The sequence below is a fragment of the Centroberyx affinis genome, unplaced genomic scaffold, assembly GCF_046629955.1.
Source record: "Centroberyx affinis isolate AG114_WGS23_722 - 3 ecotype Tasmania unplaced genomic scaffold, CSIRO-AGI_Caff_v1 ptg002238l_1, whole genome shotgun sequence".
Lineage (NCBI taxonomy): Eukaryota > Metazoa > Chordata > Actinopteri > Beryciformes > Berycidae > Centroberyx > Centroberyx affinis.
The window spans coordinates 584-71995 of record NW_027280534.1 but is presented as its reverse complement, the minus strand read 5'-3'; the positions used below and the strand labels follow the sequence as shown (position 1 = coordinate 71995).

Sequence of the window (71412 nt, the reverse complement as noted above, 5' to 3'; positions counted from 1 at the left end):
CGGTCTCTAGGCTAATGGTAATGTTCCTGAACGTAACTGTGCACATAGGGATCTTTGTCTTTTGTTTAAATTATACTTAACATAAGTTCTACACTGTAGCTACTCTTGATGAGACAGTAAGTTCGTAGTTTTTGTTTATACCATATATGAACAGACCATTTTTCTTTATACATGAGAAACAACATGCTGCTCCTCCATTTGCTTTTTATTGTCAGTGGAAATCTCCAACAGATGGGATATTGAAAGTTTTATCAAGCCATAAAGGCTTATTACAGATTAAAAATCCAAGTGACTCCATTTGACCTCAGCAACTGACGGGAAAGAGGAAGGGTTGGATTGTAAAGTCATTATCCCATGTCTGTCCATTGATATAGCAATAAATAAAACCATGGCTAAATGATCACATAAGGTGATCAACCTCCTTTTAGGTCATTTGCATTTCATTTTCTGGAAAAGATGCTATTTTCATGCAATGTACATCAGTCTGATACTATTTATTATAATATATACTGCAAAATTATATCAGGAACATTTCTATCAACTTGTAACGTTGGGTAAACTTTATTTCACAAATAAAAAAGTTGGTAAAGAGGAGCTAAGAGTGTGTTATTATGGTGGAAAACTGCGAACATAACAGCATAAGATTACAAGCCTCTTGTGTTTTTCAATCATATTATTCAAGACACTCTAAGCTTGATAAATAGCTCTTAGCTGTGTGAAACATCACTAATTCTACAGAATCAGATATGATCTGATAGATATGATCTGTCCTCCCCATATTGTGATCTCATAGTTGAGAGGCTTGTCCATTACTGTAAAAACACATGTCAGTATTGCCACACCATATCCATCCAAAACTTCTCCTTGACTCATGAAAAAAGGCTCCTGTGTACTTTTCACAGCCGATTTTGTTATTTTGAAAGCTTAGTGACATATATTAATGGGCCTCGAATGTTTGAGTGGACATCTGATAGTGTTATTCAGTGTTTATACTCTATTACTACTCACATCCACCCTGCCAAACCCCAATGAGGCATTTCATGAACCTGTCCTTTCTGTTTCCTTTACTTAAGTAAAAGTAATGGAGACATACTTCATTAAAAGTAAACGTTCTGCATTCAAAAGTTGAAGTAAAATGTTTAAGTAAAGATGTAGATGTATAGATGTATTAGCAGTAAAAATGTACTTGAGTATCAAAAGTAAAAGTACTGATTCTGAAGAACGCTCCCTTTCAGGGTGTTAAATTACTGATGCATTAATCTATAATGTTGTTGCTCTAACTACTCCATATATACTGTGGGAGAGTTTAAACTCTAACAATGCAACATATTTTATGAGCTTATCGTATGTTTTGCATATAAAACCTTATTCTGCAAAGTAACTAGTAACTACAGCCATCAGATAAATGTAGTGGAGTAAAAAGTAAAATATTTCCCTCTGAAATGTAGGGGAGTAAAAGTATGAAGTCTCACAAAATGGAAATACTCAAATAAAGTGCCAGTACCTCATCAGTACTTGAGTACTGCTGCTCATATTAGTTGTTCACTATTCTATTTCTCCAGTACACATGATGGTGCACGGTGAGGTCAGGATCTGAGAATGTCTTGTTTCTTCCCCGTTGCCACCCAGACTTTTGAGCAGAGAATTTAAGAGCAATCTGTTGCCATGCCTTCATATGAAATCAATGGCTTTCATTCATGTGAATCTGGCTTGGTTTGATTTATTCACAAATTGCCTCAGTGTTTTGTGCCCTGGTCGTTCCCTGTTAGCTGCGTGGGTTCGATCACAGTACTGTATGAAAGAGTTATGGACGTCCTTTGGCAAAACAGTCGGTAACAATAACAAAAAAAAAAAAAAGCATGGAGTTGGCTGTGGTTATGCCCATTCCTGGTTGTGATTGCATGTTCGTAGATCCTGATGGATTAATGCCATTGAACTATAACAATGGGAAAAAATATCTGTCAGAAGATGATGGTCCACTGCCAAGGGAAGTTGGACTCAGGCCATGTGATGATACAGTGTGTTGTCTTCAGCATTCCTGTAGACAATGTGATATGTTGTTGTAGCCCATCATCCTCGCTGTCATTTTGCATGCATCTGAAAGAAGAAATCTGCAATAAGCCATTAATCAGTGTGTGAGAAACCTTTAATCTGACAGACAGTTGGCCTCTTAAAGAGCTAATGTCGAGCTTTTAGCAGAGAGCTGTCTGATACTCTGTAGATTAAATACGGATGGACTTGTGATACTGATCAAACATTTATTTCTCGTGCAACCAGCCGTTCGTAAACAGCATGTACCTGAAAAATAAAACAAAAAATGCGGCAATCAAAAAATAATTTATTTTCTGTCTGTCCTGATATGACTTTTTTTTTCCATCAATAGTGAAGCATCAGATGGTTTAATCTGTTATGGGCTTTATAAAATAAAACTTACAGCTTTGTTATATACAGTACAGCATTTTTATGTTGATATCCAGGTAGTAAGTAAGGTCAGTTTCATGCAGTAGTGTGGAGACTGATGCATTTACACTATTGCATGCATTGTCATTAATTTATATTATTTCTTCTGTGCTTCCCTTGTTTCAGTGAATTGTGTTGTGAAGGAACATTTCAACCATAATACATTGTTGTGATTGATACTCCAACAGAGATTTTTGCCACAGTTTTAGGTTTATTAAATATCTTTTGTAATGCTTTGCTTTAATTTGAATTCCTAAAAAATAATTGATTCATTGTACTAAGTAAAGTACTATTTTGAAAATTATGTTTTCCAACGGTATTGTTAAATGAGGCTTTCAGGCCCCACATTTTATTTATTTATTTATTTTATTTTTTTAATTTTCATCCCTCAGCTGTACTTAGCACTACAGATAAACAGTGTTCTTTGGATGACATCACTCAGAGGACAAATTCAAACTTATTAACACTCAATAAATAATGAATCTGAACTAGACTGTTTTCAGTTTGGGGATTTGTATAAGATGAATTGCATAATAAACTACCTTCGTTTTTCAGTTCTCCTTTTAAAGTTCTCCTTTAATGGTTTCATCTTGAGGAGTACGATATCACTGAGTTGAAAAATATGGCAGTTGTGTTACTGTGAGGCTGAGGTAAGACATTAAAGGGGTCCGCACACATCAGGACAGGAAACAAACTTTTTCAGTCCAAAATTCAATCAGCACTCACTATTTAAACAGCCGACATGCTTTTTAGTAAAGGAAAGAGCCTGACTGGAAACCTGCCACACTGGATGCTAGACAACTTTATCAGGCAGAGCCAAAATTGACCAGAATTTGGCTGGTGGCTAGAGCTAATTTCCCTAATCTGTTACCACTAAAAATATGTTGAATCACTGATTGTGAGCTACACTGAGATGGATGAGGAAAGAGATGATACTGGTATGGCTCTAACCTCAAGATGAGCTGTCCTGACTGATTAGGACCCTCTGTGGCAAACAGCATGAACACGTGCTGCGGCTTGTTCGAGTTTTGCCTGAAGGCAAATTTGAAGTATGATTCTTCCCGAAAATCCTCAGTTGACATTGTGCAATGCAAACTCTTATGAAATGTTCTCTGTTCCATGTTCCTTAACTATAATTGGACTAACAAGGTACACATCTGTTACAAAGGCAAACAACTCTAAGGGTTTGTGTGTGTGTGTGTGTGTGTGTGTGTGTTTGTGTGTGTGTGTGTGTGTGTCTGGCATTTTTTGCCCAGCTCTTATTTCTTTAGCTGGCACTCTGTTATACATGAATATTCTAGGGACTCAAGAAATGGGAACATCTCTTTAGATGTACTGTGTGGGAGCAATTGCTTTGACCCTTGCACTTATAAATATTGGCTGCTAGTAGGAATCTAAGCTTATATTCTATAGCTGCACATGAGAGAGAGAGAGAGAGAGAGAGAGAGAGAGAGAGAGAGAGAGAGAGAGAGAGAGAGAGAGAGAGAGATAGAGAGAGAGAGAGAGAGAGAGATGGATTTGTATCCTCAGGCAACCCAAAGGCTTTTTTGTGTGTGTGTTTTTGTTACTTAGATCCCTCCTCAGTTTATCAAAATTGTTTGCCAGTTGCACTACCCCATCTAGTGGTGGAGGTAAATTAACTTACTTAAGGTATGCATACATGCATCCTATAGCCCAGAGGTTCCCATACTTTTCCATGTCAAGCACCCCCAGATAGATATCCATTAGACCACAGACCCCCATTTGATAAGATAGGGTCTCAAGGAACCCCACCTGAGGAGATTTTTTTTTAGGTAGACTTAGAATTGCATTACTGCATATATTATAGTTGGGGAGATATCAGTCAGAAAGGTTAACCTACATCAAAATAGTCTTTCTTGTATTCTGTCATTGTGCTAATGTCTAGTGAGTGGAAAAAGCATTAAATCAAACTACTCATTTTACTAGGGACCGCCTGGAACCCTCTCTTGGACCCCTGAAAGTCCCCAGACCCCAGTTTGGGAACTACTGCTATAGGTTTGCCAATAGGCCTGGTGTTGCAGAATCATAATCTTAGTTCCCCCTCTAACTCCTTTGCAAAAGCTGTATGAAGAAATTGGAGAGCTACAACCAGAAATAATATTCCCATGTGCCACTTATTAATGAGTTGATGGTATTTTTTTATCTCCTATGGTATCACTACATCCTATAATATTTCTATCGAGTCTTGTAGTGTTGCTGTGATATTTATGTAGTTAGTATCCTTCCCAATTTTAAGGTGTTCATGGACTTAGGGCCTGTTAACTCTTAGGCATATGCATGGCCAATTTAAAAAAAAAAAAAAGAAAAAGAAAAGAAAAAGGAAATGGACAAAATGTGACAACTGTTGACAAACCATATGTTTTAACGTTAGAGAGGCACGGTAAATGGCATGGGGTCGTTCACTGCATCTGCATACCGGTGCAGACAGGACTCTTGCCCAAATCTGTGCTCTGCTTCTGAAAACATTTCTGCCTCAACTTCTATTATCTGCGCGGTGGGTTGTGGGTGTGTGAGCGTAGAAGTAAAATGGCGGACTTGGCAAACGAAGGTGAGTAGTGGCGGTGTGAGAAAAACAAAACAAAGACTATGGCGTTATACACGATACCTGTACAGTACCCGTATTTTATAACTACACTGAACCTACTCGTCCGCGGGTTAATAGAGAGTCTAAGTCGATTTTCAGCTCCGTAGCGATTAAAAGACAACAACGTTAGCGAGTCGGCTAGCGTTAGCTTTCGCTTGGGCTGTGGGTAATACCTGGAATTAAATTGTGTGCCGTTAGGAACGCCTTCGAATGCTGCTTGCCACTAGCTGGCTTACCACTTACGCTAGCACCCGGCTATTTATAGTTAATAGGTCTTGCCATTTGAGGTGAGCTAAACTCTCTAATGTAGATTAACTAAAGCCTGCTAGGTTAGTTAAAGATGGAAAAACATAGTTTGCAATATAAACGGAACGCCAATTGCTGATGCTCCAGATTATAGCTAACGTTTACAGTACCAGCCCCTTGCTACTTAATGTAGTTAGCGTTCAGTTGCAGGGTTGCTTGAGGTTCATTTAGGCGGGTAGAAAGAAAAGCGTTAGCCAAGGGACAATGCTTCGGTGTAATTGCTGAAGAAACAACAGACAGTATTTCCTTTATTTTCAGAATTCATTCGGCACTGACTTGCTTGCCAAGTAACGTTGATTTATTAAAGATATTAGAATTCAATGAAGATCTTGGTGTCATTGCATGTCAGGCAAGATGACTCATGCGAGAGCGCATTAGCAAGCTAACTTTAGCCAGTAAGCTATGTTCAGTGGTAGGGAACAGCCGGTGGGGCCGACTATTTACTGGAACGGATCAGATTGTATAAATGCTAGTTAACGTTAAGCCGGGGACGTCTCGGGTTACTTGGATTTCTGTAGTAAACGTCAGCATTGTACGCTTGAATCCATACATTAGATTGGCTGCGGAGTTTAGGAAATGTAGAGAATGACGGCTCGGTGTTACATACAGGTCACGCATAGCATTTGCATGTTTTCTAAGTTATTACACAAAGCTAATCTCAGCCGTGAGGGGTTGCGCCAGTGATGGTGAATATCACTGACCTGGCTGTGCATGCAGTGCGTGTATACTGTCCTCAGTCTGGCTGTTGCTGGATGCAAGTATGCCCTGGCTAGGCTCACAACAATGTTACACTGGCCCAAATGTAACAGGCCCAAGCCCGACAGAGAAAAACCCTTGTCTGCTATAGGATTACGGATTTTACAGAGGCTACTGTGTTAAGGTAGCATGAAGCGTCGCCAGGTGACGTTAGATCCTTACCTAACGTTAGTTTGCTAAACGCAATTGGTCGTCTAGTTTGTTGTGATAATAGTTTACAGCAGCAGCAAAGTCTTTGGGTGGTGAGCTGAATCATGTGCTCATGTTTACAAAGTACAGTTGGTGTTTGACCATGTAGAAGTGCTGAGAAAGGATTGCTTACCCAATATTTTGCTGTCTGGTATTTTTAATGTTACACATGTTGTCCATTACAATTGTTCATCTCAGTTGCTTTGGTACTGGATGAATCTTGTTGAGTGGCCAAAGTGCAGCACCATGCTCCTTGGCACTCTTAATTGGATTGCGTGAATATCTGTGGTAGAGTGATTCAGAGAGTTGTTATTTTTTTTGCATGGGCTGACTTTGACAAAAGATTAATAACAGCAACAATGTTGTGCAGCATTTCTTGGAATTAATTTCCCCCAGTCACCTCTGTCAGTTTCTTTCTCACTCTGTTCTCTTGTACAATTCTCTTTGACATTGTTCAGTTTGACATTCAGGGAGATTACAAGCAGTTGTGTGTGTGTGTGTGTGTGTGTGTGTGTGTGACATTATAGCAACCTGCACCAGAGATACCTCTTAAAAGACACTGCAAGCACTTGAATTTATACTATCTGCTGTAAAACTGTATAATAGCAGATGTCTTAGTGCACCTCTCCATGTATAGTGCGGATGGGTGTGTATGGGATTGTATGATGTTTGGCTGGTGAATTTGGCAATTGCACAATTTTTGTAAAGTGCAAGACAAACATGCTAGTTAGTATTGATGCACATAGCTCTGCAGAGACAATCATGCCTTCACTGCTTTGAAGGGGAAATCTAGGCCAAGGTGTTAGTAGGGTATAGTCTCAGCTATTTATGACCCTGAAACCATGAAGTAGAACTAGACAGACTTGATTGCAGTATACCTTTTAACTTTTGCTTGTATGACTAGCCTACATCTTCTCTTAACAGACAAGCCTGCCATAGCGCCTCCTGTGTTTGTTTTCCAAAAAGATAAAGCACAGAAGGTAAGATTTCCTGTGTTATTCAAGGCTGAAGCCATACCACATAATGTTGAATACTTTCACTTGATTTTTACTGCTATTCAGTCTGGACTGCCTTCTTTGAAAGCCCTGATTGAGGAGGAGCTGTTAAGCTTGCTTATCAAATCTCTCACTGTTTGCAGAACTGTAAACAAGGCTTAATGAAAAGTCCAAATCTGTTGACCTGATGTCCAGCACATCATCTTACCTAAATTAATTCTCAATATGGGTTGGTATTCTCTCCCTTCGCTTGTGTCCACTGCTGCAGTTCCAGACTGAATACTTTGAGGTCAAAGCGAGAAATGGCCAAGGCTTATTCTTGTTTTTTTTCTTGTATCCTTAAATTCTTCATGATTTGAACAATGTTGTATGGGTGACCAGTACTACTCTTTTGAGATAAATAAAAACCTAAACCGGACTCATTGCCTTCTCTTGCAGCGATCAGCAGAGGGCTCGAGTGCAGAGGATGGAGAAGGTAAGTTTGAAGTCCAAATTGGCCACTTGGTTTGTTAACATTATCTTTCACATATATTTATATAAACTTGGATACTGATGAGCTGTTGGTCACTTGGAGCATTAATGTTTCGTTGCCTCTTCCAGATTCAGATAAAGACGAGGGAAGTTATTGCCCCCCAGTGAAAAGGGAGAGGACTTCATCGTTAACACAGCAGTTCCCACCCCCACATTCTGGTAAGGGCACAGGGTGACTAAGCAGAGTTTTTTTTCCCTGCTTCCTGTTTGGGGTCGACATTGATTTGTATGCTGAGTGTAATGCTTGTCCGCTCCTTTGCAGTTCCCAAGAACAATGTATTCATGCCCTCAAGTTTCTGCCAGTCTCCAACTGGGAACTCTGACTCTGAGCCAGGTGAGGCATCTAGACCCACATTAGTTTCTCTTCACAACTTTCCACTACAGCAGCAAGTTATGTGTATTCTTGGGAAGTGCTGAAGGTGTAAGATATTTTAGTAGTAAGCCTCATCATAGAAATAAAATGCCATAATCAAAGCTGGCTTAGGATTTGAGAAGTTGTTTGGATTTACGTTCATTAGGCACAGGAATTGACATATAGAGGCCGAGGGAAATGGAGGATGCAGGAGTTTTTACAAGTGCATATGGTTTTCTACTATAGCACTGACTAGGACCAGGCCATGTCAGGCTAATAAAACCAGTGAGGTGGAGAGAAAGAGGTAGAAATAGATCAGAGGCCCTAGAGGCTGCCGTATTACAGCGCAGGATTCGGACCGCAACACACCTCTAGAGTTCAACTGGGTTGCCATGGTAACGGGCCCCGTGGTTACAAAGGTGCAAAGGCAGATGGAACGTAACCTTTTTTTTTTTTTTTTTTTTTAAGTTGTCTGTGAAGCTCTTGTCTTGGATCTTTTTTTAATGTCTCCTTCCTCTTGTGCTCCGTCTCACCAGAGGAGAAGCCTGTGGGATTCCGTTTAAAGCCACCGACTCTCATACATGGGCAAGCACCAAGTTCAGGTTGGTGATTGATGTATTTCACTTCCTCCTTTTTGGTATTTTCTCATATTGACTTGATTGAAATTAAACTTAAAAATTACCCTCACCATTGCATTACACCCCTTCACATGGTCTCAGACAGTTAGAAGTGAAAAATGTAGATCTAGAACATCTCATGACGCCTTCAGTCAGATCCAGTCAGTAAGTTGGCTGTGTTGCAGGCGTCCCGAGTCAGAAACCCAAGGAGCAGCAACGCAGCGTCCTCCGCCCTGCAGTGCTCCAGGCTCCACCCTCCAAATCCCACGTGGAGTCCAGTAAGTAAAGCATGGAGCCACACTGATGCATCAGTCGGATCCTAATTAGTTGATAGTTCACAGACTTTCTTAAACACCACTGAAATCACCTTTGATAATTTAACTGTGACTGTTGTTAACCTTTAACTGTGTTGAATGCTGTCCACTGTTATATATGATGTTGTGTGTGGTGCATGGTGTGTTTTCTGCACTGACCTTGCAGACTGAATTTCCTTTGGGACGATGAACAGTAATGTATCATATCATCTGTTTTTGTCTTTCTCATTTCTGTCTGTTCCTTTAGATTCCAGCTGTGGGACCAATGGAGTGAAGAAGTCATCAGACGGGGCACCTGTGACCCAGTCCCTCTTCCTGAACAACACGGAGCACTCAGCCGGCCTGGCCAAATCACCGGTGAGCAGCAGCTAAACTCATATCTCACCCTGTGCTCCCATACAGTTAGGGTTTGGTATTTGAAAACAATACCACTCAGTACTGTATTGATTTTAGCTATTGGGTTGTTAAGGCGTCATAAGGTATGGAAAAGCTTCAAAACTGTGGATTCTTAACATTGCAGTTCAAGATTCGTGCTTTTTTCTGTTTTTGTGCTTGTCTGAATTTGAGGAAGTTCATTGAGTCTATTCAGAAAATTGTTATCATTCAACAAGGAAAGGTGTAAAAAGTATTGCTTTAGAACTGGTATTATATATCGGAACATTTACAGCAAAACCCAGCCCTATAGATCTTCGTTATAACATTGTGCTTGCAGCAGAAATGGTTGATAAAAGGTGACCCTGATGCATATGTCCCCATTTTAGAAACATGAAAATGAGGAAGATGGAGCAAGTGGTAACAAAGAGGGGAACGGAAGAGAGAAGAAGGACTTAGATGTAGCAACGTCTTTCGTGTTTGGTCAGAATATCAAAGACAGAGCAAAGGTTGTTGGTTTTAATTTATTTCCCTGCCTGTTTGTGATTTTATTCAACAAATGTGGATTTGTGAAATACACACGTTGTTAAAAGCTTTCGAATTTTGCATATGTTTTTGGTCTTTCTCTTAGCCAGAAGGAAGTACATGTTGCCTCTGTTAACTCATCTTTTCTCTCTAGTTGGAAGAGAACAGTACAGACGACAAGTCAAAGGACGGTATGCCACCAGAGTCTCAATCAGAGGGCACTAATTATTTCTTACAGTACATCTCCACCCCAAGGTAATGTCAGAAAGATGTGCTGCTCCTTTAGTATTTCCTTTAGCAAAACACCTTCAATGTTCCTTAATTCCTATCAACTTATGTTTTTTTCCCTTCCTTTTCAGCTCAAAAAATGCCACAAACAATACAGATGCTGGGGCAAAATTTGTCTTTGGACAGAACATGTCTGAACGAGTTCTGGTGAGTTGATGTAGCTTGTTGAACAGTAAGTCTGTGCCTTATGCACCATTGACAAACCCATAATGATGGGGCTTTGCAAGAGTTCAAATGATGTACTTTGCTGTGTTTTCAGAGTCCCCCAAAGGGCGAGTCATCAAATGAGGAAAATAAAGAGGCTTCAGCTGCCCCTGCTTCAGAGCCCTCATCACAGGAAGCCACCCCAGAAAAGGGTAAACACACAATCATACACACACACACACACACACACACACACAGAGTTAAAGATCATATTTCCAGGTTTCCCACTATCGGTCTTCCTAAGTCAGGAAATGTGAATTTATTTTCCAGGACTATAAAAGTGTAAAAATGTGATGGAAATGTGTTCAGAAATCCTAGGAAGGTTGAAAAAAAGGTTTGCTGTTTGGCCTGACTACTAGTAGATCTAGGTGCTTTTAAGGAATAATGATGCAAAAAGCAAATTTCCATACATAAGTCTCAGGTAATACTGTAGATATCCAAAACAAGACCCGGGACATTCAAATAAGCAGTTGAAAAGAAATGTAACATTTGGATCAAGATGCCAACAAAAATATGGTTATAGAAATTATATATGTTTGTATGTCATGGAATAGTTATGTAAAGTTGTTTTAATTTCATCAGCAAAAATTAGTTGGAAGCTGGTGCCATTTTTCTATATGAGGAGTAGTTACATCAGATTTCATTACATCACATTCACACACATTCTGGTGATTTTTATAAACCAAACAAAAGTTTAAAAATGAACAACTTTGCAACCCAGCCAGGTGCTGATTTCTCACCTCTGTAATCTGCTGTGTGTCCTCAACAGTGAACAGCGTGACAGAGTCTTTGGAGGAGTCTGCAGCAGCGTACACCAAAGCCACAGCCAAGAAGTGCATCTTAGAGAAAGTCGACGTCAAAACCGGAGAAGAATCAGAAAGCAATGTTTTACAGGTGGATAGCTGGCTGCCTTGACTGGAGAAATGCAGCAAATGAATATGTATCGGGCAGGAAGCAATAATATGCTTGTTTTCTTGTCCTCTTTCTCCTCAGATACAGTGCAAGTTATTTGTGTTTGAGAAGACTGCGCAGTCGTGGATAGAGAGGGGTCGAGGTTTGCTGAGGCTCAATGACATGGCATCGACAGACGACGGCACGCTACAGTCCCGTCTAGGTAAAGACACCAGCTGAATATCTAAGTGACAGTTCCTGTTTTATATGTTAGGCATTTGGCAAACACTCTCATCCAGGGTGACTTATTGTAGATGTAGTAGAATACACTTAAATTCCTATCTAGCCAAAACAAAATCAAATCCTAAATGAAAACAACAGAGCCCAGGCAATTTAAATAATTCATATTCTTGTGTCCCTAAAATCAGACATTCACAAATGTCAGTTCTTGTTTTGGCTTATCAGTAATGTCCAATTTTTTCACATGATCAGACCTGTAGGTTATTATAGTGGAAGATGTGTGCATTCCTCTCCTTTAAGCCAATATTTGTGTGTGTGTGTGTGTGTGTGTGTGTGTGTGTGTGTGTGTGTGACCCTCCAGTGATGAGGACCCAGGGCAGCCTCCGGTTGATCCTCAACACTAAGCTTTGGCCCCAGATGCAGGTGGACAAGGCCAGCGAGAAGAGCGTACGCATCACTGCCATGGACACAGAGGACCAGGGGGTCAAGGTCTTCCTAATATCGGTACGAATTACCAAGCAGTGTGTTCAGCTTGCACAAAAAATGAGTATAATAATGTACAACCTGATTAATCAGGTAGAATAATGGGATAGTTGGGGGGAATTACGTTCAAGCAGAGTTTAAACAGATGTCAAACATTTAACTATCTTATCCACTGCATCTAGCTCTAGTTGTGCTTAAAGGAAAACTCCACCCTATAACACATTAACTGTTGGTGATGGAGCTGTTGGTGATATACCTTGCATTTCTGGGCCCATTTTGTTGTTTGGAGTAAATTTCTTATTCCTGCAGGTAACTGGCCAAACGTAGATGACAGGACATTATGTTGAGATATTTCCAGTGCAGCTACAATGGAGTTTAATAACAGATTTTTTTTCAGCTGTCTGAAACAACAGAGGCTTTGGTGTCGGCCCTTCAGACTCAAAGAACAAGGGCTTCTTTCTAGACAAACCATTTTGCACCAACGCTCAACAATCATACAGGGACAAATCCATCGTAGAAACAGAGAGACCAATGTCTCCACTGACAGCAGCCTCAATAGACCAGAATGCAATGCAGCCACAAGGCATGTTACGTCTTGAGTAAGGGGTACAACTCGTGCTTTTTCTTGACTGGAAAACATCTTGCTCCGCTATAGGCCACTCACGTGCTTTTGTATTTTCAAAAATCGACTGCACTGGCATTTGTCACTGTAAGATGATCTGGCAAATCAAAAGAAGCCCATGGTTACATCAGCTATCTGCACAGAGGCTGAATGTATTAAACTGTGTTGTATTGATAATATACAACATGAAAACGGTTCTTCAAGACTGTCTGCACAGATATAATGGCTACTGAGTTCTTCTATTCATTTAAAACAAACTGCTGTTGCTCAGGAGCAGCTTGTGTCTGCCACCTGGTGGCCAAAGGCGGTATTACCGGTGTAAGCCAATATTGGGCCATGTATCAAACGTTTAATTTATATAATTTTTTTTACAGTGGCCCAACACTAGATAACCTAGATATCTAACAGTGTAAGAGTATCCAAGAGTGTATTTTTCTTTTCAATGTGCCTGAATTTTATATCCCTGCGTCTCTGTGCTCCAGGCCAGCTCTAAGGACACAGGGCAGCTGGCCGCAGCTCTGCACCACCGCATCCTCGCCCTGAAGAGCCGGGCAGAGCAGGAGCCCGAGGCCCCGGCGACAGCCATCCCTGAAGCCGAGGTACCGCAGTCCAACGAGGAGGACAGCGACGAGGACGAGGTGGCCAACACTGCCTCAGCTTCAGCCTCCACTCCTGCTGCAGGTCAGTGGTTTGTAGATGCGTGAGCGTAGCTTGCAACCAAGCCCTTGTTTGATTTGCTTATGGTTGAACCAGCTTAATGTTATGATTTGAAATGTTTCTGGCTTCACTGCTGCTTTAGCTGCTCTTACTTGTTAGTACCATGGTAGTTTTGTGTGGTTGGCTTTGTAAAATATTCAGGACATTTGCGCACAAAGCCAAATACTTTGTTAACCTCATGCCACTCTCTCCCTGCAGGTAATTCAGAGGGAGGAGAGAGCCAGGCAGCAGGAAGCACATAGCGTCACTCTCTAGGACAGCCTGCTAGGATGCTGCTGTTGAGGCATTTTGCTGTAGGCATCTCCATGGACACCCCTTGACCAACATGGGTCCTCCAGACCAGTACTTTTGGATATTAGAAGTCTAGCTCCAGGAAATAACCCCCTGTGCCGGAGTGTCTCACCCAACTCGTGCAGTTCATCTTCTCTGCATTCAGCGTAATATCTGGAGTCGTTTCTTCCCCCCTTCCCGTTTTGTGTTTTATTTTTGTTTTCGAGTATTATGATTTTTTTTTTTTTTTTTTTTTTTGCGATAGCAAAAATAAAGACTTCAAAGCTTTGGTTTGGGACTTGTCTGCTCATCATATTGATGAGTGTAAGGGTGTTTTCCTCTACATTTTAAAGTATGGCACATGTTAAGACTGCAGTTTCTACTTTGGGACCTTTTTACTCACTCTACAGCCGAACCTCTGGGAGCCACACATCCAGAGGAGCTTCATTCACAGTGTATTGACTAGTCGTCCCGTCAGTTGTTCCTACATCGAGTCCTACCCCTCCCACCCCCCATCCCCCATCCCCCATCCCAACCAGTCTGTTCATTAGGTTCTGGCAGATGTAATTTATTTTGGGTCATCGTTTTCAGGCATCTCAACACATATGCACTGTTTATAATGGCTAGCCAAGACCACTCAGATCATCAATAATAGCAGTTTCTTATATTTCCTATTGACCTATACTATAGTGAATAAAGGACTGAAACAATGCAGGCTCTCCTATTGTGAGTTCATGATTTGAGGACGACAAGAGGGCAGAAGGATTCACCTGAAAACTGTCTCTAAATTGATAAGACATTATGTTACTCGTCGACCCTCGTGGGTTTTTTTCTGTTCAGTTTCTGTTTTGTTTCTCAACAAATTAACTCAACATCAATCATCATTCTGCATGTAACTGTTTTTTCTTTCCAACATCCCGAGGGTTTATTGTGTTGATACATATTTTTTATTTTGAAAATATTATATAAACTTTTTATCCATTTTCATTTGGAAAAAAACATGTTGGAATGAAGACTTATTTTATGTGTGGAAAATTTGAGTGATAACTGTAATACCCTTGAATGTCATGTACATTTGAATATATTATCATTTAGTAGCGCACCATGTTTCTCATCTCCTCCGACTGCCCCCTTTACAAAATAAACCATTTTGGACTGACCTCTGCAATTTTCTTTGTGAAATCTGATTTTCTGTGTGAGATCCAACCTTGAATCCAAATTGCAGAGCTAAAGTAAGAAATTATTAGAAGGTAATGTATATGTATGGATTAATATGTTCTTTCAATGGTGTATATATTGGGTCAACACTAGGGGGCACCACAGACAAAACAATCAGGAGTAGTAACCCAAGATGTTCAGAATCAAGATGTCTAACTTGGACACAACTATGGTTGTACGATATGAGAGTCCTTGGTCTACAGGTCGATATGGGCTGTGCTCTGACTGTCAAATGAGCATGAATCACACCAAAACATGCTGATATAGTCATAATTTTTAAACAATTTTTCATGGCATTTCTGCTTTTTTGGACAACATAGTGGAGAGAGACGGGGGAAGTGGGGGATGAAGTCAGACAAAGGCCCTTATATGTCCTTGTATGTTCTGTATGCATCAAGCAGATGGAGAAAGTAATAAATATTTGATCGGTTTACAAATCATACAACCTGATGCACAATCGTTCGCATCCAAACCAGGGACATAACTGCAGGTAAATCCCCAAAACTCTCCTCCTTATCTGCCTCTTTGCAGCAGCTCAATAGAAGAGACAGTGTAAAATATAAAATCAATCTCTCTGAATAATTAAAATCATAGACAAAGATTATCCTTCACCTTCTGGCAGGCCAAGGAGCTCCTTCCTTCCTTCCATCTCTCCTTTCTTTCAAATTCAATGAAATATTGATAATGGAGAAAGAACGTCCTTGTATCTTCACTATCTTAAAGTTGGAGATTATGTATGATCACCGTTAAAAATGCATTCAGTTATAAACTAAACACTTGCAAACTGACTTTTACAAATACAAATCTCCCAGTCCAACCCAAAATTTAATTTGCAGGACATTTGAATTTGCAGGCATTTTACACCGTGAGCACAAAGGAGGCGTCGTCAGTGAAGATGCTCACCCCACTGTATTCACAAGAGTCATATTAAGATGGCATTTGTTAGTATAACCAGGGACAAGAGGCAGAGCACCCATTTATTTTGTTTATACCATTTCAGAGTCGCAGGGGGCTGGAGCGTATCCCAGCATGCACTGGTCCGAAGGCAGGGAAACACCCTGGGTTAAATGGTATTAGCAAATAATTCTTTGTTTTAAATTGACTTGCTGTAGGCTGACCAGCTGAGTGGGTTTTGCCACATAGGACACATAGGATAGTATAATACTTCCATGCATAGGACAATACAACAAGTGACTGATCTGAAATAGTTTTGGACCTTAATTCCTACCCAGTTAATATTATGTATTGGTAATAGAGAAGGTGTTTCCAAGAAAGTGTGGTCCAGTTCCCTGGGAGTTATGCCAATAAACCTTCTTACCATCCTAAACCTGTGACAACTACGATGCAGTTACATGAAATGATGAGTAATACCATAGATTTTTAATGTAATTCAGCTTTTTCTAAGTGTTTACCTACTTAGTTACAGCTGTAATTACTAACCTAGCATCCATAACATGTATTTGCCTGTTAAATATCTAGTACTTTTGTAAAAGGAAAGACTGTAAAAGGAAGGGTTATCTAAATACTAATTTCTGTGGATTATTGACTGACAGAAAGTCATTAAGGATAAAGATTATAAAGAGTTTATAAAGGAAAAGTTATATTCTTCCTCTCCTCCAGGGGACAGCAGTTGTCCATGCAGTTATAACAGACCGAGCCTCTTTCAATCCCCTGCCTGGGAAATATGAGGCTCAGACCCATTGCATCCTCAAAAACAGTCAAGTTGTTACATGAGGAAATTAGCACATTGTCCTGTAAATCCTGCCAAAATAAACAAACCATGATTTACAGGGAAATTTGGAGTTAGTAGACTATTCAGAGTTGGTCTTACCTGTTCAGCGAAACCGTTACATAACATGGCATGCCATTTGTCTGAGTCACACCCTTCCTCTTCCCTGTATGCTTTGGGGATCAGGGTCTCATCTGGATAATAATGAGCAAACAACCACACTCACCTGAATGTCTGCTCTAAATGAATCATGATACACATATTCTGCCATGAGCTGTCCGTATATAATAGAATGGAATATAATATCACTACCGTAAATAATAGAATGGCCAGCATTACCTCGGAAATGTTTTGGTTATTTAAAACTCAATGAAAATGGTGGCGATTATGCATGTGGAATAGCTGCACAAATCATAAATTCTCCTGTTTCTGCCCTGAATTAATTTGCATTGTTTTTGCATCAAATGAATATTTGAACCATAGTTTTACTGCCCATTTAATGTAAATAATAAACAATAAAAATGCACACGCTGCAACCTTTAGGAAAATAAATTACATATTTTATATGACTTCAGGCCAGGTGGTGGGGGAAACTGTTTTAAAAGGATTCTCATTAATTGTAGCAGCTCCTGAATTTCAGTAGACCTGGACAATTTTCAGGCCTATACATTTAATTATAGGAAATCAGAATGAGAAATACCTAATGTGCAATGTGCAATAAATATTCAGGGATTTGTCTTGTGTTATTACTCTGGGCTTTGGACCTTGTGGCTGTTTCGACTCAAAACCGCTCCTCAAGTATGAAATCCTCAAGCATGGAGAACAAATCACCACTGCTAACACTGCGGTCGGCCCTCCGCTTCACACAGTCGGCCCTCGTGTTATAATTCACTGAGCGTTAAGGGAGTGTAAAATTCAAATTACAGCTATACGGCCGCCACACTTTTTTAAGACTTGTTATCACCTGTGAGTTGAAGCATGTTTGCAAAAAGCCACATCTGTAAATGAGTCATGGGTTCCAGCCGATTTGGAGAGTTCTGGCAACGCTTTGAGGACAATCATGTCAGAGAAGATTAAGTCCTGAGGGGGAAGTTGATAAAAGATTGCGATGAAAATGCTTGAAAATGAGAATTCATGGAATGTTCTGAGGGAGAGGGGGAGTGGATAAGGAGATGTTTTTACATCAGAGACCAACCTTAAATATCAAAGTCATTAAAATATCATATTCTTCCTTCTTAATCTTAACTTGTGTCAACAAAAGGTGACGTTTAAAAAGAAATGATCAAAATAAGGGTAATACCATAATATCACTACCATGTAGAGTCTCTGGTGGTTTCATTTCCTCGCAAGGATTCAAGTCACTGATTCCTAAGATGGTTAGGAAAACTGTAGTCACTACTAGAGTAATTATTCTTCCTGTGAGGCATTTTGCTCTCGAAGAAGTAGAGAGGGATCCTCCAGGATGGGAATGCTCAGATCTACAAAGTATGAGTCGTCGTCCACTGGAATGAAGAGCATGACAGTGATTTTAGCAATATGCCAAGACCTTATCAATAATCTGAAAAGGTCCCACTTTAAAAGGGGCCCTACTATAGGAATTCAGATGTTCCTCTATTTATGTACATATATGATCAAAGTTGTTTCATGAAGACATTGTTAGAATTATGTTTTGTTTGAGTGGTTAAATTTTAAGTTATTGCATTTTCAAAAATCCACCCTTTTTAGCAGTCCGTTTTGGATTTACTCCAATCCACACATCAAATCAAGTCAAGTTTATTTATGTACAGCCCTCCATCACATGCATGTCTCAAAGGACTTTACAGAGAACGAGCCTATCTAGATCTAACTAATCAACTATTATTATTCAATTATTCATGAAACAAAATGATGCAATACAGTATGCAAACATGCAGTATGCAAATAAAACACAGGGAAGCAAAACAAAGCATAAGACACAAAATAGCATGCTGGAAAGACTCAGACCTCAGAGAAGACAAGGGAGAAAAACCTTATAAGGAAATAAAATGGAAGAAACCTTTGGTGGGCCGATTCAAAGAGGGATCCCCCAGCAGGACGGCTGAGTCTGCAGTAGGTGCCGGGACAAAACATCACAATTTGACTTAAACAACTGCTAAAATCCTCCCAGTCAGGCAGGTTTAAGCATTTGAACTGATATCTCCCTTCAAATGCCTCCAAACAGCAGGTTTGCCTCGTTTGAATTAGAGGAGCTGCTGTTGTCGGCCAATCAGAGTTCAGTATTGTGATTGTTCTGCCTGTGAGGAATTAGTCTTCAAATTCACTCAATACATGTCTGTCCTTTTAAATAAACATTTATTTGCAAAACAACATGAAGAACATTAATCTCATCCTAAGCCATAGTGAAAATAAAATCATGAAAGTGGAATGATGTGGGGCCTCATAATCAGGATCATGTGTGCAGGTGATCAGCAGGGGGCAGCAGAGGCCCAGAGCACATCGATCAGCCGAATATCAGCAGCTCAGACAAAGATTCCTGCAGCTTGGGAGTTGAACCTGGAACCATCACTGGTGCTGAGAGAAGAAAACAGTTAATGGATTTATTGCATGATCCAGATTTAAGGGGGTCAGTTGGGATTGGATACAAACATATCCAGAATATTTCAATTGGTTTATAAAGACTTGTATGTTTTTTCTGTATAAGCCAAGATAAAGAAAAAAAAAGAAGAAAAAAAACATTCCCAATAGCTTGCATGCTGAAGGCCTATGGCTATTATGAGATTAGATGTGATCATATTTATGCAATAAACAATTGTGGCATAAAATCTCTTTTAATTCAATTATTAAATACACCACTAAAACATTAAATCATAAACTGTCATGGAAGGCCGATACCGAATAGCGAATATTTTGTTTCGATATTCAGTATATACATTTCATCATTTTCATGCACAAAATTACAAGTATTCTGTGTTTCCCCCAGAATCTTAGTCTTATCAGGGTGGAAAAGCCTCTGAATCATCATGTGACACTAAAACTCCCACCGCACCTCTTTAATGGTTGGAAAACTCTGGGATACATTATGAACAGTTAATTTACACAGAACATACAACAATGCAATACATGAACAATTAAATGAATAAATAAAATGTGCAAAGAAAATAAAATGTCATTGCAGGTGTTATGTCGCTGAGGCTTGAGGGAAGAACCTCCATCAAATTGGCGATGGACGACATTGACTGGCAGATATCTGATATTTAATAAAAGGACAATATCGGCCCAATATATTGATCTAACTCAAGTAAAAACACTTGATCATCAGACCACTCCCTATATTTTTTGCAGCTGTTCAACCTTCTGAGGTCCTGCAAAGTCACAAGTCCATCCTCAGTCCTGGATAGCTTACATTACCGCAGAACTATCCCCATTATGAAATGATTCATCCATGAACTCCCATTTTCCTGCAAAACAAACAATGTGTAAATCTTATAACGTAATTAAAAAAAAAAGTGATGTCTAAATATAATCATTTCATAGTAAAGTGCAGCTAAGGGTTTTCCTGTTGATTCATCTTTGCAGGGTTCAGAGTTGTGGAGGAAGAGCAGAGACACCTGCTGCTCTGCTCCTGCGGCCGCTCGGCCCGCTGCGGCCCCGCAGAGTCACCGCTCCGCCCGCCGTCCCGCCATCTTCCCTTAAACACTTCCTTTAAAAACCACCAACATGCTGCAGCTGCACATGGGAGGTGGTTGTAAAACTTTGACATGTTTATTGTAGATCTTGTCAGTGCTGTTACCAACAACAGATGTCTTGTACACTAACACCCATTGTCTTCCAACATGCTGGAATATAAAGCTGATATGAACATGTTTTTTTGTTTTTCTTTTTTTGCTCTGATTTATGTTAAAGCTCACACTTGTTTTCACATGTTGACCCACCTGCAGGCCCTTCCCTCTGATTCACAAACTCATCTGAGGCATTTTGATTTAGATAACCACTGATGTCTTGCGCAAACACTCCTAATTCTCATGAATTTTATTGAAAATGATGCTTTTCTCAAACACAAATAGCTACACAAGCCTTCAGTTCAATTTGCAAGCGCACAATAGCAGCATTTTCTGCAAGAGGACGATAAATGAGCAAAGTATAAGCAGATGAAGTTAAATTGGGCATTCTCTCTGCATTGTTTAAATCTATAGTTGGCCAAGAGCTTCACTTCCTCAACTTGAGGTTCAGTAACTCCTGTAGATCCAAGGTCCAACCTGCCATTATCATCCTTAATGCATGAAATGTACGTCAGGAAAAACAAATAACTGGAACAATTATTTCTGTGAAAACCACACTATTTGCGGTACAAATTCCTGGTACTCGGTGGATTAAAGTGCCAATTCTGATTATGTGGCTTGATTTTCTCACCAGTGTTGCTTTCATTAACTGGCTCTGGTCTTTTCATTCCAGCAGGTCCTCCAGTTCTCTCCGGTTGGTCTACACACTTGCGGTTCAGGGCCATTCCTGTCATGCTGCTGCGACAAGGAGCGGAAATATCTGTTTATATATTAAAGAAAAAGTGGTTGCACTTTTCATTCCATCTTCACTAGTAGTTATAAACATTGTAAAACGTATTTTTGGGGTTAGGGCTATGAAAAAAATCTATAAAGACAAAAAATTTATCTAAAAAAGAGGTGTTGAGGAAAAGAAATGCTACCTTAATTTTCACTTTTCCTCTTGTAACTGATGTGAAACTCATGTTAATGTTAAGTTAGAAAAATACTATTCTTGGGGTGTCAGGTTTAAAGGTTTAAAATAAAAAAATGCTCAAAATACAAACTGTTGAAGTGATTTTTTTCTGCACACCTACTGTAAATATAAAGTCACAGTCAAATTGAAACATTAAACCAAAGAGAAAAGATGATTGTTTTCATTGACAAAAAGGCAATAGTTGCCCTGGACCAGGACCCAGATGCATACATCGCTCACACAGCACATCACTCAATAGTCAAATCAAAACTGAAATAACATAGTCCGACTTCTGTGTTACCTCCAAAGTCTTGCAGTTATGGTTTACTTACAAACTTCAAGAGGTGTTGTTGCTTCACTGAAACAGTGTACAGGAAGTTGTGTAAGTGGGGAGTGTCGTCTGTTTTTTTTCTTCTTTTTTTTTCTGGGATTTGTGTCTCCTGGGGAAAACAACCACTAAGCCTTCATGCATGTAAACACTCTGGAAGAGGCCTTTCCTGCTCAATATATATGTATGATATTCAGGAAAAGAAATATAATGAGAGCATATGGCCTTTTTTGTGGACACTTTTATCCCACAGTGCAATGCAATACCATGAGTGCACACATGGTTAGCGGGAAGCAAACCCCTCACCCTGGCAGGCTTGGTGTCCGGCTCACTGGGATACACAGTACCACCATTATTGTTCATAACAAACACTAGACCTTCAGTATATACTGTATGTCATATTGGCTGCAGATCAGAGCTGGGATCTGCTCGGTGGGCATAACTCAAACAAATATCATTCTTGAATTTCCTCATTATTTCTGGTCCTGGAAAAGCAGATAGAGTTTATTTCCAAAAACGCCACATACCGCTGTTGTCATGTGGAAACCTTGGAACTCCAATTTTTCATGTTGTAACTTTAATTTAAAGCAAAAATCCCTCAGATACTCAATGTGTCATCAATCTGTGATGTTCCAGTGCCTTCCAGGAATTTAGATTAGACTAGATTTCTGTACAGTGATTTCCTACATTTCCCAGAATGCCCTTCAACAACCCCCAGAGAACGGGCCTGGACTTGTCGTATTCAGCTGGGTTTTACTTGTAGGTGGAGAGAGCAATAACAATTGCAATAGCATTGTAAGAGCAAGAAAGTGAGAGGTTTTCTAGTCGTGAAAAAGCGAGAGTCGTGCTCCTTATTGATTCATTGGCTGCATTGCATTCTGGTCTATTGAGGCTGCTGTCAGTGGAGAAATTGGTCTCTCTTCCTCTTCTACGATGGATTCCTCCTTGTGTGATTGTTGAACCTTGGTGCAAAATGGTGAGTCTACAAAGAAGCTCTTACTCTTTGATTCAGATGGACTGACACCAAAACCTGTTGGCGTTGATGTGTTAGATTGTTAAAATTTTTTCTCCTATTAAACTTTGTAGCTGCACTGGAAATATCTGAACGTGACACCACGCTGTCTATGCTTGGCCAGGTTTCCATGGGAATAAGAAACATACATCACCAAACAACAACATGTTGTTTGGAGTGCAAGGTTCATCGCCGAGAGCTATTTTTTGACTATGTTAAAGTGTTTTAGGGTGGATGTTTGCTTTAAGGATTATACATGCTCCTCTAGGGGCTGACAAAAGTCTACGCCCCTTGACCTTATGAAACCCTTTCGGAATCAATTGGATAAACTGAAAAATGCGTGGTGGCCAAGCTAAAAACAAAGCTGTTTTTCTTAGTTCCTGAAAAGTTGACATATTGCACATGGAAGGTTTTCACCCAACAGTGACAATATACATTTTGGAAAATAACTCATTCTCTTCATTTAAATATTTATAAAATATAAAAGAGGTGTTGAGAGTGTAATATGACCAAACAATAAGTTGCCTATTATCCTTTAAGAAGTGCTTTCATTTGTTTTATGTATTTATTCTTTGCTATTGATCATTTTAAAGATAAAGTAGCAGTCACACTTTTCATGTGATAGATATCTCACTTTAGTACAAAACTCTTAATAAAACATGAATGGTTGGTGCTGAGCTACTGTATAATGGATTGTGCATGTAAAGAACCTAATTAATGTAATTTATGTATGACAAGCATGACAATGATGCTGCTGACAATGATGCTTTTAATCTTCAATATGTTCTGTTTATTGTAATCTTATCCTCTTCTTTGCTGCTGCAATTGCCTGTAGGGATCTTATCTTATCTTATCTTATCTTGGAGAAATAATGAACATCCATACCTCTGAAATTGTTTATGTTTATTCAGCAGTCAATATAGAATGTTAGATAAAACATTTTTTGGCACAGTTGCTCAATGATAATAAGCTGTCCTGTTTCTGTGTGGTAATCTAAATAAATATGCAAACCATAATTTACTTCCCAAATAAATACACATAATCCACAATGAAGATGCACCGCATCCACCTGCACTGCACCTTCTCAGAAAAAAAGAACAAAAAAAAAAACAACATAATTTATTGTACTTCAGGCAAACAGTTGCAATGGGTTTAAACCAAATAAAGATTGGTGATGGTGAAAATTATTTGAAAAATATGCTTCATAATTCATTTCAGCAGCTTGTTTTTTCTCCTATGTTCTACTAGGCAATACAATAAGGAGGCATTTGATGGGCCAATACAAGGCTATACTGTGGGCTTGGGATCAGAGTAATTCATGGGTTTTTATGGACGGACTCAAACACAATTCCAAATCCCACCTCTACTTCATAGTTAGTATTCAGCAACAAAAACATGCCACTACTTATTACTGAGATTATTTTTCTCTTTCACACTTTGCCTCAGATTACATCAACGACTGGTGGTGTTAAAAAGCGAGTGTAAACTTCACAAATTACATCCAGAGACAATACATTTTTAAGCTGTTTTATCACCTGGAACTTGAGACATGTTTATAAATCTTTGTCTGTGAATTAATCATGGGTTTGAGTTGACTCGGTGTGTTTTGGCAATTCTTTGAGGAAAATAATTCCAGAGGATTATGGGTAATACTAACATTGGGTCGTTTGGGAAAAAGTAATTGGGTCGTTTGGGAAAAAGTAACGAAAAAAAAGACTGATTCTAAAAATGAGAATTTCCTGGAATGTGACGAGTTATCTTATGGAGAGCAGATGGGGAGGAATGTTTTCATGTTTTTTCTAAATCTATGTTGAAAATATATAGTTACTATGTGTTTTGATTGAAGCAGGGCCTTGTTGTTAATCATCTACACAACATTAATATACAATACACAACAATTAAAGGTGGGTATCAAACCTGAAGCTATATAAAAGGATTTTTTCATCTTCAAATTCTTGTCAATGACACTTGTTCTTTTCCCTGTGTAATAACACTGCAATCACTTCAGTAACAGTAATGCATACAAGTCTGACATCTGGCAAAGTCATGGCGTATCATAACATTTGCCGCCAAAAATTCAAAACACACTTATATCAGCTAAATTTCTGGGGACAAGTGGAGCAAGAACTAATCACATGATATTATTTTTAGGCCAATGTGATAAATTATTAGACATAGGTCACCAAACTGTCCTGCACAGAACTTGCTCCAGTGCTTTATTTCAAATATAAATGGCTTCCAAATAGATTCCTAGCAGTTTTTGCCTTTGAACTCACTGAAGCTAATTCATATGAGCTGCTTACCTTGCCTTGGCCAGTTAACGCCCATGCGTACAAAAGTGGAGTAACAGCAATAATCTATTCCGCTACTCATCTGAGTCTACTGCATGTACTGTAATATCACAAACATCATGTTGCTACATTGTTGTTACACTACAATTCACAGTGTTACTACACAGATAGAAAAGACCATAAAAACTTTCATTTGGTATAAACAGTCATTCTCTGTGTCCCTTTACACTGAATCAACACACACACAGCTCTTGCTGTCCCTGTGATTTGGTTCCAACTTATTGGCGACAGACGCCAGCGATGCAAAGTCCGCCTGCTGAGAAGGCCGCCAGGGAGCAGCCATAAATATATTCCATCTTTTCCTCCTCCAGTATATATTCCATAGTTGCCCCCGTTGTCTTTCAACAGTATCTTTGTTGAACTCTTCGTAGAGAGGCTGAGAGCAGCGTGCGTGTCGGTGGAGGTGCCGGTCGCTGGGTCATACGCAGCCGCATGCCTGCGCGGACACTTCCTGTATCGTGTGGTAGCGGCTCATGTTGTCCAGGAAGGAAATGTCCTCTTCGTAGGCGATGGGCCGGCAGCAGGGCCCGTTGCTCACCTTGTCCTTGCGGCCCTTCTTGCTGAAGCCCGTCCGCCTCATGCGCTCCATGGTGATGTCGTAGTTGCGCCGGTGGCCCGTGCATTTGCCGCTGCAGTAGCGGAACAGCAGGGTCTCGTCACTCTCGTAGCCGAGGCCCAGCTCGCTCACGGTCAGCTCCATCTCCCTCAGGGAGCAGGGCTTGGGCCTCCTGGCTCTTTTAGTCCTTCGGGCCTGGCTCTTGTCCAGGCGCCGGCTCTTCCGCCTCTTCCTGTCCAGCAAGGTCCCTACCACCTGCTGCAGCTCGCCCTTCGTGAAGCTCTGGAACAGCATGGAGACTGAGGGAGAGGAGAGGAATTAGAGGGGTATGCATAGGGAACAGTGGGATGATTTAGTTTGTGATGCATCACCTTCATCATCTTCTGTTGAATCGGAAGATGATGCATCAGAGGGCTGAAGGTTGACGGGCCATTTTGCAAGCACACATTTCTGAAAGTAATGGATGTCAGAAGAAGGCTGCGTTTTTCCTGGTCAATTACTGTGACCATGACTGAACAAGACAAGCCTTATCACTGGCACTATGATAATAAGCCTTAGCATTCTATGAAGCTAATATAAATGACAAATGCACGTCAAGGAGGCACTTTTGGGGCATGCTGAAGTGTATTCCTCCAAAGAGAAATGAGTAAATCAGCCCCTCTTGAAGGTTTTAGTAGTTCTAACCTCCCACCTTTGGAGAGTCAGTGAACTATGAGGTGTTAAATGACTGCAGGTTATTGGGAGACATAAAAACTTGTTCTATAAACAACCGAGCGCGGGCACTAAGCCTTCTGTCTGAGCCCAGGCAACCGGTTCACACGACACCTTATCTAAGACCAGACAAGGGGATTGCTAAAGGAGATAATAACAGTTTATCTTACACTCTGAGAGGAGAGAGTTCACGCTGCCTGCCGACCGGGTTCTCCGGTGAAGACCACCCATCGCCTGGGACGACGACGTCGACGATGGCAAGGATGGTGATGATGAGGGCGACGGCGGCGGCGTGCTCACGGACGGTGATATCGATAACGATCTCGATGAGGATGGAGATGTGTGTGGATGTTTTGTCCTAGGTTTGAATTGTCCAACAGTGGCCATGTTTCTAGTGAGGAGGATGGACAGTGCTGCACCACAGAGCATGAAGGCAAAAGTAGCACCTTTCCATAACTTCATCTTAGAACGTGGAGGAGCATTGAAACTCTGTCGAGAGAGGCAGAACGCACACATCAGACATGTTAAAACAATGTTACACCTTCAATAATGTAAACTGTCTTTCTCCTTCGGGTCACGAGCTGCAGCACGTTCCAAGTAACTTAACCCCATGTGAGCACAACTGTTAAAATAATCAGTCAGAGGGATTTCACCTTGTCATATTACTGCAATCCCAGAGCAGAGGTAGTACAATGCCTTAATTGTTATCTTCTGTGACTTTCCACTTCTGTGACCTTCCGTGAATCCGCTTCTCTCAGCCGAAGTTTCCCCAACAGGGCTTTCATGTTACCGTCAGTTTACTTTCCCTAATTCTGCACTGACACTGCTGTCAGCTCATTTTCACTCCTAAGTGGGTTCATGAGCTGTAAAAACGACACATCACTTGTTGACATATGAGAATGTAGGGTGTGTTTCATGCATATCACTGCTGTTGCGGAATAACCATGCAACTGCAAATTTTCTTTTTAACCCTTACCCTAAACTTAAACCTAAACTTAACCCTAACCCTAACCCTTGAAACCTCTTAAAACCGACAAAATATCAAAAATACTTGGACGTCAATAAGAATATAAGCATTTTTTTCTTCATTCCTGAAAAACAAACATTTTTACAGACAGACATTGTCCAGCAATACACTTTTAAGAGGGGGGAAAAAAACAATTCCCTGACAGGAATCCCTTGACCACACCTATTTGCTATGCTAGTATGGTGGGGCCTCACACTCAGTGAACATGTGTGTTTGTGCGCCCCTTTATCTTACTCCCCCTCCCTCACAGAAGGCACTGAGCCACAGCAAGGCACTAAAGTCAATTTGAAAGAATTACGCCATATTTTTTCTTTCTTTGTTGTCATGCCACAGGTATTTGAGAGGTTTTACAAGCTCACTACTTTGTATTTTTCATATCATGTCATGAGCTAACAAAACATTTCCCCAGACCCGGAAACGGTATACGGGCAGTGACTAACAGCAAATCCAGACCGGCCCTCCAAAGTGTTTTGCCAGACTGGATTCTGTACTGTACATGTACGGGCTGCTGTGTACTTGGCTTGTTTAGAGTAGGACAAAATGTCACATGTCTTTGTCTGTTTCAATAGAATCAGTTTTATTGGGCAAGCAAGTTTGCACATAGAATGGATTCAGCTTGGTGGGTTGCTCCTGTAGGTCACGTTAAACATAAAACCACACAAAAATATAAAAAGTAGGAGAAATTTGGTTCTCTGGTTGAACCTCACTGATTGCACTGCAATCAGTAATAGAAAAAAAAGAAATATATACAGATATAGTGAGTTTTGCATTGGGTCTGAGTGTTTTGGATGCCACAGGGGAAAAAAACAAAAACGCTGTACACATGAGTTGGAATGATATAAACAGAGTATAAACAGGTAGAACTGGTCTATGAGTCAAAACTTAAACATCATTCATAATTCCATATGGGTTTGACACAGTAAGCAGTCTGTGAACAACAAAGGCGGCTTGCTTAAAGGAGGCACGGTATTCATTTGAAAGTCAAACATTTCAGCTAACAACCTCGTTTTCATACACAGTCCATGTAAATCAAATGTGGAGCTGCGGCCGCTGCACAGTGTTATCTGGTACCCGGCTACACACGAACGTCTGATGCTCGTTCTTCATTGTTATAATTAATTGCCGCACATGATAGATAGCCGCCTCAATGGAAACTCTCATTTTGTTTGGTTCAACACCAACTTCTGTCTCCCAAGATCGTAGTTTTCTAGCTCTAAATATGATAAATTCTAAATTTAACAAGAGCCAGTTTGTTATGATATATGGCGAACGATGAGATCATTGTTTTCTTATGCTATTAATAGGTCAGTTTGGGACAATTACTCATCCTCAAAGTTAGTTGCTTCACAAGACCTCAATACGTCAGTGTCTGGGGCCTGTTAGCTCTGTTGCTCATCTTGATAAAACAATTAGCTCATTAAACAGACGAGTCCTCCGATGTTTTAGACACTGGATGAAGCTTGGTCATCAAACGCTGATCTCATGCCCCTGAAGACAGTTTGATTGTCATAATTGCTCCACTCAGAAACACATTACCCGCATCTGCAGTCAATCGGCACCAATAAAAGTGCCAAGCACCGTTCTACAGCTTATTCAGATCTTCATGGGTGATTAATCAGCATAGACATTTGATATCTATCACTGGTCCACGCTGTCACAGACATAAATATACAGATGTTGATAGGGGGGCAGGGGCACCGTTGTTTTCTTAGGGCGACCACAGACAGACAGACATGACTGAGGAGTGATGATGGAGTGGTGCGCTTCCTGTAAGGACAAGAGCTGCTGTTTTCCAGTAAACAGAGAGCACCAACGCAGAGGATATAGGGGAGCCCAGGAGGACTCTCCAGCAGAAGGAAAAGCCATCCTCAAATAGAGACATAAAAATGCAAAGACAACTAAAACAGTTCCTACACAGCCGCAGCATGTCTGGCCTTTACAAAGCATCACAAACATACTCCCGATGTGCCCATGCATGCTCTAGTGTGGAGATTTCCCCGGGTGTGAGGCCCAAAACAAACTGAGAAATTCAGCTACTCACAAGGGGAAAATGGAGGGTTCAGTGACACAATGACAAACGCAGAACATGTGAAAGTCCTCATGAGGATTTTGTGTTTCTAGACAGCGTGGGAGTGAACATCAGGTATGTGGTTGGTGGTACATGGTAATAGATATAGCAAATAAATACCCAAAGACAGGAAAGCTGTTAGTCATTTTTCACCTGAAAGGCTAAGTAGTGTAGAAACAGTTGTAGAAGATCATCGTTTGAGGCAGACCATTAAAATATACAACTGCCAAGAATTCGGAAATGTGTCATAGCCATTCTTGAGAGATTATATGTTCTCAAATGCAGGCATCATACATAGTTAGTGTGCGAGCCAGATTCTCAACCAAGCTCTTGTTTTGTCTCAAAGATGGCATTATTCAAATGACACAATAAAATTGATGTTTTCAATAAATAATTGGGTCAGTGGCCATGGTGCTGCTAAGCTGGTGGTAATGTAATTACAGCAGCATGGCGCTCATGTCCTCTCCTCCCATGTCAGAAGGAAGCACTCAACAGAATGTCACTGCCTATGGAAGATGAACTGGTGATCTGTCAAAATGAGGATAAGGGGCGTCTGCGGTTAACAGTTTTTTGAATGGAGACAGGGGGGGCCTTCTTGTCAGCTTGCCTGGATCTTGCCCAGTGTGACATGATCACAGTGAGAGAAGATCACAGACAGGCGTGAATGAACAGCTTCTTTGTGCTGGGAAAAACAGACGTCCATACCATCTTTTCTGTCCCATTATTCTGTAGCATTTGTTCCTATACGTTGCCCAGATGGAGGCTGTTCTCTCTGACTCGCTCTGACTCATCTGACACACACACACACACACACACACACACACACCCATACAGCATTTGCATGGTTTCACTTTTCCATATCATATGACACAAGCGTCTGTCGAAATCACGATAAAGTCCAAGCTGCCACTTGTTGTCAAGACACCCTCTTCACTTCCAGGGAACACACACGCTCCCAGCAGCACCATCACATAACACTAGATAATCCACCTTACGTAATATTGCTGCTTCCTGATAATTAGAAATGTCCACGGCTCGGACCAGCCGCCGGCTTATATATCTGCCGTCGCATAACCTGAGGCCTTTACCTACATATTCAGCCATGCGTTTCAGCTGAGCTCCACCTACGTGACCAGCTGTCCCTTTGCTACTCTGAACACACCCCATAATAAATACCTGCACTCGAAAGATAACAGAGGAGTATAGCAAACAGTGGGAAAGGCACCTACTGTGTTGAACTTGGTGGTTGCAAGGAAACAACGTGCTTTAGGGAGTCCTAGAGAGGCCTTGTCTTGTCTTTTCCCTCTTAAGTGAGCATCAGGAGGCCTGGGGACAGCTAGAGAGTGCTTGGGGAGGTAATAGGGACATATTCCAAAGATCAGGGCGGGATTAGCACTAATGCCTGCCGGCTTTATCTGCCGTCACGTGGGTTAACACCTGGCTGCAGTGCTGGTGGCGGAGCCATGGCCTGGCCGTATGTGTGTGTGTGTGTGTGTGCGTGCGTGTGTGTGTGTGTTAATCCGTCAGACACCTCTAACTCGGGGGTTAGGCCAGCAGGGCCCACCGAGAGAGCACCCAGCAGGCGCCCTCTAAACCTAGCCAGCCTTCAATCAGAATAATGGAGAAGAAAAGTGATGACCTCGATAAGTTGGACTTGTTGTGTCGGCACCAGGGTGGGCCGAAAGGATGTAAAATAAAGTGGATGTTCTGAGCCAGGATTGGCTGTGCTAAATCCAGCCTTGGTTCTAATGCAACTGAAAAAGGCTTAGGCTAGGCTGCGCTGTGATTTTGCTGGGCAACCACTTTGGTTGGCTTGCGCTCTGTCACTCAGTACCTACGGGATAATTAAAACAAGCCTGCTCCTTGTTAGCAAGAAAGTTGAAGTTCATTACAGAGAAGAAGGAGGAAATACATCTATGGGAAATGCCAATAAAGTTGCCCGCGGTATACGACTTCTAAACCTGACCTTTGTATCCATTTCTGTCTTTTTGATCTGCTAGGGATATGTGAGTGGTAAGCAGCTTCGATTTTAATTTTGGAATCCCTCCTATCACCTCCCATGGGTTTATACAGATTAATCCAGTGACCCTGACAGCCATGCACGGAATCTCAAAGGCACAACTCAAACCTGTTGCTATCAAGGTGGCTTTAATGAGATGTGATTGCAGGGCAAAGGAAGACACACTTTCAGACGCTCATTTGACATCAGACCCAATTTGTCTGGCCTCTGCTATTACGGGAACACTTCAATCAAGGTACAGTTACATGTTGTGTTTGGACGTCCCTTTAAATAGCACTTTGACCAACGGACAAAGAGAGGTTACTCAAGGCTTGGCAAGGAAACGTCACCTTGCCTCATCATTTATGTTCGGGCCAAGAATAAGATTGATGTCGTGGACTTACTAAAAATGAGTCTGTGCCCTGCTATTCTCGCTGCTAATCTGTCTATGCCAGATCCTCTTTTAACACAACAGTATTGCAGCTAAACCCATGTTAAACATGTTGATGTTGCCGGTAGAAAAGGTTGACGTCCATCTGGCACTTGCTGAATACCATGTTCAAATATGACCCACGCGAGCAAGCTCAAGCAAGCAGAAACATCTGAAACACGATGACATTTTACATCAATATTTGCATACCCTTGCGTCAAACTACCGACATCTTAATTTTTTACATGTGTGCATTGTATGTTTAAGTGAGAAGCTGGCAAAAAACAAAACAAAGTGCAGATGATGAGGTGTTTATGGTTCTTCACTTCACTGACAGTTGAACCTCATCTCCTTCAGGTGCTTCAGTTATGGCCAGTTTGGATGGTGGGTTATGGGAACTGACAGGCTCAAGTGACTTTAGGCTTAACCTCTGGCACTCCACTAGATACAGTATAAGCTCTACGTATGATATGGGCTTAGCGGGATGCGGATCATCATGTCAGTCAAATGCCCACAGTGAGTATCATTAAGTTTGCTTCTCTAGCAGTTTATATTTAGATCAAAAGTTTAGATGCAACTGTTCTTTCCTTATTCAACCTGTTAAAGAGGCAGCGCTGAAAAAAAAACCGTTGTGCTCAGAAGGGAGAAAATTTGAGAACCATTATCAATAACCTGTATGTGACAGAATATTTGGAGAGTGGTTACTCATGATAATGAGGGGCACACCACCATGTTGGAACGGAAGACAAGCACTACTAGATCTTCCTCCCTGGAAAAAAAAAAAATACAAAAAACAAAGAAAAGGCCCAATTTCTGTGTGGTGGATAGGTGTTTAAATTCTACTACAGTATTAGAATAATTTCTTTTTGATGTCGCTAATCCAACATGGTGGCACGTCCCTCATAATAACCAATAGTAACCGCTCTCCAAACATTCCGTGACAGGCCGCTATGCACTATTGACATGCGGCTGCAGCAAGAGCCGCTTGTTGATACAGATAATCCAACGTGTGTTTTCTGCCACTCAAGCACTTGGTGAGGCATCCCTGTCAGCAGCACCTAACGCCTTCCCCCCATAAGCCGCCGGCTTATACTAACAAAAGAAGATGTGGTGTCCTTACCGTTCGGCCGGCTAATCCAGACTTAGCTGCGTGGCGTCGTCTTCAGCTGACCTCCACAGGCAAGTGCTGGCTGGGTAAGTCCATCATCACAGCCGCGGAGCGAGGGAAGGAATCCACTTTGTTCCCCTAAAAACCATCAGAACTCCATGTGCCTCTGAGAAGCAGGGGAGGTGTCCTGACTTGATCCAGGGCCAGGCGCTCTTATCCCTTTATCATTGTGGCACTTCCACAAAAGTGCCTTATGTTGCAATGATCAAAATCCACATTCCTCTGAAGGCAACCATGAGCTTCATGGCACTCAGCTTGATCCATTGAAAGAGGAGAGCTGGCTGTTTAGAATAGCCCCTTGACTCGACATGTGGCTCACTTCAGAAAACTCTCACCATGTTAATCCATCCAAGTTTTAGTCTCCCTTTTTCAAAAAAACCTGAGTACAGAGGTGCAGAGCAAAAGAGGGGTACAGTGTCTTAGATCTCACAGATGCCCCAACTTTTACTCCATCTGCTATGAAACTCAGTGCTGTAGGTACTAGATCATTTCATCTCCACTCAGACAAGTCAGAACATTGTTGGATAGATAACAAATGATACAGCATGCACATCTTCTTACCCCTATGGAGCAGCAGGTCTTCTCCTCAGCTCGGGCTGGGCTCCAGGAAGGGCTACACTGCGGGTTTGGAAAGATGGGTTAGGGTGAGGAGGGAGAGCGTCGTCACAGTAAGTGGAGCACAGAGCTCCTCTGATGCCTCCGCCTGCCTCACCCCCCCACAACTGTTGCTCCTCCTCCTCCATAGTTGTGCTTGTGGGCCGAGTCGGATTACTCCTGACATGATAATCTCCCTGGCTCTAGCTCCAGGAGCACTAAAGGATGCTTTGGCCTGAGCAAGGGCTTACATTTACCTTCTGCTGCAAGGGAGTCTGCCATCTTAAGCGCACGGTGGTAAATAGCCTCAATTGGGTGGATCAGCGGGTGCAGTAAGAGGGGTCCGCTGAAGCAAGTGTCCTCCAGCCTTTTTGGGTGAGGGAATTCACGATAGTTTGTCAAATAGGTGCAACAAAAACACTAACCCCAGTTAAATTGATATATCACAGTTGAGGTATTTCATGATGATTCAATCTAGAGTTGGCCGGGGATGAAACCAGGGATGTTGTTGTTGAGAGTCTCACATTCACATCTCCTCCAATACAAACCACTATTTTAGCCCCTGAGCCTTGAGCGGCAAATGAGGAGCAGATGGTTGTGCTTTTGGAAGGTATCAGGCACTCCACACTGCAATCTAAATAAATACCCATCCGTGGAGGAAATGCGTCAGGTGTGCGGGGTCAGTGATATAAAAACAAAGGCCAACCAGTTTAGAGATAGCAGTGAAGCGATGTTGCCAGGGAGATGCACACAATGTTGGAGACCCACAGAGCTGAACAGGTGCTGTTTTGAAACATTAACCAGTCAAATAAATTTACAGGTAAGCTGTTGAACCAAACAAAATTACTTGTTCTGAATTATGGCTCGAGACAAAAATGTTGAAACATAGCGGCAATCCTGGAGTGTGAGTAATAATGTCAGCTTTACAGCAGGAAACAAATTATTTGCTAACAAATATCTCATTCTAACACCATGAGTCATTCTCATATCCTCATGCCAAAGATATACACAAATCATGCTTTTCAAAGGCCCACTAGTGAGATGTAGATGAGACGGACTGCTAATTTTTGTTTTATCTAGGACTGTAACTTAAAAAATGTATGAAAAGAACCAAATTAATCTTTACCCGAGTCTTAGATTAATCTCAAACCAACAGGTGTATTGATGGATGTCTTCAGTTCATTATCACAGTGACCTAAACCATAGATTTTATGTATAGTCTGAAGTGCAGCCAAAACAAATCCTCCTTTTCACTCAAACCCTCCAGTCCTCACCTGCAGGATAACACTATACCACAAATCAAGAGAACATACCTGTTCTTTTTCAAGCTGAGAATGCTAAGAATATTTTGATGACAGTCAGCAGGTGCAAATTTCGCAGACCCAACAACAAAAACGCCCTAAGAAAAACGTGCAAATTCACCCAACTAGCTCATTTAGCACGAACACCCACAATTATTAGTAAGGGGGTACTGCGTAAATACATAATGACTTCCAGTTAGCAGCAAATATCGTGCTTTTCTAGCCTTGAAAAGGAAATATCAGCACAGAAACATTTCCTGACGTGGGGCAGAAAGTTTCTGCTCTATACATATTGTTCACAGATGTGTAAAGTTTTCATAGACCGGCCTCCATTGCAATAAAAGTGTAACAGCTGTTAATTGCTAAATAAAGTCAGAGACAACGAGAGAGAAACTCTTGAGCATGTACACTGCAAGGTTTCATTCAACACCCTAAGATTACATCTGCAATGATGACATTCTGTCATACAGCATATACAAGAAAAAGAAAAAGTATGTTTCCAATTTGAATATCACAGAATCACATACACATAGGATTGAATCTTTCCACTGGGCGTGGATGAGTGAAGAAACACATTCTGTTTAGGTTTGGGCTAGATTTTAAGGAAGCCCTCAATCAGTAACACTATAAACACACCATTCCGCTCGAGGTGTCATTAGAAAGGCTGGAAATAAGGCACAAACGTGGCTACTACACACATCTTGCGCAAAATGTGGTTTGATGATTGGACAAGTAACCTTCAGCCAAATGTCATCTTACTGAGTGGAAAACTACTTTTTAGAGAAACAAAATCTAAGCAGAGATTTGAAAAGATGCAGTGGGACATTTGGTGCTTTTTTGAGCATAGCATGTTGAAAGAAAAGGCTACTTTCTGTGAGCAGCGGAAACAAGACAAATCCATCTTGGCCCAAGAACAAATATACATTGCAATTTGCAGAGTTGTGACCAGACTAGTTGGGGCCTCAGGGATGTAGAGCCTACTGCTGTTTTCAAAAAGCATGTATAGATTTTTGACATACTCTTACTTCATCACATTAACACTTATTTTTGTATAACAATTTTTACCACTTGATAATATAGCAGTGTATTTAGTTCCATGTAACTATGACAGGTAGGCTGTAGTGAGTTGTTAAAACACAAAACTATGAACACACAGGCAAATGCTGCCCCCCGCTGTCAGTGATTTACACCTACAGCCAAGATCCACGTCTCACCCAGACTGAATGCTTTCTCACCAACAGACTACTATAGATCACTTTTTTCTTGCTTTATATGGAATAAAAATATATTTATTTTGATTTCATCATCTTCTGAACTTCCGGGAGTGACTGAATGTAGCAGTAGCACCAGTCCATATATCTGCAGCCGTCGTCCAGAAGAGGTGAAATTAGTAGATCTAGAAAAAAAGCTGCCTATTGCTGCTGCAGCGGCTTCCCTCTCCCCCTGCTACCGTGAAAGCCCTTGGTGCCGTCCGGGCCGCAGGGCAGACGCAGCACCCCCTGTGACATGATGAGCCCGGCCTCAGGGTGGGCTGCGCCGGGTGTGACTTTGCGTCTCAGCACCCAGGGGCACCCGGAACTCTCCTGGCCATCGTCTCCAGAGCACCCGTTCCTCCTGCTGAATCTGCTCTTGAACTCAGGGAAGGGCCAGCCCTGGCAGCCGGTGGAGAACTTTTTAAAGACGTGTCCCAGGGGGTCGCGCAGGGGCTTCTGGGGCCAAAACCTGCGTGGAGCCTTTTTGGAACCCTTAAATGGGAATGGGCTTTTCTGCAGGGGTGAGGATTTATGTTCGCACTTTTTCTGGCTGGGTTCGGCCTCCTCAGGTGTATCTTCATCGCTTTCCTCTGGCGGTTCTTCCTCGGTGAAGTGCCGTGTCCCAGGGAATCCCAAGGGCACCACACACATGCCCTTCCCATCCGTCTTGTGCTCTTCTGCCTTCAGGGCACGGTGGGCCCTTCGAGCCGCCTGCAAACAGTCGAACCTCACCACGGCACACAGGTGCTGGCCAAGCTCACTGTGGCGCTTGGCATAGCACTGCAGCTCCTTGGGAAGCTCTTTGCCAGGTTGCAGGATCCAGATTGACGTAACGTTGCCGTAAATGCTGAACACTTTCGAGACTCTCTCCTGGACTCTGGGTTTCTCCAGGCCTTGGGCTGCTGGGTCTTCTCCTGTCTGCTTCTCAAATAGGTTCCAGGCGAGGAGGAGCTTGTTGGTGGGGGAACACAGCAGCCACTTGGGGAGTGGCTCTCTCCGCCTCACTTTGGTCCCTTCCTCATTCACTTCCAGCAGCTTCGAGCAGCGCGCTCCCGCTAGAGTCACACGCCAGTCTCTGGTCAGCACCTTGATCTGTGACAAGCAGCAGCACTTCATTTTAATGCATTGTTTTTATTTAAACTGGTAAAATATAAACAGCATAGAAAGCCCACTGGTACATTTAAGTCTTGGTAAATCAAAAGTGGTATTTTTTCTTTACCTTTTTAAAGGAAGTGAGGAGCTTGAGACTGACGTAGCCCAGCTTGTTCTTCTGCATGTGTTTCAGGAGGAAGCCGTCCTCCGCCAGGTTGAAGTCGGACAGGAGATGCTCCAACTGGGATGCAATCTTCAAATGGAGCGAATGTGCGTCAATACTATCTTCTTTCGCTCGGTCAAGATTTGCAAAGTACCTACAAGGACAAATAAGTTAGCGTCACAACGTACTCTAAAATATGCAGTGTGAATTTGTCACTTCTATGTTGATTTTCAAATCTCCTTACCCAATCTCACTACTCATGGTGTCTCCTGTGGATAGTGATGATGGTAAACTGGGTACTAAGTTGGGCTGTGTCTTGGGTGATCTGAAACAAGGATATGAAATGAAAGGAAAATGCTCCTGGACACTCTTCATATAACCAAGACGACACTGTGATGTCAACTGGTTTCCATGGGATCTAAAACACAGAATTTGTAAGATGCTACAACGGAAATTCCACATTATTCAGTACTAACTAGTACTACCACTGCTACTACTACTACTAATAATAATCACCTGCATTTACATTAAAAAGTTACAGTGCTGTAAAATAAAAGGTAAAAAACAGTCATGTTAACAATCTGTTGGCAATCATAAACAGAATATTTGCACTGTTAGCATTAAGGCCCACTCCACAGAACAGAAATAACACTAACAGTAACATTATCATAACAATCCAAATTGACTCTAAAAAATAATAACATTATAGGCTTGGGCGTCTGCTATGCCGTTCACTGCTAACTGCACAATCAAATCACAAGGAAAATGATGATACTGCTGGCTCGTTAAAGCCTGCTCAAATTCAGAAACCATATTGCACTCCCAACAAACAAATAAACAGTAGTACTAAACGATAATGAGCGCAACAACAATTATCAGTTAAATGTAGCTATATGTCCTTTTTGTGATTCTTTGTAATAACTACATCCTCCTCAACATGTTAACACTATTGCATTTATCATACATATTGTGTCCCGGTCTTGGCAGGCTTTGCCGTGACTAAACTCCCACTGTGGCTTCACATAATGAAAGCATTAACAAAGTCAAATCATTTAAATGCAAGAATGTATCCTATTTATGTGCCTGTGTTCCTTTATTCAAGGTTCCCCTCAACATGTTATCACCATCACACATACAGGATAGACGTACTAAACCCAAACCTCTGCATGCTTTGCCTCAGCTACAGCCATCCTGTCTTGGCTATAGAGCCTTTCTTTAGCTGTAGTTGTGTGACGGCAACTGGCAGTGATTTAGCAGGCTGGTAGTGTGTGGGCTGCTGGAGAGAGGAGGAGGAGGAGTAGGAGGTGAAGACCGAGCGCTGAGGGGTTTCCACTCTGCTGAGACCGGGGACGGCTCCGGGAACCCAGCCGAAAAAGTTTTACTCATGGACACACACACTCACACACACGCACACGCACGCACACACACACACACGCACAGAGAGTACGTTGAGCTGAAAAACATGATATCCTCTCATGCATCTGACCATTTCGCATGGGTTGTGGGAGCAGGGAAAGTTCTTAAAAATCCCTTGATATCAAAGGAGGGCAGTCTTCCAACTTGTAGAACTGTGACTACAGTATGAACTAAATGTTAGGGTGTTGAAACACAAGGCAATTTTTGGGGCGACGCATTGGGCAACGCTCCCAGCAACAGGAAAGAAAGTGAGAGAAAAGGGTGAAAAATCTATTTTTGCAACAAGAATGTAATGAGTGCAACTTGGGCCTTGTCGCTCTGTGTATCACCTTAAAGTCACTGAGCAAAACAGGAACCTTCTTCTTCTCTTAGTCATTTATCCACAAACCATTAAACATGAAACAATTCACACTTTGCAAGCCACAAAATAAACGAAACATCACAAGCAAGGATTCGTACAAAAACCCAATTATTCAACTTTATTAACATCGATGAGTTTTTTTGTTTTTCAGCAATATCTTTTAAATTCCAGTTCTTTATCAACAAATAGAAAACAGACTGTGTATACAACAGATCGAATCCCTACAGCACTAAGCATTCACAAGGTAAAAATGAACGTTTTTATTTTTCGCCAGCGTGTTCAAGTCTCCCCCCCCCCTTACCGCCACCACCACCACCATGTAGGCCTCAGATTTGACGCTCCCTCCTTGCGCCTTGTGGGTGAAGATGTGCTTCAGTGGTGCGATGGCCGGCGCTGAGGAGTCGTCCATTTTGGTGGGTGGGGTGGGGCAGATGGGTCACGGGGGAGGGGGGGATTGTGCTGTTTTCCTCATTCAGATGGACAACCAGCTGTCAAAGTTACTATGGTAGTACAGTAGATACAACGGTGTTTCCATTAATACACACTCTAGGACAGCAGGCTCTCTGCAGTTTTCTCTAGGGTTGGTACGTCGGCAGAGTGAATCCTTTTGGACAATATACTTTTGAAGCTGTGGATATATCTATGTATAATTGTACATATATATAATCAATCATAATTATATATATATTTATAGTTCTATTTCTGTATAAAATAATAGCAGGTTTCAGTCCAAAGGGCTGAGTCTCTGTCCCTCTGGTAGGAATGGTTGATTCTGTACAGGTGCCAGTGCTGATGGCTCTGCTCCTCGGCCCGTATGAACCACCCTGCTCCTCCGGTCCGTTTGGTTCAACCCCAGCAAAACTGACCAGGCTATCGGGCAGTGAGGAGACGGGAGGGGCTTGAAGAGCAACTATATTCAGAGATTAGGGAGTTTCTTTTTCAACTACCCGTTGGGTATAAAAGTCTGTTTTCCTCAGATAAGTTCTCCGGTTTGGAGTATGAAGGCCTCAATGCCATAGGCTTCTGACGAAAAAACAAAACAAAACAAAAAACAACAACAAAAAAAAAAAATCATGTGCTTTCCAGTTCTGTACACCGCTGATTTAGTCTGTTAGCTGATTCACTGTTTTTTTGTTTTTTTTAACTAGCTACTGTGTTTACATAGGACAACTTTAGCGGGTGTATGTTCTGAAATCATTTTATAATTTTTTCAAAATTGTTTTTTGTAAGAAACAGCGAGTGAAAAGGCGTATCAAAGTGAACCCCTGCTCCATTGAACTGAATAAGACCAAAACAACGTACGATGAGAACAAAACAATAATGTCATGAGACAAAAGAAATCTGACAGCAGCTCAGAGAACAGTGGTTCTCCTGTATTAGTATCTAGGAACGTGTTAAAAATACATGTCCCTTGTGCTAAAGTACCCTAGAAGATAAAAAAAAAATAAAAAATAAAAAGACATACCAATTATGAAAATAATGCAGGCCCGCAGCAGGGCGGTTTAAGACAAAAGAAATGTCTGGTGTTAAAATGATTATTAAAAACAACAACAAAAAAAATGATGCGCTAAATAATAACATTTGTCATAATATCATAATAGTGACAATAAAATTAACAAAAAAAAAAAGAGAGAGAATATTCTCTTAGTGCTACCAGTAGCCTTTGACAATCGGGGAGGTTTGGCGTCGACAGGACAGAGAAGCAAGCTGCCGGTCTGAGCTGTCGCATCCGTACAAGAGTTGTCGTAGTTGTCGTAGTCATTGTACTGTTTCTTTTTATTATTTTTAAAGCAAAATCTCTTGTGTGGTAAATCCGTGTGGATCTCTGTGATTGGTTGAACCCGTCGCCGGGTCCGCAAGCACGTCCCTTTCTCCTCCCCTCCGGTAGCTGTGTGAGGGGAGGGGGGAGAGGGGGGCGGGTATGGGGGGGTCAAGTGATTGGATGGCGGCTGAGATGGGACACTTGGCACACTCCTGAGAGGTCTGACCAGGGAGGCTGCTCGGTGGGAGTGGTTACGTTGCATAGTGGTCAAAGCTCCCCAGGTACTCCAGCGCTGCCCTGTAGCACAACTGGTACTGGTCCTGCAGGGGAGAGGAAGCCTCAGTGAGTGTTTGTTTGTTTATGTTTACATGCACGGTATGTTGTGCGTCATTTAGGAGAAATAATTTACATGCATTTTCATATCCTGTTCACAAATATCCATGAATAGAGGGCTTTCAGGTGACAGGTGACCACAGAGCTTGGCAACAGTGGCTGGTTGTGTTTCTAAAATTATGACTCAGCCATCTCAACAGTATGGAATAGACATGGATCATTTCTGTGTTGTTTTTAACTGGCAACTGATCATTTCACCACTGATACATCTGATTGATTTTGTGTTTAGATAATGTCAGCTTTTTAAGTCAATCATAGTATCTGGTCAGCTGCCCTTCACCGTCTTGTTGTAAACACATGTGATTTGCACACTAGCTAATGCATCTAGTAGAATCTAGAGTTAGTAGTGTTAGTGGCTAGTAGTCACATCTTAACATTAACATCATTTGCTTTGCTAAGTTAGTCTGCTAGCTAATTAGTTAGCTAACAAAGCCAAAAACCAACTGTTTGTTCAGGTTAACTGAGCTGACTCTTCTCAAGCTAAAACTCGCAGTGTTTTGGAGTAGAGACTAGGACCAAAGACGAGACAGTTTACTGCGTCACAGTAACCTAAACAAATGGAAACAAATCTGGCACCATCATGGAGGCCAGATGTGGTTCTGAGGAGATTTGTGATGTAACTGCAAGGCCTCTATAAAAAGAATATTGTACATGCAGATTTGAGTCAAATAGTGAATTATTTGTTTTAGTGGAACACCAGATCAATGGGTTTACCACATAAGGACAATTCAGATACTGTCAGGTAAAGTTATCAATCACAGAGAAGAATACGAAAATGACTTTCAAATACTGTCCTGTGTTTGTCTAAACTTTCTGCCACTTGCTGTGTTGTCCTTTGTGGCAAAACCTGGTAAAAATCTGGTACTCCAAGCAGGTTAAGAAATCAAACGCTTAATATTACTTGCACTGTTTAACCCCGGGCAGTTACCATGGAAACAGAACTGACTTACACACAACGGCTGCAGTCTGTTTTAAGGAGTGGTTAACCCATAACTGGGATTTTGAGTATGAACGATAGCCGAGTCAGTATTCTGTCCTCACCTCCGTCTGCACCATGGCAGGCCGCTGGGTGCGAAGCGTCTTCACCGTCTGGAAGAGGTCGACCACGCCCTCGTATCTCATCCTCTCCAGCACGATGCTGAGGGTGATGAAGACGCCGGTCCTGCCCACACCGGCACTGAGGAGCACACACACAAGCAGCATTTGTTAAATCAAGGAATTGAATCTTATTCTACTTTTGCACCTAATTTCAAGTTGCTCTGAATAAGGGAGTCTGCTATATTGCCTTAAATGTCATTTAATGTAAATGCAGTAGGAGGAGATCCCACATAAACATTGAGTATCAGACATTGCATTATTATTACGGCAGGGTTACTTTGTGTCCGTATAATGCACCGCAAATATACACCAGTGCCAGTGCCAGTTTAGACAATCACAGGAAATCTGAAATTTGGTATACTCCTCTGTGATTATCTGAACTGTCCTGGTGTGGTTAACTCCACCCATCTGGTACTTCATGCAGAAGTAGAAAACAAACACTAAAAATTATTTGTGAATGCAGTTTGACCCTAGTAAGAACATTGATGTCACATCAAAATACAAACAGGAATATCTTGCTAGCACCTACAAATCTCTGAAATGGCACCCCGCCCATGTGCTTTCTTCAACACACACACACACACACAGTGCCATCCAGTCTCCTTACCTGCAGTGTACAGTGATTGGTCCATCCTGTCCGAACTGCTCCTTGGTTTTGTGCACTTGGCCAATGAAATCAATGAAGCCTTCCCCGGTTTTTGGCACTCCTTGCTCGGGCCAGTCAGTGAATTGGAATTGGCGGATTGTTCTGGACTGGCCGTCCTAAGGGCAGCAAACAAGGAGTTTATTTATGTTAAAGAGGCACAGCGTATTGACAAAAAGACAAACTGACACATAGGTGACATGTACGGTTTGCATAATGCAACACTTTTCAGTAGCTTTACAGTGTAATGTGGGTTGTGGGTGTGACTGGCCAGATTAGTTCTCTTCAAAGCTCGAATTTATGTCTACAACCACATTACACTCTGCTGTACTTTGTGGTTTGTGCTTCACACATCTCTGTGCCCTGCACTCTCATGTCCACACAACCAAATATGCAATATAGTATTATAGTAGTATATAGTAGACTCAGAAATCAACCGCACCACAGGATATAGGCTGCAGACCTGGGTGTTTTCATATGACTGGTTTATATGTGTTTTGAGTTTGTATGTGCGCATATGAATAGTTCATTTCCAAAATGCTATATTTCCATTTTGGAAAGAAATTGCTACATGAAGTTCATCATTGTGTCACATATTGTGTCACATTTTTCAAATGGTGGATATCTTATTTTGGAACAAAACTCTTAAAACTCTTAACGCACATATATATATATAAATATATAATGCATACAATACATACATATATGTGGTGTGTGTATGTGTGTGTGTGGGGGGGATTAGAGTGGTGCTGCTGCTATGTGCTGTGGGCCTTCTGATGACAGCCAAGTGTATTTATAGTCCATTGAAACCACTGCATCACAGGGAGTTCCAGTACTGGCCTTGGGGATTGGAGGCTCTGCTTTTCATGTATTTCACAGAGATCTAGCACATACACACACTAATGCATGTGCACACACACACACACACACACACACACACAATCCACAGAGCACACATGCCGTTGCTAAATCCGAGTAAACATGTTTGACGGCGCATTCACTTTATGTCAACCTGTCAAGAGAAATAACACGGGCCGCGTTCTGATCATCTCTACCTTGAAATCACAGTCTGCATAATTTTCAACACTTAGTGCGACTGTCAGTATTTGTATGGAAACCTAAAATTAAGATGGATTTGGGCTGGATGGCTGCATTGTATAAAATGCCAATCACCCACTACCCGTCCCACCAAGGCATACACACATAAACACACACACACACACACACACGAAGGCAAGACATTTTCACACAAAGTCGAATCCAGCGTACCCTGGCATCTGTGACTTTGAACTCTCGGAGGATGTACTGGGGCATGTTGTACTCGGCCATGGGATCCACCACAAAGTACTGGTACCTGGCTGAGCGCTCTGCTGGCCAGTACTGATGGCACTTTTCCTGCAAAAGGAGAGACAAGCAGAAACATTAGGCACCTATATTAGATGAGTCATTCCAAAATTAAATATCCACCATTCGGAACAAGAAAACTGACTCTTATAAAATGATTACTGGCATAAAAGTGCAGCATATGTAACTCATCAGCCATCTTAAGTCATCAGGAGATTTTTGTTTACCCAATAGTTATGTTTTTGATGCTGAAATCATCTGTGGTTTTGAAATATTGACATTCATTTTAGTAAGCAAAATATTTCCATAATTTGTTTATGTTCTTTGCTAAAGCAATAAAATGCATGAGGGTTTTCTTTGCTGTAATTATGGGTGAGAAGGTGATGCAGGGAGCTATAAAATGCAGTCGAGCGACTGTCAGTGCCACCACAGTATCCATAATAACACAAAACAAAGTACTCTAGGGTATTATGGCTTTTATAAAACGAAAGGCGAGTGTACTGTTTGAAAGGTTTCCTTTAAAGTTGTGTATACTGTATACAAAAGAACAGAAACAGGAGGAAGCGAGATAAATCGCTATTTACCTCCCTGGTCACCACAAGATTTAACATAGAAACTAATTCAATTTTTCATAAAGCATGGCATAGTCTTTCTGTATGGGAATTATCAGTTTGGAATGCAACCAGCTACCAGCTTGGCAGTTTCAGTCAAGATGCATTCCAACCATACTGATAGTGTAGCTTAGTTTCAACCAAGTTATCAGCATGGTTGGAATGCATCTTTGACCAATCTGATACAATAGCTTGGCTGAAACTGCCCGGTGTATAAAGCTTGTGTGGGTTTTCATCCCCTCAATTCACCAACAGAATGTACGTGCTGCTTGAATAGCAAACATTCCCTACAGGTGTTGCATGCATTTATGTGTGTGTGTGGTATGTGTGAATGCATGTGGCTGTGTGTGAGTGTGTGTGTGCCTGTCTTACCCGCCCCATCTCTCGTAGTTTGGTGAGCATGACTACGATGGTGGAGTTGTGCTCCCACAGCATTCTCCAGAAGTCTTCGGTGGTCTCGGCCAGGGGGCCCTGGGTGGCCAGGTAGGCCTTCTGCTGCCTAAAAACACCAGAGCGGGGACACAGCGAATTAATACTAAACATAATAATAAGAATATTTATTTATATGGCACTGTATTACAAAGCACATCACAAGCAATAGCCAGAGAACCCATTTGAAAGATCATTTCATAGTAAAGAAATGTTGTGCAGAAGGCTGTTATTCCCCCCACTTTGGATGTACAATAATGACAAGTATTAGTGAAGTGCTAAGTGCCGGACAGAATACAAGACATACAACAAAAGTGGAGTCCATACACTGACAGCTACAGCGTTATATAATATAAATTCCGACGCAAATAAATTCATACGATGAATAAATCCACAGGCCTTGAAAACAGCTTTCAGTGTGCGGACTGTACTTTTGTTCCATGAAATCGACATATGCCATTTGATGGACATTTGTATAGAAAGGTACCTTACAGTACCATAAGTGCATTTGTAGCAAAGATGGCCTCAGCAGGAATCAAACCCCATGCTGTTTCAAATGCATACAGCTGCAGAATGTTGAATATAGATATAGATGTGTGTGGGGGTCCTGTTGTCCTTGAACTGTGTGCTGTGTTTCTGTAACAATGGCACCAAGACAAATCCATGACAAGTACATTTAATGTACTTGGCAATTTGTACATGGCAACTAACCATAGCAATATAAGTGCCATGCTCTACCATTGAGCTATACAGGACCGTGGATATACACAGGTCCTATACTTCCCCCTACTCCCTATCTGTAACAGAGCACAGAGTGAGAGCGCTTGATATGCTCACACAACTAGGGATGAGCTCATATGCTGAGGTGCCAATGCAGTGCTAGTGTCCTACGTGACTTTGGCCCAGATGAGCAGTTATTTTGTCCAACAGGAGGTGGCAGCAGTGCACCGATCAAGACAGGGGGCGGGGGGTGGGTGGGTGGGGAGCTGAGTAATCCAACATACAATACACGCATGAGCAACACTCAAGCACGTACACACTCACATGTCTGCAGCGCATGTAGGCTTGCATATACAGTAGCTTTGCACGTATAGACATACACAGACACACAGAACACGCACACACACACACTCACTGAGCCACGGGTGAACAACTAATGAAGGTGCTGCAGGCAAGGCACTAATGTGGAACCGGGAGATTAGAATGTGCTCAGGGCCTCGCTCGCACAAATAAAGAAACGACAGATCGGTGGAGAGGAGAGGCGATGGCGTGAGAGGAGGGGTAGGCAAGGGAGTGAGGAGTCAAATTAAAGAAAAGGAACGGAGGAAAGAGAAATGCAGAGGAATGGGGCGGGGGGAGGTACAAAGTAGAGGGAAGACGGAAAGGAGAGTGTGAGGAGATGAAAAGAGTAAGCACCGTTTTTTTTCTCCTGCCGGTCATCAGAGCACAAAGTAGAACTGACTGTTTTCTCTTACTGATTTTGGCTGCGAAGAGTGGAGGGAATGAGAGGAGAAGAGAGAAGGCAAGAAGAGAAGAGAAGAGGCAAGAAGAGAAGAGAAGAGAAGAGAAGAGAAGAGAAGAGAAGATGAGAGAAGAGAAGAGAAGAGAAGAGAAGAGAAGAGAAGAGAAGAGGAGAGAAAAGAAGAGAAGAGGAGAGAAGAGTAGAGAAGAGAACAGAAGAGGAAATAAGAGAAAAAGATGTGAGGAAAAAGTACAAAGGAGAGAAGGGAGGAGAGGAGAAGAGAGAACAGAAGCGGAAAGGAAATGAAAGTAAGGAAAGGAAAGGGAATGAAAGGAAAGGAAAGGAAAGGAAAGGAAAGGGAATGAAATGAAAGGAAAGGAAATGAAAGGAAGGGAATTAAATGAAAGGAAAGGAAAGGAAAGGAAAGGAAAGGAAAGGAAAGGTATGCCTATGCGGTCACAAGCCTCTGTCTCAATGTATTCCCACAACACTGCCTACACTAACATACGACTCACACCTTTCCCATGCTATCAAGAGACGTGCAATACCGCCTATGCTCAAATTCAACAAGAGAGCAGATGCGCAATTACACCCTGAAAATATTCAGTAAATATACAGAATGAATGCCAAATTTTATATTGATAGGGAGGACCCCTCTAACCTCCCCCAAAAAATGCCCCCTAGCCAAAACAAAAACAATTCTACCCATATCACACAATACTGACTGCTCTGCACACAGTGTCCCGATGAGCACGCTGCCAAACAGCACAGAGCACTCTCTGCATCATCCCACATGACTGCAGTGCTTCAGGACATAGTGTTTCATTTCAACCTCATTACAATGCTAAAACTCCAGCCTGCATCAGAGCATATCCAGGGCTCGCGCCCCTGATAGCGTAGCTGGAATCAATGGCTCGCCTCTCATTAGCTTAGCATATTATTGGCTTTTCTTGAAGGCGCTGGGGTGAAGGGCACTGGAGGCCCCTGTTTAGTTTTTATTTATGCCCGGGCTTTAAAAGCGGCTTAATTACACAGCGCTGCCGGTGCACACAACAGGTCCCCACCCGGATCTGTCTGCCTCTGCCACGACATTGGGATGGAAAATTAAGATGGAGAGTGAGAGAAGAGGGTGGAAAGAGAGATAGAGGGCAGGGGGATAGATAAAGGGTGGGTACAAAGAGACACAGAGAGAAGGGGGTAACAGGAGACAGAGGGAAAGGGGCAGAAGCAGGAATGAAGGGAGGTGTTTGGAAAACACACTTCATTACAATACTCTCTTGCTGCAATTATGCTATTTACACAGCGACAATGGAGGGCCGGCCTCTGCGGAGCACCTTTCATTAACGACAGGATTGGAGAAAGAGGGAGGAGGAGTGGTGGAGGTGGAGGTGTTGTCTCTGTCACGGCCGGGTGCGGAGCAGAACCCCGTACGGACCGGATTGTATTTCACGCTCGCCGAATCCATCCCGTCCCTTTACAGTTCATCCATAGAAGTAGTCCGCTCTATCTCTCTCCATACATATATACTGTATATATAAAACAGTAAGAGAGAGAGCTGCCTTTTCATCTTCCTCCCTCTAGGAAGCAATTTGGACTCACAGAGCACATGAGGACAAGCAGTAGCTTCAGTATGGAAGCAGTAGTCGCTCTGTGCAAGTGAACCACACTGACAGGAGGTAATTCTTTGAGAGCAACTGGATACTGCCCACAATAACCTTATCTTCAATATCTCCCCATACATTTTTATCTATACCTATTCTATAGCGAATATCTATTTTTCATATCTATAATAATCTTTGATGACAGAAAGCAATTTCAGACCTGTCACCTGCACCCACAGATATACACCCATATTGCTCTCTCACCACCCCCCACGGTGCGTCCCATGCTGACCTGTAGCCGTCGATGCAGCTGGCGTTGATGTAGTCGGAGCCCTCCACACCGCGGATGGGCTGCAGACAGACGCGGGTGGACTCAAACGGCATGATGTTGACCAGACGGTTCTTGAACTTGTTGCAGGGCAGGTTGGCGCTGATGAAGCGCGACGTGTGGGCTTTAGAGTTGGCCAGTCTCTGTTAAATGGAAGGTGAGGAGAAACCAGACAGGACGAGATGGAGAGAAAAAAAGAGGAGAGAGAGAGAATTAGTGACCTGTGACCTGGAGTAAACAAATAAGGAAGTCTAGAACGCTTCTCTGTCAAGTCTCTCTTTTTTCTTTTCCCCACGCACTCAGTGTAGCCTGTCACGATAAATAAGAAATCCTACAGAAGGCAAGACGTCAAGTCGGGCCAGAGAAAGGTGGCATCCATTTTAGATGAGATATCTGCTGGCAGGTATAACATAGTGCAGCTAAGTGCAGCGGACGAGGCTCTCATAGAGCCCCACTGCTTGGGTGGAGGACTGGAGGCGTGACAAGCTCTGGCGCTGGCAGTGGACAATGCACAGATGGACAGCACAGGAGTGTGTACAGAGAGCCATGGTACTCCACGAGAGAGTGTGTGTGTGTGTGTGTGTGTGTGTGTTACAGCCAGACTGTGTGGGCATGGATGCTGTGGCCCCACATACGCCGCATTCATTCTCTCACTCTCTCTCATTCTCTGTCGTTGGCAGGAGCGTAGATGCTATTATCACTTCAAACAGAATGGATCATGGTCATAAGAGGGCTAATGGCAGTGCTGGGCTGGGAGGAAAGTGTGTAATAACATCACAGTCGATGGCTATTGACAGAAGGTGTGCGTGTGCGTGCGTTTGCGAGTCACCTTGAACACCAGCTGTGTGTATGTTTGAGTGTCAGTCACTCTTGCTGTGTGTGTGTGTTCACGTGTTTGTGTGTATCTGTTCTGGTCTGGTTGTACCGAACCATGTGTGCCCGTACTTACTACGCTACTACTAGCTGTTGATATGTCCCAGCACCAATGTCACAGAAACAAATTCCTGAACATTTATTTATTTGGCGAATTAAGCCAATCTGACATGCAACGGTGCGTCACGTTACACACCTTGAACTCCAGCTCCATGGCGGTGACTGTCTCGCCGGGCGGGGGCTGGGTGAGTTTCTGGATGTGGGCGTACAGGTTGCGGGCGGGAACCTCGGTGTTGCCGCAGGTGGCGGCCTCCAGCAGGGCTTCGTGGATGAAGATGTACTGGTCCTCCGTCTGGACCATGTAGTTCCTCTGGGCGCGCATGCACGTCACGTGGCCGTAGATGTCCACGGACTTCTCGTGCTTCATGCGCTCCAGCATGGCCTCGATGACGATCAAGCAGCCTGTCCTGCCCACGCCCGCACTGGGGGAGAGCGGAGAGGAGAGAGGAGAGAGAGGGACAGAGAGGAAGGGTGAATATTATAAGATAACTTAAGATAAAAGTACAAGATTATACTTTATTGTCCACTAGCTAAAAAAAAATACACATTTCTTCCGTCCATACAGGTTTTAAAGTTCATAAACCAACCACCCACCTCCTCCCCAGAAATATTCATTCACATCTCATTACATTACACAGTTCCAGCTCAGAATTCCATATCCTAAGCGCCAATACACAATTTCCGAGTAGGACAGTTAGATTTGACTAGGGAGGAATGGGTGTGATTAATCTTAAAGTAGATTAAATGGGGGTTTATCTGTAACTGGTGTATTTTAGATAGTTCATTGTCCGGCTGGACTGTATTAAATGCAGATGAGAAATCAATGAAAAGTACCCGCACACACGCTTTGGGCCCAGCTAACTAGTCATTCACAATTCTCTCCAGTAGTGTCATCGGGACTGATGTAAGAGCAACTGGGCGAAAATCACCTATTTAGAACAGGTTTTTTTTTTTTTTAGGTATTAGGGTAATATGAGAAATTTTCCATGATTTGGGAACAGTGTGTGTCCGATGATTGTTGGCAAATAGGCTGCCATACAGGCACCAGCTCCTTGCTGTAATGTTTCAGAAGAAAAGGGTAAAATGGTTCATGTTGTTGGGGACAGGAGATTACATGCATTTAGATGTTGGAAAGCACAAGCTACCTGGCTTACTATGGTCTCTACCCACTCTACTCTCTCCAAGGTGATGGACTCCAGCACTTTATTACATTTTTTTTGTGAACAGGGTATTGAGTTTGTTAGAAAAATACATCTCACTGTCAGCCACAATAGATTTGGTTGCCTTAAAAGCATCCTGCAGGTGTTGTTATTGCAACTGCTTCGACCTCCTCAATTTCCCCTTCAGCTCCTTTCCTGTCCTGTGCATTTATCCAGTATCAATTATCTTGAATACCAATTTCCTCAAGGTCATAGTTTCCTTGATATCTTTAGTTATGTAGGACTTGTTTGGATGCACCTTCACTGTTTTTGTGGGTATTAGTGATTGCACACAGTAATTAATATAATCTGTGGTCACCATACGCACATTGTCCAGGGCACACTGTGCATTGAAGACATGCCTTTAGCACTTCTTTGCTGACCTTTTGTTCATGTTTTGAGCTCTTAAGCTTAGTTCTATATGTAGGAATACAAATACATTGTGGTCTGAATTTGATATGGGTGGTTGACACCTAGATGTATAGGTCTCTTTCAAGTTCACATAACACTTGTCCAATATAATACGCCTGTGTTTGACAGTTCATGTATTGCTGAAAACCGGGCATCGTACTTTCCAGGTTGCACTGGTTTAAATCCCCTAGCAAGGCAGCTGGGGCATCAGGGAGTTTGTGCACACACTCTGCATTTGTGACTGTGACCTGAGAGACTGGGTGGAGCGTACACAACATACACAATGCTGCAGCCAAATTCCCGAGGGAGATAAAAGGTCTTAACCCCAAACACAGGATTTCAGCATCTTTGTTGCATGCGGTGTCCTGGATGGTGTATTGGTGACACCGCTGATCTTTGATGTAAAAATAAATGCCGCCTCCCCTATTCTTTCCCGAGTTCCTATTCCTCTCCGCCCGCACAAGAGAGAAGGCATCTGCAGTATATCATACAATAAGTAGGCCTATCACTAAAGAAATGTGATGGCGAGAAAGTCAGCAACGCCAAAGATATGCAATTAGCGTTCATAAAATAATACCAGTACTGATACAAATTCTGATACTGATAATGACACTAATACCAATTATTTATATGAATAAATACTACTAATACTAACACATTTTGTTCATAAAAAGCTTTTCAGGGTGCTCAAAGGCACTTTTAAGTAAACATCAAAAAAAGAACACAAAAAAAGAACAAAACATAATATCGGCAATTATAGAGCAGTGTCTATAAAACAGACAAACAAGCAGCTCATTTCCTGATAATTTATTTTGTTAAAATGTGTAGGAAACACTGTTTAAACCCTTTATCCAAACCTGTCCCCTGAACCAAAAACAAGTAGTCACAGGTAGTTATTTCTCGCCTGTATGCATCCAGACCGAACCCCTACCCACCTGCAGTGGACCACCATGGGCCCGGCGTCTGGAGGGTTGCAGGCCTTGACCCGTCTGAGAAAGGCCAGGATGGGGGTGGGGTACTCCGGCACCCCGTGGTCCGGCCAGGCCATGAACTGGAACTGGCGCACCTCTCTCTTCTCACTGGAGCCATTCTGTAGGGGAGTGGGAGAAGTCAATACAGAGAAAAGGTGTAAACATGAGCACAAAAGGATACACTGACATTGTGAACGGTAATTGGCAATTTTTTTTTTAACAAGAATCTTGTCACGCTGGGAAAAAATGTTTTGACAGGTGAAGGACATCCTTCCAAACATTGTATATCCATTTTGGAAAAGAAAAATGCAGCTGAAATTGCTCTGTCAATATTTGAAAAGCATGGGTGATTCAATTCTCAAAAATGTATTGTTTTTTATAGTAACATAATCTGCTTTCCTTTCATGCCAATGAGCATTTTGTAAGAGTATGAGTCAGTGTTTTGGAATGGCAGATATCTAATTTGAAATTTAACTGTATTTGCCCAACAGTTTCCGTAAAATGCCTTTCTAGCATTATTACCATTCCTGATTAAAACGAAGCAACTGCTGCAGCTGGAGGCTCGCTTTCAGTGAGGAATCCTAATAATAATACTTAAAAGAAATAACAAGTTATACAAAAATTTTTAGGGAAGCTGTCTTAACAATATTTCCCTCCACAGTGAATATTTTGGGAAAGGATGAATAAAGGAAAAAAAAAAAACATTGGTCTCAACATCAAAGCTCCACTAAAATACATGAATCAAAATGACCTGAAAAAATAAAATCCTTCACTGACTCCTGGAGAAAAACAGACAAAGCTTAAATGTTAAAAAGCAGCACATTTCAGCTGTAATAGCCTTGATCAGGATTAAGAAAAAGAACAATCTACACTTTAAAATGTGACCGTTCAATAACACCAACTGGAATAACCTGCCAAGAACCAAATCCTTCATGACCATGCCTTGCTATAAGGTTAACTGCAAATGAAACAGGCCGTACCTTGTAGAGGGCGAAGGTGCGGACGCTGTATGTGGCGAGTTCCACAGTGTCCAGCATGGTGACCTGGATCATCCCATAGGTCTCTGTTCCTCGCGCCGGCCAATACTGGTCACACTTCACCTGGCAGAGCGAGAGAGAGGGCACACGGTCAGGAACGGACTGCCACTAACATCCACCACAAAGATAGTAAGTGGCTTGCAGAATCAAACTGATTAAAAAGAGGATAGGCTTAGCGAGTTCAGACCATCGACAGTGTGTCCATTGTCTAATTACAAGCGGATTGGAAGCAGACCAGTACTTAGAATCAGCTCCAGCACCAGCAGTGCTATGTATCCCCTCAAAAAACCCCATTTGAGCACCAGTGAAACAAGTCTAGTGCGGGTGTATGAGTGCGCCCGCTCGAGGCAGGCTTCAAACAGAAATTAAAAAGCCCACTTTGTTTCACCAGCCTATGATTATTTTCAATTAGCTAATTGTCGGGTGGATCGCAACCCTTTGTTATGTTCGCTTTTAGCACATTTGTGATGACTGGGCGCTGCGATGTGGAGGGAGATGTGTCTAAAAGCCCGTGGCCTGTTGTGACGGGACAGCAGGTCCGGCCACCTGGCTCCATATGTCCACAGGACAAACTTGACTGTGGACGAGGCTGGGGCTAAAGCTCCTCCATCCCCTGGCATGGAGCCTTATCGCCTCACTCTGTGGTCTCTATGTAGATGGCAGGGTGGCCTAGCGGTTAGAAAGAGACTGTCGTGTAACCAAAACATCACCCGTCACCCATGCTTATCTCATGATACGATTCGATACGCGATATGGGGTTCACGATTTGGTACGACGATTCGATGTAATAAATGAAAGTTCAATGACAAAAAAGTATGACTGTGCAGAATTGTGTTTGTAAAAATGTCATTACAAAGTGCAAATAATATAATTTGGATGGAGAGCTTGTGAAACTGTGATGGGCAAGCCGGCTCATTTGTGATTACTACAGGAGAATAACATGTAGCTAATACTGCGATTCATTTTTCTGCCCCACGGTAAGTATTGCCACATTTTTGTATTGCGATACATTGAATTTCGATATATTGTTCCATCCCTAGTTCCTACCAATTTGAGCATCATGTGTCCCATGGTCATGAGCAAGACACTAAACCCATGCTCAGTCATTTTAAGGTGCTCTGGATAAGAGCTTCACCTAAATGCTTAAAATGTAAAATGTGTGTAAAACTCTGTGGTTAAATTCGTGATTTCAGAGAAGTACTAGAACTCCGCTGAACTCCCATCTTCGATACAGAGATCGGACAAGTGGAGACGTACTCCTAATGTCACAATTGGTGGGACTTGAAACCTACCGCTATTGATTTGGAATACATGAGGGGAAGGGAGGTGGCGCAGGTAAGCTAATCATATTGATACTGCAGCACTGAGCTGACATTTGGAAGCACCTTAGCTGTCTCACCGGGCCGGTACAAATCGACAAAACAAAATGCGGTAAAATTCACCCCCTCACATTTCACCTCGCTTCGTGACAGCTCACATTCTTAGGCAGAGGCAGGAGCCTACAGGAGAAACTCAGCTGAGTGATGGGGAACCGCTCGCAGTACAAACATATGGATTAGAAGTCACCACTGTAATGAATATCGCCGTGCTGTTTGAGGTTGAGGTTGGGTGGCATATTCTATCTCTCAAACACACACACACACACACACACTGCAGGTTTCACTATCATCTGCTTCTGCTTTGAAACTTGGCTCTCACATGTCATCACCTGGCCTTTTGCAGAGGGCACAGACCTCTTATCTGGACACACACACACACACACACACACACACACACAGACAACTGAGTCTCATTTACAAGTCCTCCATCTCTTATCTGACCTTTCAAGGTTTTATCAACTTGTAATGGCAGTAGTGGAGGAAGCTGAAATTTGCCTGGTGCAGGGAACTCATAGTATTTTTTGTCCTGCTGCCGCTCAGTTTGGCATACGACAGCAGCCTGGCTGGCTGGTGGGAGGCTGACTGACTCACCATGCGCGTGTGTGTGCGTGTGTGTGTGTGTGTGTGTGTGTGTGTGTGAGAGAGAGAGAGAGAGAGAGAGAGAGAGAGAGAGAGAGAGAGAGAGAGAGAGAGAGAGAGAGAGAGAGAGAGAGAGAGAGAGAGAGAGAGAGAGAGAGAGAGGGTGTGTATGCATGTAAAGGGGGTAGACAAAACAACAGAAATACCTTGAAATATATGAATATCATGTATCTAATAACGAGTAGGGCCATTGTTTTGTGGTGTTTTGTAATTATCCTGTTCAGCGTGCGTGTCGAGCGTCCGTCGTCAACTTGCGACCCTCTTTGCCGATACAGCTTGTCCCTGTGTTTGACATATGTTGTCCTAATTTTCAAGACTGTTCCCCCTGTCACGTTGCATCATTCTGCATCATTTTTGTGACTGATGCCGCGGCAGTTCTGGCACCAACTACTGGAACACTGTTAGCTGCCTCACGCTGCTTTAAAAGCGGCAATTGTCAGACCTCTTTTAAAGCCGACACACACTGCTAATTGGCATTTAAAGTCCCTTTTCATGCGGCGTTTCCATTATTTTGTCCACCCCCGTGTTTGTTTGTGTGTGTGTGTGTGTGTGTGTGTGTGTGTGTGTGGCGCTGTGACTCAGTTACATATGATCAAAGCAGAAGCGCCATGGGATCTGTGACAGAGTACTGTCTCTGAGACACGCTGATATATGGAGAGGAATTTGAAAGCGAGCCATGTATAGTCTAGCTGAGTTCAACTGAGTGGGTAATAAAAATCAGCCTATCCGACATTTCCATATAGCAGGCATCCTCAAGGGACAAATGAAGACTTCTGCTCCAAAAAGACAAAAAAAAAATGACACCTACTCTTCTTTTTTGAAAATGATTGATAGCATGGATAGCTCAAAATTAAAACAAACGACTCTACTTTTTAAAGGATTGGTAGGCAATTTAAATCCTTAGCTGACAAAACGATCGCTCTTTTCCACACTCTCTATACTTTATAGATATTGAATGATAAACTGAACTTCAGGTAATGATTTTTTCCAGTGTTTGGAAATGAAGTCTTCATTTCTAAACTGTGTTCAATCAATTCACAAACCTTGGTACTTGCTGTCCTGAGTCTGGGGGGCCAACTTTCATTAGAGCAACGTATGCACACACTAATAAACCATCACAATATTGGCTTCAAATTGATTTCATAAGCAGTACTTTGTGAAGGTAATTAAATAGACCCATCCCTACTTCGAAATCTCAAGTTCCCTGTGTGCTCCTTTTTCCTTTTATAGCATGAATTTATTTTTAGGCAGGCAAGGCTGTTGTTGGGTGAAATCCTCTTAACTCCAATTTTGGAGTTTTTTTTACCATGGTGCCGCGGTCTTCAGCAGCCAAATTCAGCGAGTGCAATGAGAGACGAGACGCTACACTCCTCTTTACGTGGGCGCTATGAAATCTCATCATGGAGTTGCAAAAAATAGTTTTGTACAAATCCAGTTTCTCACTCTTTGAGCAGTATCTAATTAATAAATGAAGTAAAAGTTGTACTATTGTGAAAATTTAACTCAACTATAAATCCTCACATTTTGGCTGCAATTCAATCTGAATCTCCCTTAATCCTCTTCACATGCAAATGAGTTGAGTTGATATCCCACAACAGAGAAAACATATTTCTGGTTTCTTCATCTATTAGTTTGCATGGACGTTAACACTTCCTAATAACAATCACTAATTGTATTATATGTTTTTCTATTTTATGTATCTATGTTCTGTGTCCTGGTTATTAAATAAAAACAAACAAAACAATCACTAATATATGGTGATGTAATTATTCACCATTTATTATTATTTTTGAATGGCTAAGTAACAATTAATTGACAGTAGTTAAGTTTCTACATTGTTCACTAATTAATAGTAAATTATATAATGTACATAATCTTATTACTGAGTAGTGACACACAATAGATCAGTAAATAATTTATATGTTGTGTTACAGCTGTTAAGGAATTAAATAAAATATTTTTTGATTGCCTTAGTTAACAACGTGTGATGTAATCTTTTATAATAAATCACATTGAGTGTGTCTCTCCTTACCCGTGACTTCTCCTCCAGTCTGGTCATCATGACTATAGTGCTGGATCTCTGCTCCCACACCATCCTCCAGAAGTCGCTCAGCGTCTCCGGCAGCGGGCCCTGCGTGGCGATGTAGGCATTCTGCTTCCTGTAGCCGTCGATGTAGTTGGCGTTGATGTAGTCGCTACCGGGAACTGCTGAAATAAAGAGAGCAAGCTGGGACGTAACTCATATGTTACATGGTATTTATATTTAATCTCATATTGTGCCAAAGATCAGAATCAGAGTAATTTTTTATCACCGAGTGCAATAAATGTACAAAATGTTTTCTTGGTGACACCGAGGCAGAGGGAGACATATTGACAGTTTCAAGGTGCGCACTGACACACATGGTGCAAGGACTTTACATGCAGTGAAACATATGATGGACAGTACTTATCACTCTGCATATAGATGTTCAACATTCTACAGTATATCCAAATAAAAAGGACATGTGGGCTTTGTGGTTTAAATAGGAGATTTCTAAAGCAGCAGCTGTAGCCGTACAACATGTCCTTGGTGCATCTAAAGGAGGCCTCGGTGCTATCTGAGCGGTCACATGGACTCGTACCATCGACGGAGGTGAGCACCACTCTGGAGTGGTCGTAGGCGATGACGTTTGCATAGCGATTCTTTGGCTTGTTGACTTCCATGTTGGAGTTCTCCCAGGTGAACTGCTGGCCCGGATCAACGGACTGTGAGGGAACGACAGGAGAAAGAAGAGGAGAGAGAGAGCGAGAAGAAAGGAAGAAAAAGAGAAACAGACAGAGCAGAGCAATTAAGGGAGAGAGAGAGTGAGAAAGGGAGACACAAATGGGAAGGGAGGGAGAGAAAATAACATAAAACAGAGGAACAAAAGGAGTCTCTGGAGTGTCACGGGGGTAAAATAGACCCAGACACATTGATGAGAATGTTCGTTTCAACTGGGAGTTGAATAAAGGCTCCGTTGAAGCCCGCAGGCAACAAGAAACACTCATCCCCTCCCTTATGGGCGGCCATATTGAATTACCTAGTTCTGAGCAGTCGCACGCATGACTAGCTGCGGTAACCATTATTGCTCTCGTTCTCCGTCTCTCTTTTTCTCATCGTCTATTTCTGTCTCTTTTCCCATCTTTTATTTCTGTTTCACCCTCTCCCTCCCTGGCTCTCTCTCCATTCCTAGAGTTATCACCTTTTCACTATCCTTCTTGCGTCATGCGTCTCTCTGGCTAAGACGACATTAGGCTGGATCCATATTGATCTGGGGAGATATGTGGCGGCCTCCCATCCCTTGGCTCAATAATGTCACACAGTCTCTTGTTATTCGGCATCGATCCCCCCAGGCTCATGCCGGAACCATGTCCATCAATTCCCCAAACCTTTCGCCTTGCAAAGCCTGCCGGAGCGAGAGCTACACCTTGGATATTCCTTCACTTACTTGACTTGGCTGTAGCCCTAATTGAATTATTAGGGAGTATTTTACGTCAAAACTGGACAGGTCGAATAAAGCAATTGCTTATTTTTGGAGGGGGGTTAGGGGAATGAGCCATGAAGTTATGGGTGAAATAGCATTTGAAAATAATTAGCACTTGTGTTCACTGCATACGAGGTAGGTGGGGTTTATCACATTAGGACAATTCAGGTTAAGCTGTAAATCACAGGTACAGCAAATTGACTTTTAATTACTTTCCTGTGACTGCATTTACTTTCAGGCTCTCACTGTATTGTCCTATACAGTAAACTGGCACCTAGGTAGGCACAAACATGCCATAAAATGTACAGTGCTTTTAGACTGCTTTTAGGTCTGGTATCCAATTATATGCTATTTGTTTTAGTACCATACATGAGACATGTGGAGTGTTCAGACACAAGAAACCCTCAACAGTAAACAAAGAAGGGCTCCAATAAAGCTCCAAATTGCTCGATAGTAGGAGTCATTTGGGTATGGGCCTATTGCTGCTGATGAGCTCAACACTGCCAATTTGTCTGCCAGCGCCCGCCAGTTTGAAAAGGAACATTTCATTTGCAGTCAAAACATGTCACTCCCATCTGAGAGCTCAGCGAAGACAGCGGGCATTGCTAGACTGATGACAACTGGCAAACAAGTTAGGTAGAGAAGGTGGAAACAACTGAGAAGAAAACGCCTATGCTATTCTAGCTGACACACTGGAAACGCGTTCGAATGAGCATAATGATAGTGCTACGAGGACTGCGGTGTGATATCGCTTCCTGCGATAAAAAGACCGTCTGAGTGAGCTGCAGCATGCCTGATTGACAAACACTGCTCATTACCCAGAGTGCTCTGCTCGGTGTGATGCGGGCTGGCGTTGGCGGGAAAGGGAATTTTCAGGCCGTCCCAAACATCAGGGAGAGGAAGTGGAGAGGCCTCTCTAAACTCTGAGCCTTCGGGTAGGGCACAACGGGAGCAGCCGGCGAACGTGACTGTGACAAAGCGCCCTGAGCTTTGCCACGCTGCCTTGGCTGGCAGAGACGGACGGCCATCTGTCTGGCCAAGGAGGGGGTCTTCCCTAGCTGGGAAGGATTTGGGTGGGGAGGGGACAGGGCAGGGCTGGTTGTAAATGCCTGCAGTCACACAAGCCACTGCTCTGGTGTGATTCGTTTACACTAACTCAACAGGCCTGGGCGGCTATTTGCTGGAGAGGCAGTGGGCAACCCCCCCCCCCCACGAGAAGGTCTAGATTCGCTCCCACAGCCTTGTTGGATGTGTCAGTGCGAGGAACAGGGCTGATTAGACAAAACAGAGCGAATAGTCGGAGCAAATGAATAAAAGCCATGTTGTGTTTTTCTGTATTCAAGGATACCTCTCCTCTTTCTCTGTCCTCGGTTAGTCCCACAGCCAACTAACCTCTTACTCTGGCTTACGGCAATCCTTTCGCAAAATGTGCCACTTTAAATGCAAATTCGCCCCCTTCTTTTTTTTTTTTGGAGAAAGAACACTGACAAGAGATAATCCCTCACCGAGTTGCATCGGAGAGACCGCCTGCAAAATAACATTCTTCTGGGAAACATCAAGACGCGCACAGATTGCTTAAGCGACTCGCCACCTGCTAGTTTTGTGAAAAAGCATCACGCAGCATTTAATGTAAGTGCTGGTTTCCTGGTGGGACTGGTAATAGAGTTGTAAAAATGACTGAAGAATGTCTATGAAAGAAGTCTTCCATAATCCATTAGAATACATGCATATGGGATCAAAGAGGCATAAACACAACACTTCCTCCCAGACAGGATAACAAAGAAATACATTTATATCCTTGAAAGTGAGGGAACTGCTGATACAGTATTAGAACTCTTACCTCATACTCCTGGGAAAAGCGGAGGCCGTCGTTGGCCTTCAGCCGCTCTATGTGGTCAGCCAAGTCAACAACAGGAATGGGCGGGTGCTCCCTCATTCCTGGGAGAGGGCAGGAAGAGGAAGAGGAGGAGGAGGAAGATGACAAAAGACAAAAAAAAAGGAGAGAATGAGGCCTGGCTGTTCCCACAACAGACACGCACATCGACATACACAAAAACTGGTTTGACCACAAGGTGAGTGAGGCTGCCGGTGGGACCATGAGGTGGCTGTGTAACGGTGAGGAGAGTGCACTTTGTTCAACAATGCATGAAGAGAGGGAGAGAAAGAGAGAGGGAGAGGGAGAAAGAGAGGGAGAGGGAGAAAGGAAGAGAGAGAGCAGAGCAGAGAGCGAGAGAGCGCACAAGTTGAAACAGTTCGGTGACATTTGGTGACATCGTCATGCTAAGTGAGGAAGACAGAGGTGGGGCTGGGACGGCGATGCACATGAGTGACTGGGTGAGCATGCTCCTGGAGGGAAGCAGGAGGCAGACATCTCCCTGACTCCACAACGCTCGATTGGTGGCAGAGGTGGGATCAGAGCAAGAACCCGCAAGTCTCAACAAATCAGTCACACTGTCACTTCCCAGAAAGAAAAACTCTGACTGGTCACCAGCCAAAACTCGATTCTTTGAAAATCTCTTTCCCTACAATAAACTATCTTTTGGCCCAGCCTGGAGCGCTTAGGCTGGATTAAATTCAAACAACCCCCCTGCCGCTCTCTAGATTTCTCATCGCCGGGTTATTGGATGATTTATTGCTAATCTACCGACACAAATTCCCCCTGTGCCTCTGAACTTGGCAAGGCTCTGTGCTTAAATGGATTTCTGGGAACTTGCCTTGTGTGTTAAAAGTTAACTGTATGCGACGCATGAAGATGCTCCAAAGTCATCCATAGAGCGCCATAAACCTTACAAATACTGTTTTAAGACACACACAGATCAAGATATACACTTTAAACAGGTGTACATATTAACTTAATTAATTAGTGTCTCTGGCTGAGCATATCTGTAAGGTAATGGGTCATGCTCTCGGATGAGTTGGCGCTACAAGCTCATTATTGCTGCAACGCTGACGACTAATGGCTGGTAACTGTGGCCACTGCACATGATGAGATCTGACCAATTAAACTAATTTAATACTATCACACAGTGGGACCAATGCCATGAGCACATTAGCATCAGTATGTGTGTATGTGCACGTGTGTGTATTTGTATATGTGTGTGTGTGTGTGTGTGTGTGTGTGTGTGTCTGTGTTCAGCCAGGTCTTTAACAGCCATGTTGTTGGTTAAATGGAGAGTGAAGACATAGATAACAGCAAGTGTAACAGTCCGCACTGCCCAACTAGCCATGAAGCCATCTAGCCATCCTATGCTTCCTGACCAAAACGGTGTTGTGGAAAGTCCATGGTCATCGCTGCGTCCTTGGGAGCGCCAGGAGATACAAGCTTGTGGGCTGAGATGTCCGTCAGGATTGCAACGGGGGAATGGGATCAGGAGTGAGACAGAGAGAAAGCAAGGTTGAGGAAAGAGGAGGAGGAGAGAGAGAGAGAGAGCGAGAGAGAGAGAGAGAGAGAGAGAGAGAGAGAGAGAGAGAGAGAGAGAGAGAGAGAGAGAGAGAGAGAGAGAGAGAGCGCGAGCCATAGACTGCATGTGTGGGAAATACACAGTAGGTGAGAGAGCAGACTAACTTGGAGTGTTGGGGCAGCGATGAGAGCTGGGACCTGTGGAGAGAGGAGAGTGAAGGGAGGAGGAAGAAGAAGAACCAATCAATGGAGAGGTCTAAGGATCAGACCTGGGCCAAACGGTATCTGCAAATAGTTCCTGCCGTGTTTTTTAACCTACTTGGAGTGCTTGATGGGTGAGGTTTGCCAAAATCAGGACAATTCAGATAGTGTCATCTAGGTTGTCAAACAGAAAAGTATGCAAAATACTCTCCTGTGATTGCCTACTGTAAATATTTTGGCACTACATGCTTTGTCCGATGTGTCAAACACCACTTATCTCAGTGGTGTTTAACTCTCCGGCCCAGGTCTGCCAAGGATAGACCAGGGCAGCTTCCCACAGAGACACACATTTGCTGCTGGAGTGCCAGGGGGAGAGCACACAATAGTCTGTTTAAGAAACAAACATGCCGGAGACTTGAGCTCGAATCAGCTGGGCTACTTCAAAACAATCAGAATCAGAATGAGAATCTTCACCTGCTGCGTGTGAATCAAAGAGGGAAAGAGCGAGAGGACGGAGGAATGGGCTTTTCAATATTCACTCGGTTCAGCCTTGGCGTCTCTTGTGTTTTCACGAGGCAGACGCAGCCTTGGTGATTTTGATAATCACTACTCTTGAAGTCGGCTAGCATAACAGCGAGGCAGAGAGGGGGAGAAAGAGAGAAATGTTGAGGTAGAGAGAGACAGAGAGAGACAGAGAGAGAGAGAGAGAGAGAGAGAGAGAGAGAGATTACCCTACAGGGGAAAATGGAAGACAAAAGAGAAAAGAGGTGGAGTGGAGGATGGGAGAACAGAGCTCTTTTAGAACGGCGGCACTGCTTAATTCTTCTGCAGGGGTTCAAAGGGGCTGGGTGTGCGTACGGGGAGTGGGATCTTTAATAACCCGTGAGAAGGGATACACACAGACACACAGACACACACACACACACACACACACACACACACACAAAGAAACACACACACACGCGCACAGGGGTTGACATTTTCTCTCAGCTCCATTGTTCCCTCCGCCTGGCTCACCTTGACATCAGAGGCAGCAGGACTCATTACCAGCTGGGGGGAATGAAAGGAGCTCAGGAAGGGAGGAGGGAGGAGGGAGGAGGGAGGAGGGAGGAGGGGGGAGGGAGAAGCGAGGAGGACAGGAGGGGGGGGGGGAAGGAGGAGATCAGGAGTAAAAAGGAAGAGGGCTGATGCTGAGGCGGGCACCCTGACAACCCCCCTCGCTTCACCGCTGCAGGCGGATGGAATGCGAATTCGCTCGGGCCAATGCTGCCGTCCAACGGTGGCTACGGTGGTTACGTACACGATCTGTTTATTTTCTGTTACTGAACAATTGATTGAGCTGGTCAGGTTTACAGCCCGAGGGTAAGTGACAAAGTATGCAAAGTAAGCAGAACAAACGTGAATTTCATACGCTGACACCTTCTGCAGAGCGCCAGTAAACACGAGATCCATCAAGAGGGAGAAGAAGGCGGGTATTCATTGCAAAACTAGATCGTTGCTGGAAAGGCTGAATAGTTTTGTTGAAAAAGAGAGTAATTCTAAAATGCAATAACCACTGTTTGAAGAAAAAAAAAAAAAACTACTTTTGCAGAACGCTGGTATAAAAATGAAAGATATTATGGAACACGATTAAAGATACGAGTCACCTTAAGATGTTTTCTTTCAAAGTACTTTTGTTGTTGAGGATAGGATCGTCTGTGTTAGTACTGATTGAAGAATGATTGAAGAATTTCAGGCAGAGTTTTTTATTTTCATTTCGGAATGAAACCCTTCATCTCCCTGGGGAGTTATTTACCCAAGAAAAGTTGACTGAGCACGCACGCTCTGTTTCAGCAATGCCCTGATTTACACACATTCACACCTGGGAGCTGCCCAGTACAACCAGTTTTCTACTATGTAGCCTTGAGCAGCTCCACTGGAACAAGTGGGGGTTAAGTACATTGCTCAAGGACACCATGGTAGTTGTTGAGGGAAGGGAGAGCGCTCCGTTTCATACAGAGCTAGGTATCGATAGAGCGTTGTTCATTACCTGGGGTCTGGTAGTTGAGCCTTCTCATCTCCACAGGGTCGGAGGAGTTTGCCAGCAGGGAATCCTTCACCCCACCCGAGTGCTCATCCTTCGGTAGGGGCGACGCCCGCTTCCTGAAGTGGCAGAGACAGGCAGGAAGGCGTTAACCACAACATATTGAGACCACTCACACGCATAATACACTCGCCAACAATTTCTCAAGCCAGCTGCAAATGGCAATGACAGAATGACTGAGAATGACACTGTTGTTTCCTCTGATATATGATGAGGAAACTGGTGCAGGGACTGTAGCAATGCAGGCATCTTCACTCTGTTGCACACTTGATGAGGTTAATGGTATAGTTAATGGTTCTCAAAACTAGTTTTGAAGATCGGCCCATTCGCGAGACAGTAGAGTCCAGGGCATTACCCCTTTAGTTTGCCAACTGGAATTTAATGTGTTTGAAGACACGCCATCATCTCCCTGGAGTGGGCTAGGTTGGGTTTGTTTGCTGCTGGATAGATGACAGCTGCTGTGTGGGTATGTGTACATATGTGTGTGTGTTTGTGTGTAGCAAAGGTTTTAATGTGTGATTTTCACTGCTGTGTGGTAGCGTGTGTGTGTACTAACAACACATTGTGTTTACTGGCTTTCCAGATTGAGAGGAAAACAGGCGGATGCTGTAATTAGCTCATCAGCTGGGTGGCACAACACTGGGTAATTAGACCAGTTCTGCAGCACCTGCGCTGCCAGGCCTGGCCTAGCTGAGCCTAGCACAGAACAGCACAGAACAGCACAGCACAGCTCGGACTGGCTCGGCTCAGTCGACCGTGGCTTTCTCCATCAGGTGGTGAGAGGGAGAGAGAACGCAGCTTGCCTGTATTCTAATGTTCAGACAGCCAGCATCTGTTGACGCACACACACAAACAGGCGCACAGATGTATATACACCCTTCCCCTCTGTGTGTGTGTGTGTCTCTCTCTCACTTACACACACACACACACACACACATACACACAAACAGCTGCAGACTCACAAGCCTCCTGACTGCAAATGGAAATGGGCGGAAGGAAGCGTCAGGGCGCCCTGTGGAAATTTCACATCTCATTGCACTCCATTTGCAAGTGGCGAGCGTGGGTTTTAGGCAGGAGCAGGGCCTTCTGTTGAAGCCTGACATGGTGAGAATACATAAAGCTAGTGCACACAGCCTTGCCCCAGTCCACCTCAACCACCGGGGCTCGGGCCTCACCGCCACCTGTTATCTGATGCTGCGGGGGCTTAAGCTAATGCTAGCAGCGTGACCGCTAATCTACGACAAGCATCTCTTCCTTTCCAACCGTGAGCTGAGCCAGACCGTGTCCGGTTTTCCCAGGGCCCACTGCTGGGCTGGGGTGGGAAGGGGGGAATGAGTTGGGCATCTGTGATCTCTTCTCCACACCTCTCCTCTCTCCAACCCAATCAGATGCCAATCTACACCACGCTTTAGTGCTGGGCTAACACAAACATGGCAGCAACCTCAATGGGGGCATTCATCGGAAGGCTCAAAGTGAGGGTTAAGATGTGTGAGAAAGTAAGTGCAGGTGAGTGTGTGTGTGTGTGTGTGTGTGTGTGTGTGGTACAGGGTGTGCTTAATGAGAGCAGAACAGGGCCCTTTGTTGAGACTCCTGCCACAAGGAAGCGGTGAGAGGGGAAAAAAAGGCTAAAAGTGGAGGAAGGGGTCTCGGTGGAAAATGTCAGCTTAAAAGATGGGAACATTTCTGTTTCAGCAGTCTCCCCGTCTGGCATTTACTTCACAATGGCCCATTCAGCAGCAGGTGAGGGCTTGGCATATTCAGATGGGGCCAATCTTGAAGGGGTGCGCTGACACAGGCTGGATAATGAAACACAGCACGAAGACAAACCATGGCAGACAGGATGATCTGAGGGGGAACACTCGCACTAGATGTGGAACATGCACTGGTACATGGACGTGACCCAGGGGTTCCTTTGACCCCAATTATCAAGGGCTGCAGAGTCTGCTGCTTCTCATCTCTTCTAGCTGAACAAATGAGACTAGGCAAACTAATTTTAAGATGTTTCTTTTTTTTTGTTTCTTTTATTCCTGTCTGAGTGGAAAATGTTTTTGGGGTAATATCGGCGGAAGCGTGGAGAGGTAGCGGACCCTGCAACCCTAAAGAGTAGATGAATACCGCCAACTTCACAACACGAATACACGAATGGAAGGGACTTAGGAGGGGAGATGGAGTCGTGACTGATGCAACAGTTACAGTACCCACCTTTCCTGTTTGCTGCTTTCACACAGAGGGCAAAGAGAAGGGGGAAGATTAATGGGTAATTAATATCAACATGGACCCAAAAGTCCTCCGGTCAAAGTTTGTTCTACTCTGTACTATATTCAGAAATCCGGTACACAATTTTAAACAACATCTTGAAAGCATGACATAAAAATGAATCCGAACGCTAGCTGGAGACATTTGAAAGTAACCCCTTTATTATTCGCTGGTGGTGTTGGTTTTGGCGACTGTGCAGGTTGCAATAACAACCCGAGGTAGAGTGTGATTATTCCTTCACACATTTATACTGCCAGTCCACAGTGAAAAGGGCATACAGCCACCCCCCTACAGTCCCTCCTGTCAATCTGTGTCTGCATGGAGAAAGGGCTTCCAGACAGAGGATGCGCTCCTCAGCGGTGAGCTGTCTCACGGCCTATTATTAACAAGTCCCTGTCTAAGTCTGCTGGAGACGGCAGCTACACAGCAGTCTGCAAGGCTGCATATGGCAGGTTGGAGAATGGGTATGCTGTGGAATGGCAGATCTGCAATGGAGTCATCATGCAACGGATAGATATAGAGAGGTGGGGCTAACAGCCTAGTGAGGTATATAATCGTTCCTAGTTCATAGATTCCCATCCAAACTACATATTATTATATCGTCCAAACCAAATGCTAACATCTTTTTTACATTTTGTCGCATTATCCATGGTGAGTATTTCATATTTAGCTGTCTCCACTGTCAAAATGCTGTGATAAGAAATAACTTTTTAATGCTACCAAGCATAAAAACGGACTGGTGCTTTAAGTAGCCGGTTTTCTGTGCCTCACCAGTATCTGGATGGCTGGTGTGTATCCATAGTGTGTTACACTGGGGTGGTTAGTGTGGGGCTTTTAAAAGATATTGACTGAGCTTTTAGTTAAGCCCTCTGTTGCAGCCTTCTGTTCCTTGTTTGAAATGACCAGTGGTGTTGGAGAAAACACATTTCTCTCTCCCAACTCAGAGTTTTTGACAGTCAGGCTGTGCTTTTCAAGTAGGGAGGCGATGTCGACTGCCATTTCAACTGACACTTCACATGCTATTGTTAAAAACAGCCAACTGGACCAAAATCTGGTGAGCTGAAATGAGGATTTTCTAAATGACAAATCAAACCCGTCTTTGGTTCCCTTCCTCTTACAGTGAATATTATGGTAATGAAATTGGATGTTACAGTTTTGTGTGTGAGCAGCCTGGTGCAAGTGTCAGAGGGGAGCGTGTCTCATTACCATTCATGATGCAACCAAAAGTAACCTACAATCACAAGTGTCACTGAAATCCAACCTCAAACATACACACAACAGACACGGACACACAGAGGAATACACAGATACACAAAAGCAGAGAGCCTTACCTCTTGAAGAGCAGGATGGCGATGACGATGATGATGATGAGGACCACGGCCAGCACTGGGCCCATGACCCACAACATTTCGGGTTGCTCCACCCTGGGAGCCACACTCCCCGCCACGACCTGAATGGGGTCTGAGTAGGGACTAGCTGAGAACGTCCTCTGTAGGGGAAAGGAAAACAGAGAGAGAGAGAGAGAGAGAGAGAGAGAAAGTTTATGAGAACCGGCCTCAACAGGCCTTAACCAAGTATGCACTGTTCTGTAAAGCCTAGAAAAAGAGAGACAAATATTCCCCAAAAAAGAAGCAATTGAGATATTTGTATGTAGATATTGTATGTGTTTTTGGCTTCCTGAGAGCCAAAATCATCTCATTCTAACACTAACCCATGGTTCCAGGATACAGCAGAACATGCTGTAAAACTGTCAACCAAACTCAGGCATTTTAACAAAAAACAATAACCATCTTCAGATACTGTAGTTTGCTGTGCTTTCATTTAAGTGTTGCGTCAGACGAGAGGAAACTGAGACAGCCGATGACAGAGCGAGTATGAGACAGGAGAGCGAGATAGAGAGAGAGTGAGAGAGAGACTGGGGGAGATAGGGAGGGACAGTAAGACACTGGGAGAGGGAAAGAGAGAGAGAGAGGCAGAGAGAGGCAGAGAAGAGTGTGCACGTCCCTTGGTCGCTGAGATAAATGGGGGCAGAGGAGAGGACTCATCTCTTCTTCATTAGTGTTCACACCGTGACGGAAGAGGAGGAGGAGGAGGAGGTGGTGGGTCGGGGGGTGCTTTTCCTCCTCGGTTTTAAATGAGACATCTCCCCGCTCTTTCCTCTTCAAATGATGAAGGAGGGGAGGGAAGGAGGGATGGAGGAGTGTGTACGTGTGCGTGTCTGTGTGAGGAGGGGGTGCAAGAGCCAACGCGGTAAGGTGTTAAAAAAATGGCAGAGAGAAGAGGGAGCCCTACTGTGCGAGAGCAAGGTGACAGATGAGAGAGGGGAGGAGGGAGGAGCGAGGCGTCAGTCATTAGAGCTCAGCGTGCCTCCTATCGAACAGTGATGGGAGCGGGGGGGCACGGGTGACAGATCGCAGGCCCCGGAGGGAATCGGGCTCCCAGCATGCAGCGGGAGTGGCGGGGCGGCAGGCAGCGGTAATCCGGATCATTAGCCGCGCAGCAGCCTGCTCTTCGGCATGCAGGCAGATATTAATTGGAAAGATAAGCTGAGATGAGCTCAAAGAGACCTGAGCTCTGTCATATAGTTCTGTTATCTCCTATACTCTTGGGCAACTGGGGGGGAAATATATGTGTGTGTTTGTAAAAAAGTGTGTGTCGGAGTGTAAATCGGTATATCGTCGGGGCATTAAAGCATGTCTCAATCATGTGTATGTGCAAAACAGCATGTACTGAAGTGATATTACATGCAAACAGTAGATTAGTCGAGTCAGGAAAGTAGAAAGATTTACAATACAGCAGATATCAGGCAGCAGCAACCTTTTCTCTTTGTCTCTGTCTCTCTCTTTCTCTCTCAACACACACACACACACACACACACACACACAGACGGACAGACATGCACACAGACACACGGACACAGACACACACACACACACACACACACCAGGCACATGAGACCAGTTCTTTCCGGTTCTGTGTTCCTTTTTTAATCAACCTATTCTCTAAGAACAAAGAGAACGTCACAGTGGTGGGACACTGCTGATATGATGACACCACAAGGCTTCCTGTTCCTTTGGAAGGGCCCAAAAAAGGCTGTAAGATGTGGCACTGCAGGGAATCCTGGGAAAAGTTTTTTTTTTCGGTGTGACAAATGACTGCAGCTGTGCTTTCAGAGTAGAACGGGCGAAGAAGAGCGAGAGGAGAGGAAAGGCAGAACAAAAAGAGAGGGCTTTTTGTCTGTTGGTCACGGCGAAGTACAGGGATCATCCATTTGAACGGCCCTAATATCTGATAAAAGCTCAGTCACGCAGCTCCTAATGCCTCCGCCCTCGCAGCGCAGTCTGACAATAGAGCGATGGCGCAATAAAGGAAAGTGTGTGTGAGTTTGAGAGTGAGTGAGTGAGCGAGAGAAAGCGAGAGACAGAGAGGCACAAATGTAAGTATATGTGCATGTGTGTTTATTAGCATTACAAATTGGTGTGTGTGTGTGTGCGCGCATGCGTATGTGCTTGTTCTTGATACAAGGAGACAGAAAGAGAAAGACACAAATGTAAGTATATATCCATGTATGGTTCTGTGTGTGTTTGATAGAATAAGACAGAGAGACATACTGTATCTACAAGTGTAAGTGTTATGAATAAGTATTTGAGTGTGTCTGTATCTGTGTGTCATTGTGAGTGAGAGAGAGAGAGAAAGTGTGTGTGTGTTTGTAAAGACTGTACTGCAAGCGTGTGTGAGAGCGTGTGAAAGCCTGTGTGAGTGTGTGCGCTCGTCTGTGTCAGTGTGCACGGAGGTTCAGTTTTTTCTCTGAGCCTTTTCTCCAGCTCCTCTGATCCTCCACAAGTGTGTGTGTCTAGGTCGCAGCCGCAGAGAGTGTGTGATTGTTTCGAAGTGTTTGTCTGAGACAGAGACGGCGAGTGAGTGAGAGACTGGGTGATGGGAGATGGCAGAGAGAGAGACAGAGAGAGAGAGAGAGAGAGAGAGAGAGAGAGGGAGGGGCTTAGGCAGAGGTGTTTCGGTAGTAGCAGTACATAGAGCCTGCTGTCTGGCCCGTGGGCTACACAGCTTCGCCAGCCAGCCGCTGCTCCGCCATCCCCAGAGCTCAGGATCCGCTACGAGTACCATGGGCGCGTTTGTTTCGACTTGCCGTTGACCCCGCTGGCTCCTCGTCTCTATAAAAGTGGCTTAAACAAGCCGCAGGGGCGTGCGCCAGACAAACAAACAAATGCGCTAAGACACACATTATGTTTCCGCCGCTCTCTCCACCTCCCCGGGGAAGCTGAGGAGCCCACGCCATCCTCATCACGGCATGACACAGGGAAAGACAGCGAGAAAGAGAGAGAGAGAGAGAGAGAGAGAGAGATGGAGAGACAAAGAGAGGGAGGGACAGTGCACGAGAGGGAGAGACAGAGATAATAGTATGTGTGAGTATGCCTTTATCTGCGAGGAACAGAAATGGGGCTGCAGGGCCTTGTCTACTCTGCGAGATGACCCCTTCTCCTCCT

The 71412-nt window shown here is 43.2% G+C and overlaps 4 protein-coding genes across 8 annotated transcripts; 1 reads left to right on the top strand and 3 right to left on the bottom strand.

Annotated features, from left to right (window-relative positions):
- Window positions 1-5000: 5000 nt before the first annotated feature.
- Window positions 5001-14897, top strand: ranbp3b (RAN binding protein 3b). 5 transcript variants are annotated; one of them, XM_071532741.1, is made up of 17 exons: window positions 5001-5029; window positions 7241-7296; window positions 7750-7786; window positions 7912-8001; window positions 8105-8176; window positions 8731-8796; window positions 8997-9089; window positions 9373-9482; window positions 9887-10006; window positions 10177-10277; window positions 10382-10457; window positions 10570-10666; window positions 11284-11408; window positions 11508-11628; window positions 12007-12149; window positions 13233-13431; window positions 13666-14897. In XM_071532741.1, exons 1-17 carry the CDS (start codon window positions 5008-5010, stop codon window positions 13707-13709), a joined length of 1572 nt encoding a protein of 523 aa, XP_071388842.1. In that variant the 5' UTR covers window positions 5001-5007; the 3' UTR covers window positions 13710-14897. The 5 variants fall into 5 exon arrangements, with proteins under 5 accessions (XP_071388842.1, XP_071388845.1, XP_071388846.1 ...); XM_071532743.1 differs by having other exon boundaries at window positions 5003-5029; window positions 7283-7296; XM_071532744.1 differs by lacking the exon at window positions 8105-8176.
- Window positions 14898-24420: 9523 nt separating this feature from the next.
- On the bottom strand, window positions 24421-33134 carry LOC139655358 (neurturin-like). Its single transcript, XM_071532746.1, has 3 exons — window positions 32997-33134; window positions 26523-26841; window positions 24421-25940 (listed from the first exon to the last, which is right to left on the bottom strand). Exons 2-3 carry the CDS (start codon window positions 26812-26814, stop codon window positions 25504-25506), a joined length of 729 nt encoding a protein of 242 aa, XP_071388847.1. The 5' UTR covers window positions 26815-26841; window positions 32997-33134; the 3' UTR covers window positions 24421-25503.
- A 3217-nt stretch (window positions 33135-36351) lies between these two features.
- Window positions 36352-39633, bottom strand: LOC139655359 (la-related protein 6-like). The gene is made up of 3 exons (XM_071532747.1): window positions 39526-39633; window positions 37412-37525; window positions 36352-37284 (listed from the first exon to the last, which is right to left on the bottom strand). The coding sequence occupies exons 1-3, from the start codon at window positions 39631-39633 to the stop codon at window positions 36352-36354; spliced, it is 1155 nt and encodes a 384-aa protein (XP_071388848.1).
- LOC139655356 (receptor-type tyrosine-protein phosphatase F-like) lies at window positions 39324-68396 on the bottom strand (the record flags this gene model as incomplete). Its single annotated transcript, XM_071532739.1, has 14 exons — window positions 39324-41306; window positions 42421-42556; window positions 43085-43239; window positions 44390-44515; window positions 45448-45574; window positions 48860-49038; window positions 49965-50250; window positions 52374-52528; window positions 53390-53509; window positions 57497-57672; window positions 58086-58209; window positions 60808-60905; window positions 64598-64710; window positions 68239-68396. Coding segments are annotated over 14 exons (2022 nt in total), but the record flags the coding sequence as incomplete, so codon positions are not given.
- Window positions 68397-71412: the final 3016 nt, after the last annotated feature.

What these genes read in the sequence shown, in the direction of transcription:
- ranbp3b (XM_071532740.1), top strand. Translation starts at nt 7,213, where the DNA reads ATGACTAGCCTACATCTTCTCTTAACAGACAAGCCTGCCATAGCGCCT. An exon ending in GTTCCCACCCCCACATTCTG is followed by an intron (nt 8,002 to 8,104) that starts GTAAGGGCACAG and finishes GCTCCTTTGCAG; the next exon opens with TTCCCAAGAACAATGTATTC. An exon ending in CCGGCCTGGCCAAATCACCG is followed by an intron (nt 9,483 to 9,886) that starts GTGAGCAGCAGC and finishes TCCCCATTTTAG; the next exon opens with AAACATGAAAATGAGGAAGA.
- LOC139655359 (XM_071532747.1), bottom strand. Translation starts at nt 39,633, where the DNA reads ATGGACGACTCCTCAGCGCCGGCCATCGCACCACTGAAGCACATCTTC. An exon ending in ACATGGTGGTGGTGGTGGCG is followed by an intron (nt 37,526 to 39,525) that starts GTAAGGGGGGGG and finishes ATTGCATCCCAG; the next exon opens with TTGGAGCATCTCCTGTCCGA. An exon ending in TCCTCACTTCCTTTAAAAAG is followed by an intron (nt 37,285 to 37,411) that starts GTAAAGAAAAAA and finishes TGCTTGTCACAG; the next exon opens with ATCAAGGTGCTGACCAGAGA.
- LOC139655358 (XM_071532746.1), bottom strand. Translation starts at nt 26,814, where the DNA reads ATGAAGTTATGGAAAGGTGCTACTTTTGCCTTCATGCTCTGTGGTGCA. An exon ending in GAACTCTCTCCTCTCAGAGT is followed by an intron (nt 25,941 to 26,522) that starts GTAAGATAAACT and finishes CCTCTCCCTCAG; the next exon opens with TCTCCATGCTGTTCCAGAGC.